The sequence below is a fragment of the Sceloporus occidentalis genome, unplaced genomic scaffold (assembly GCF_023333645.1).
Source record: "Sceloporus occidentalis isolate IW3139 unplaced genomic scaffold, rSceOcc1.0.p SCAF_18, whole genome shotgun sequence".
Taxonomy (NCBI): domain Eukaryota; kingdom Metazoa; phylum Chordata; class Lepidosauria; order Squamata; family Phrynosomatidae; genus Sceloporus; species Sceloporus occidentalis.
This window is the reverse complement of record NW_028316998.1, coordinates 1727325-1799413: the sequence shown is the minus strand read 5'-3', so window position 1 is coordinate 1799413 and position 72089 is coordinate 1727325. Positions and strand designations below refer to the sequence as shown.

Sequence of the window (72089 nt, the reverse complement as noted above, 5' to 3'; positions counted from 1 at the left end):
GTGTAATTATGAATAACAGGATCATTTGAAGATAATAAACGATGTGCCCAACTTGCAGGTTCACCCTCCATTAACAAAATCATTGAACGAATCTTCACGGAGTCAGAATTATAAGTACGTGGTTTAACAGAAAAAATGAGTTCGCAATTAGTAATAAATGCACGGAAAGTCTTTCGGTCTCCGGAGAATTTGGTTGGTAAAGGAACTTGGGGTTCAAACGACGGTCCTAACTCTGGAGCTGCAACGGAGGGAGCAGGTGGTGGAGAAGGGTTAATAGGAGCAGCAACTTGGTTTTTGAGGTCAGCTACTTCATTATGAAGATTTCCATATTGAGCTTGCATGTCCATCATCATTTGGGCCAGCTTCTCCATCTTGTCGTTCATATCTGAAAGTGTGGCTTGGAGTCCTGCAGGAACCATAGTAATGGCTGAAGTATACTGTCACTATCCGGAAGTGAGCTGGTAAGTGAAAGGTTCCTAATAGCAAAAAACTCCAATACACACAGGACACAAATCCAGGCGAGGTACAATAGGGCACGAGCGGAGGCAGAGTCAAAAAACAAGCAGGGGGTCAGAGGCAGGCAGCAAATAGATAATGGTCAGTAAGTGAGAATAGGGTCTGGTACACAAAGGGTCAAAACACAGAGAACGCTTCGGTATAGGAATCCAACTTCAACTGATACTTCAGCAAAGGATACTGGGACTGAAGCGTCTAAATACGTTCGAATTTGGCGCCAAAATGACGTCAGTATTTGAAACGTGTTGCTATGGCAACGGTGGAGCGTGTCCTGCGTCTCACTGGATTCTGCCGGCAGCTAGAGAGAGACGCGTCTCCCTGGCAACGGAGCGAGCGCCCCCTCCCTCCTGTTAACCTCCGGCTGCAGCTGCGTGGGAGTGTAGCTGGAGAGGCCCTGCTTGCTGCTGTGTCAGTAAGCCGGGAAGGAGCAGAGATGTCAGCGTGGGAACGATGGCTGGGGTAAGTACTTGCTTTATGACAGTAACAGAGTATAGTACAGAATTCAATAAGATCAAAAATATTTTCCAAAATAATTGATATTGAAAACAGGTAAGAAATCAAGAAATATCATGGATAAGGGATGCCAGGTCACGTTTGTTCCCCCCAAAAAACTTTGTCTTTACAAAAGATTTTAACACCTAGTTGTCTTCCTTCAGTTAAAGTTGGCTTAATATGGTAGGTATATTTCCATGTGGGGTCACTAAATGTATCTGCTGTAAATTTGTATCTAAATCCAGGTTTTTCACTCATCATACAAAGAAACAGAAATTTTCTTTTAACTGTATTAACTGTAATACCAAGAATGTCATATATACAGTATGATTACGTGTTTATTTTGTAACATACAATATATAGGTCATACTAGCCGTCCTCTGAAATGTTCCATTAGGGAAAATTAGGCATTACAGGTGGTGATATTGAGGAGCCTTTTAATCTTAGGGAGGTGTTCCAGATATTTAAAGCTGGCAATAAGGTCCCCTTCAGCATAATCCAACAAAAACCAAACTGGAAAAGCACTAAACAATATAGATTGCTCCAAATACGGGGGGGGTGTTATCCGGTCAGCAGACTTCAGATCCGGCGTCCAAGCCGAAACCAATGCAAAACGAAGATGCAGAGAAAATAATCCAACGCTGCAAAACTGAACTCAGATTCACAAAACTCCACCAAAATCCATACTTAAGCGGACTTTATTAGGTAGCTACAAACATGGGGGGGGGGGGAACAATAGACAGGGAATAGAAAAATAACGCGTTTCGGGCCTAATGGCTCTTGAGCATTTCCGAAAGTTAGTCTATGATTAACCCCTTCAAGACTGGGACGTACCTGGTACTTCCTGGTCATAGGTCACCGCCAGACCGGGACGTATCAGGTAAGTCATCTATGATGCGCAATCCAGCGTTGCTATAAACGCTGGGATCGCGAGGGGCGGCTGCTACTGACCGCTGGGTGTCCCCAGCGATCCGTAGCAGCCACTCCCCCTCAATTCCGTGCACGTGATCACTTTGAAAAAAAACTGCGGTCTTCAAGGGAAGACGCAGTACGCAAACACCGGTCCTGAAGGGGTTAAGCACATATATAGACCCGGAAATAAAGGTTTAAAGGAGGAGTCAAATCACCAATATACCCTTAATTAAATAACACAATGCATGAATGAATGATCATAAGCTGTATAAACAATTATATAAACAAATAAATAAAATACAGAGAGATGAGAGAATATTGATAAAAAGTAGCTTCAAAGTTATGAGCTAATATGTATTAGGTATTATTTGTGACAATAACCATAATTATCAGTTTACATATAATTATACCAACCTTAATATTATGTCTAAGGAGTACATATGTGCTCCAAACTAGAAACCACTAATGAGATTGACTGCTGGTAAAACTAATTCACTTTATCATCTAATAAGGCTTTCACCACATAGTACAAGTGCACATCCTGAATTGCCACAATGTCAATAGGTGTCCCAAGAGAGCTATAGGCCCTGCCAATATCTAAACTGTAGGAGTCCATACACAGACATACACCATACATATCTATTCCTCACTACTAGATATGCGGTTTTTCATATCTAAGGTTTCTCCGTTTATAAGAATGTGTCCCACATTACCCTTCACGCACTTTGTTATCCTACATTTCATATTTATGCAGGCACATCAGTGTGCCTAGCGGAGAGACTGCGGGGCTTGTCTCGCTCTCTGCTTGTTTATGTTGATGTTTTTCTTTAATTTTATACTTGCATATTCTTTACCAACAGAGCCCACCTATCCCTTCTGGGTTAGGATATGGGTTAACATCCATTTGTCTGGCTCTTTGGCTCACTACTAGATGCCTCGGCATCAGGCTTACGGTTTGCCCTGATTCGTTTTATTCTGTTTTGTTCATTTCTGTTGATTTTGCTCCATATTCTATGACTCTCGTCCGGTGGGATACATATTGCGTAGCTTTCCTCTGCCTGTGCTTATTGTTTGTTTCCTAGAATGGTCTCTGATCGCATTAAAGTCACTTCCATAAATGTTAGGGGACTCAACAAACCTCAACAGAGATCTAAACTTTTATATACGTTGCAGTCTTTTAAAACTAACAGAGTTTATTCAGGAGACTCATTTCATTAGCTCCAAACAATTTTACCAGAGTGCATACTTCTCCAGTTCTTCTTCCTCTAAGACTAAAGGTCTTTTGGCGTGAACCAGAGGGCAGAGGCTTTTTCCTTAAGGGGTACACAGAATTACATAAGGTTACACTGGCAAATATCTTCGCCCCAAATAGAGAACAAACCCCTTTTTTAGTTAAACTTCTTTCCAGGTTGGCAACTTATCAGGAGGGCCTTACAATCTTTTGTAAGAATATGGTTCTTATCCCCAAGCTAGACTGCTCTACGGGCAGATCCCATATACCATATACCAAAATTAAACGGGTTAAACGCATGCTGCTACTCATTTGGCAGACTCCTGGAGGTCCCAACATTCCACCACGCTGGACTATACATTTTACTCCTCACTCCATAATAGATACACACGTATAGACACCCTCTTTGTATCGCACTACCACCTTTCTTACCTGCACTCCACCTCAATCGGTTCTCAGTCCTTTAGCGATCATGCGCCTGTCCACTTGACTCTTTGTATGCCTTTATCTCCTAAAAAACAATGGTGCTGGCGCTTAAACGAGAACCTCACTGACAACCCTACATATGTTGATGAGTTCTCTACCCACTTACAACACTATTTGACGGAAAATGATCTAGGAAACGTCCCTGTTCAGACACTCTGGGAGGCCCATAAGGCCGTGATACGGGGACACTTATCCAATTCAGGGCTAAATTAAAGCGAACAGACTAATTTTCCATAGTTTCGCTCAACCGTCGGATAACAGAATTAGAACTTCAGCACAAATTTTCTTTGGCTGGGATTTTGGAACAATTAAAAGCTCTTAGATATCGTTTATCGACCCTTATTGACTCTTGTGTGAAAAGAAACTTCTTAATCACTAGAAGTGTCTTTTACGAGTTGGGGGACAAACCTGGAAAACTTCTGGCAAGAGCCCTGCAGGCAAAACACGCTGCTGTTTTCATACCCAAAATACACAACTCCTCTGGTAATTTGCATCATGAAACAAATAAGATTGCTGCTTGTTTTCACGATTTCTACAGTAATCTCTATAACATATCCCCAAGCCCAGACTCAGCTCCCTCTTATGAGGAGCTTTCGAGTTCCTACCTAACAAAAAACTTACATCTTAAACTCTCACATGATGCCAGATTGTTACTAGACTCCCTAATTACAATTGATGAACTGACAAGGGCGATTAAATTGCTGCCTAGGGTTAAAGTGTCCAGGACCTGACGGTCTCACCCCCACCCCATTATCAAAAATGCATCCATTTTAGGCTCACATATGGCTTCTCTATTTAATGCATTGGCTAAGGGCTCTCCACTGGATCCACAATCGAACATAGCCCATATTACGGCAATCCCTAACCCGGGAAAAGACACTGAGTTACAGGCCAATTTCCCTCATTAATACGGATTTAAAGATATTGGCGAAGATCCTTGCTACTAGACTTTAACCTTTTATACCTCATTTAATTCATAATGACCAAGTTGGTTTTGTTCCGGGCCGAGAAGCAAGGGATAATGTTATCAAGATTATAAATCTACTCACCTTGGCCAAACACCGTGAGACCCCCACTGCTGATTTCCATGGATGCCGAGAAGGCATTTGATAGGGTGTCATGGCCCTTCTTATTTAAATTACTCGAAAACATTGGTCTGGGTCCCGGTTTTGTTCAGCAGGTCAAGGCATTGTATGCGGGCTCATTGGCGTGTATCCAAGTCAACGGTATACTTTCAGACAGGATAACCATTTCCATTGGCAGGGGTGTCCCTTATCTCCGCTTCTATTTATCCTCATGCTAGAACCTCTGGCAAATGCCATTAGAAGTAACCCGCTTATTAAGGGGATAACGAATGGAGATGTGGAATACAAGCTAGCCATTTACGCCGACAACATGTTGTGCAAGTCACTGACACTATAATCTCCATTTCCCATGTTGTCTTGGAACTCTCCCTTTTCCACACACTATCCAATTACAAGATTAATCTACAAAAATCAGAGATACACGGAATCAATATACCCCTTCTCAAAAATCTCGAATATCACAATACCATCCCTTTAGGTGGGCAGATAATCACATCAAATACCTAGGAGTCAACATCTCTGCTAACCCTTCTGACTTATACGCCAAAACTTTTCGTTGCTACTTACAGCAATTACTACCGATCTCAGAAGATGGCCATATGCGCACATCTCATGGTTTGCGAGGATGGGAGTTAGTAAAACGTATTGCCTCGCATATTATATTTTACTCAAACGCTACCTATTTTTGTTCCAAAATCCTTTTTTCAAACTTGTCGCAGGATCTTCGCCAAATACATCTGGTGCAATAGCTCTCCCAGATTAGCTTTCTCTCATCTGACTCGCTTTAAAGCGGCTGGAGGTATGGGGCTCCTGGACATAGACGGATACTGGGTGGCATCGCATCTTAGAAGGGTGGTGGAGTGGACCCATGACGGACCAAAACAATGGTTTCAACTCGAAAGCTCTTTCTTCAAGACTCCTATATTGGTTTTACCTTGGCTAGCTGAAAGGCACCGTGTCGCCACTATAAGGGCTCATCCCACTATAGGGCCTACCCTTAAAACCATAAATAAATCACCGATTAAATATAAACTTACCAGCTATCCTAGCCCTCTCTTGTCGATATTATACAACCCAGATTTTCCTATTGGGGGAGGCGGTGACGCTCTGCGCTCCCTATTATTACCAGGTGAGAGGATCATCCATGTTTCTAGATTGCTTAGAGGGGGAGTTTTTACTCCTCTTAATACTTTACTTCAGGGGACCACCCCCGCCTTTCAACACCAGTTCCTCTTTCACCAAATTAAACACTATATCACCTCCTTCCCCGCCACAATTGTTCTGGACAGACCTTTAACACCCTTTGAATCTATATGCAATGACCCCAACGCCTCTAATCATTTGCTTTCCAGGCTATATAAAATTTATATCGACAACCACACCTCACCCAAACCTTACTATCTTAGCCTTTGGGAGGGTGATCTGGGTAAAACTCTAGAACCAGATCAGTGGGATAAGGCTATTGCTCTCACTCATAGTTGCTCCATTTCCAGTAAACTCCAGGAGTCCGCATTCCAGCTCTTAACGAGATGGTATAAGGTTCCAAATGATCTGCATCGATTTATGCCAAATGCATCCCCTACATGTTGGAGATGTGGCTCCTCTTGGGGAACATACTTACACATGTGGTGGGAGTGCCCCCTGATCATTCCATACTGGGACTGTTCTTCGAATAATTAGACACGTTGATGACCCTGACCCTTTGAACCAGAAATTGTGCTCCTGCACATTAATAGTTCCTCCATAGGAGTATTCAAGCTCTCTTTCACAATCTCTCCTTAACGCCGCAAAAGCAGTCATACCCAGGTACTGGAATCAACCTAGAACACCATATCGATAGAACACCTAGAACACCACCAATCTCAGTATGGATGAGAAAGGTTGACTTCATCAACCACATGGAAGAGCTTGTCAAGTCATCAAAAGGGTTAGCATATAAAAATGGCTCCCATGGCAGTCCTTTTTTTACATCCTTTTCTACGCTACTACGTGACTGTGTTGATGTTTAATGCATATCCCCTTCTGTTTACTTCACCTATACCACACATACCTCCAGAAAATTGGGAGTAATTTATCGCACCCACTTTCAGGCGCTGCATCACATTTTTTTTACCTTGTCACCTCAATTGGAAGTTGCATGGTACTCCACCGGACGGGACTTATTGTCACTTTATGTTCATGTTTGGTTTCACTTGTTTTTTTGAAACAAGCTCGCAGTCTACATGATTCTCGCTATAGAGCTATGTGAAGACTATGCATGTCACTTCATGTACCATTATGCAACATCAATCTCCTTTTTCTTACGTTTTTTTTACATGTCCTACTGCACTTTTGCTATTTTACAAATACACTTGCATTACTATGTCTGGATTTGGCTGTGTATATGATGTGGAACATCCTGTTTAGTATACTTACCACCACATTATGCCTGTACTCTGTAAGATAATATACTTGTATATGAACCGTGTCTGATGTACATGACTATTCACATGTATGTATTGTATTACCAATAATAAACAGAATTGTGAAAAAAAACTACGGTAAGGCAGGGAAATCTATCCTTATGGATTCTATGAAGCCTGAGGAGTTATCTATGGCTGATTCATCTTGGAAGTTACTGGACCTAGGGCCCAATATAAGTGAATTATTTCTGAAATTTAGTCATGTTTTTTCTGTGGAAAATGTACCTTGGTAGAAATGAGATGGAGAGTAACGATTACACCGATAGTCAGGATGTGTTGCTACAACAAAATTTAAGACTTGTTCACTACATAAGTTGTTGAAACTCTTCTCCATGAGATGATACATGATCTCCTGTTTGTCACCGTGATTCTGTGGACCATATAAATAACCTTAATGTACCCAAAATTTCCATCTACTGTAATTTCCATGAAGAGATTGCTCAATGCAAAAAGCACTGTTTCTGCTACTTTAAAGGACCAAGTGACCATGTGAAAATGGCCATGACTTGGTCACCCTCTGCTCTGGAACATTGGTGGTCTGACCATCAGAGCACCTGTGAAAAGACACTTATAACAATAAAAAATAGAATGAAAATTATGACAGCTTCCATTTCACAACTAATAAAATCATCTGCTGGTAATCCTAGTGGTCACAGAAACCCTACCAAGACACCTCTAATGGATTCATTTTTAATGAGTAATTAAAAGGTAATACAATTATCAACAGATAAACAGTGACTACAATAGAATATTGGTGCATGCTATGTAATACAGTCATCACAATTTCAACAGGTGATTCAGTATTGATAGCTTTTTGGAATTGGATTAAAAATGAATTTAGGTAAATAGGCACAACAAATGATTTTAAGACTAAATCAGAACTTTTGGATGAAAAAAGAAAGACCTTTAGATAGGTCACTCTGCTCCCCAGATATGACACTCTGCTCTCCTGATAAGATTTATGCCCCCCCCAGATATGCCACTCTGACTTACCAATGCATCCCCACGCACGTAGACAACCTCTGCTGCTGCTCACCACTTCCGCCGGGGCTTCTATGGTATTCTACTTTTTGCTAAGATCGAAGACTGTATAAAGACAAGTATAAGTTAAATACTCCATGTAAAACTTAAACCCATGGATTGTAATGATATAGAATAAAAATATTAACATCTAATAGGGAACCGGTTTCTATAGCTTCTACACCCTCCTAAACCGCCTGTTTCTCCCTCTTGCTCTTCCGCCTTCGCCCTCCTATTGGGTGTCGGAGGCGGATGGAAGGACAGAGAGAGAACAGTATATCTAACGGCTATGGAAAACGCATCTCAATCTCACCCCCACTTCAGAAAATTCCTGTATTAAGAACAGGATGGATTTTGAAAAAGAGTTTCTTAAAATCGACATTTGTAGAATGAATGTTTTAAATGGTTTTTTTTAAAAAAAAGGAAATAATTATAAGGTATCTTTAGAAACTTACAGGAAAATATTAAAATGGGTACTTCTTTGAAATTAGTCTCAATAAATGTGCAAGGGTTAAATACTCCACAAAAAGGAATCTATAATATGTTACTCCAAGAAAAGGTAGATATTGCTTTAATCCAAGAAACTCCTTGGATAATAAATCCACAAAAACTATGGAGATATAGACTCTTCTCAGAAATATTTTTTTCTAATTTAGGGGGAATACTAAAAAAAGAGGGGTTGCAATTATAATTTCTAGCAACGTTAAATTTGAACTCATATTTCACAAAGACGATATCCAAGGTAGATCGCAAATTTTGATCTGTAAAATCAATGACATATTATATACAACAAATAAAAAAAAGGAATACTATATATGGGGGGTGACTAATTGTATTATAGATCCCGAAAACGATAAAAAAAAAATACCCACAATATCAACTCTAGATCCATATATAAAAACAGAAACAAGAAATTAGGTTTTTTTAATAGAAAATAATTCATTGTACGATATATGGACAGTCCTCCATCCCAGAGAATTAGACTTTTTCTCGCAGCCACATATGTCTTATTCTAGAATTGATTATATATTAACAGAATCAGATAAGTTAAGTTCAATAATAAACTCAAATATAGGACAAATCACTTGAATTCAAGAACAACCAGTATTATAGAACGAGTCCGAAATGGAGACTAGATGAATCATTATTAAACAAGGAAGAAACTTTGGATGATCTGAAGAAACAAGCTAACTTATTTATGGAAAAGAATAATAATGGGGGAGGTCACCAGTTTAATACTATGGAACACATGTAAATGTTATATGCGAAGCTGTCTAATAAAAACAGCCTCAAATATTAAGAGAAAAAGGGCCAAAACTTAGTGGATTTATATATTAATTTAGCTAAAAAAGAAAGATTAAATAAGGATAACCTTAATAGAGTAAACACAATAGAACTTAATAAAATAGGAACAGAAATAAATGCAAACTACAAGAGAGAGTAAATAGGGGACTCTTAAGAATGAAACAGAGGTGGCATTATGGTAATAACCGTGCAGGTAGATATTTAACGAACAAATTAAAACATGAACGGAAAAAAGCGTAATAAAAAAAAAATAGTAGTCGGAAATGAAATCTTCTTAAACCCTTCGCAAATAGCTAAATGTTTTGAAGACTACTATAAATCACTTCACTTTATAAAACTTAACAGGTCCCCCAAAATCACAAACTAAAATTAGAAGTTATCTTCAATCTCTTAAACTACTGAAATTAAAAAAAGAAAAAACTTAGAAATATTAAATGCTCTAATAAATGAGGAAGAAAAAAAGTTATTGGAAATTTAGAGCGAAAAAAAACCCCAGGACCAAATGGATATACAGTGGCATTTTATTTATCATTTAAAGAGATTGTTATGCCATTATTTTTTAAATACTTTGGAGAAATTGCGGATGGCTCTAGTTTTCCTCCCGAGATACTACAGGCCTCCATATGTCCTATATTGAAGCCTAATAAAGATCCAAGTAGTGCATCGAACTATAGACCAATATCACTAATAAATATAGATATTAAAAAATATTGGCAGAAAGACTTAAGATACACCTCCCAGAAATAATCCACTTAGATCAAGCTGGATTTATCGCAGGCTAATAAGAGTTCAACATATACTGCATTTTTGGCATTATATGCCTAAAAAAGGCCTTTGACCGAGTGGATTGGAAATTTTTATCAGAAACTATTGAGGCCTTTGGCATATCGGGTGGATTTAGAAATAGAGTTCTAGCACTATATAAAAACCCTACAGCCCAGATAATAGGACCAATGATAACTTCAAATTGCTTCAAAATTAATAATGGAACAATGCAAGGTTGCCCCCTAGCACCCTTATTATATGCCTTATCGATTGAACCATTAGCACAGTCTATAAGAAATTCTGTTGAGATAACAAGAATTAAATTAAGACATAACGAACATAAGATAACACTTTTTGCAGATGATACTACCGTATTTGCTCGATTATAAGACGACCCTGATTATAAGACGATCCCCCAAATCTGAATATTAATTTAGGAAAAAAAAGAAAAAGCCTGAATATAAGACGACCCTATAGGAAAAAAAGTTTTACCAGTAAATGTTAATTCATGTAAACAATTTTTTTTAATAAAAGCTATGATTGAGAAAAATATTTTGGTTTTATTTCCTTCTATTTTCCAACCTGCCCCCCCAGTTATGTACATCTGCCCCAGAAATGCCTTATACCCCCTATATGTCACTGTGCCCTATGATATGCCTTTTAACCCTCTAAATGCCACTGTGCCCCATGATATGCCTTTTAACCCTATATGCCACTGTGCCCCATGATATGCCTTTTGACCCCCTATGTGCCACTCTGCCTCCAGAAATGCCTTATACCCCTATATGCCACTCTGTCCCATGATATGCCTTTTAACCCCCCTTAATGCCACTCTACCTCCAGGGATGACTCTGGCATTTAGGGGGTTAAAAGGCATATTATGGGGCAGAGTGGCATATAGGGAGGTTTAAGGCATTTCAGGAGGCAGAGTGGCATATAGAGAGTTAAAAAGGCATTTCATAGAACACTCTGCCTCCAGAAATGCCTTATGCCCCCCATTTAACACTCCCTCCCCCTCCAAACTTACCGGTGCTTCTGACTCCCCTGTCATGTAGCCGGGGCAGCGTGTAGAGCTCTACGTGATTCGCGTAGACAACTTACGCTGCAGCTGGAAGGAGGTGTGGCTAGCAGCGGGGGTTGTCTGCGTCCATCGCGCAGACCTTCCCCGACTGTCAGAGAGAATTCCCCGCACCGGGGAACTCTGATCTCTGACAGCCGGGGAAGGTCTGCGCGATGGACGCAGACAACCCCCGCTACTAGCCACACCTCCTTCCGGCTGCAGCGTAAGTTGACATCTACACGCTGCCCCGGGGACTCAGAAGCACCGGTAAGTGGGGCGGGGGGGGGGGAGACAGGAGGATCCAGGTCCCCTGTAGCTGCGGGGGATCTGGATCTTAGTCGTCTCATAGTCAGACCTATTTGAGGTCTGATTATAAGACGACCCCGATTATAAGACGAGGGGTATTTTTCAGAGCATTTGCTCTGAAAATAACCTCGTCTTATAATCGAGCAAATACGGTATATTGACACTTCCACACCCGGACAAATCAATAAAATATGTGTTAGATATGATTGAGGAATATGGTAAACTTTCTAAATTACAAACGAAATATTAATAAAACTCAGATTATTTCTATTAATCAAACCGAAGAACAAGCTGTATTAATGAAGTCATACATAAATGTGGACTGGAACATTAACACTCTTGATTACTTAGGCATAAAAATTTAATATAATCTTAAAGAAATGGTCAGAGAACTATATCACACATATAAATAAAATAGGAAAAAAATTAAATAAATGGAAAGGACTCGAAATTTCCTGGTTGGGGACGATTAACGCATTTAATGCATATTATTTACCTAAGATACTATATTTTTTAAGAGCGATTCCTTTAAGAGTCCCCAATTCTATTCTCTCTCAATTTCAAAAATTAATTTCAATATACATTTGGCAAAACAAGATTCCAAGAATTTTCTTTAATAATTTAGCTAAAAGTACACAAGGGGGAGGCCTCTCGGTACCTAACATAAAAGAGTTACACAAAACTTCTATGATTACTCATCTTTTGCTTTGGGATAGATCGGAGAAAGATAATACTCCATGGTTTGTTATTGAAAAAGAGGCTATTAACCTTTTACAACAAACAGATATTATCTTGTTGTTAAAAGCGATAATATAGTGATTAAAGATCTAATTATAAAAGCAGATAAATGGAAAAAAGCTATGAAAATGGATAGGGGTCTTCGCTCCACCAAGTTTTAACAAACTATATAAGAGATTTAGATTTGAATAAATGGAGACATACAAATATAAAATATGTATCAGATCTATAAAATACAGATACTTTTTTATCTTGGCCTTTATTAAAAGAAGGGGGATTTACCAAACTCGGAAATATTCAATTATATGAGAATAAAACACTTCCTACAAACAGTGGGTGTTATAATGCTTGTTTATGTATCCTGTACGTATTTATATATGTATTTATTTATGTATGTATGTTTGTTATGTATATATTTATGTATGTATTAATGTATGTTAATATGTATTAAAATAATAATAATAAAAAAAAATAATAATAAAAAAAACAAAAACAACAACAAGAAGCACTCCATAGTACAGTTTAATGCATTGGCAACGTTCAGTGAACAGGAAAACAGCTGTTACCAACTGTGCACTAGGAATAACTGAAAATCTGCCATTAACTTAGGCCAGAGAAAGCCTAAGTCAGCTGCATAAACAGTCAGAGGATGTACTAAATTAAAGATATTATATCGTATTAGTTAAGATGCACCCTTGGAAGTCATTGTACAGCAGCTTGGCAGTAACTTAATTATTCATACAAGATATATTTTCATTGTGTGAGGTTTAAATGTGCCACTCATATACTGCAACTCCATGCGAAACATGGTAGTAAACCGTATCTGCACACAGACTTCCGTTATAAGCAATACCGTATTGGCCCAAATAAAGGCCGCACTTTTGTCCCACTTTTGCGGCCTATAATCGGGGTTTAGCGCAGGGATGCACCATTCCTTTGCCCCGACGCCCAGGACATACAGTTCCGGGCACCGGGCAGGTGTTTTTATTCTCTTTAATTCTTAGCCCTGCTGCAGGAAACAGCAGGGTTAGGACGCAGATCCACCGCAGCGCTGCAGGGAACTTGGATCCTGCTCTCTGGCAGCCGGTAGACGTCTGCGCAATGCCGGGGCTTCTTTGAAGGAGTGCTGGCTTCACATGATCTTCCGGTGCTCCACCATAAAAGCCCCAGCGGAAGTACCGGCCAGCAGCAGCGAAGGTTGTCTACGCGCATTGCACAGACGTTCACGGGCTGCCAGAGATGATGATCCCCTGCAGCGCTGCAGGAGACCTGTATCCACCTCTCTGGAAGCAGGTGAACGTCTGTGTGATGTGCGCAGACAACCTTCGCTGCTGCTGGCACTTCCGCCATAGAAGCCCCGGCGGAAGTGGTGAGCAGCAGCAGAGGTTGTCTACGTGCATGGGGATACATTGGTAAGTCGGTGGGGGTCAGAGTGGCATATCTGGGGGGACATAAAGCATATCAGGAGAGCAGAGTTTCATATCAGGGGAGCAGAGTGGCATATCTAAGGGGCAGAGGGGCATATCTATAAGTAAGGTGCATTATGACTTAAGGGGGGACCTTAAAATGGCTATTTGTTTTCCAAATGTCTGTTTGTATATAACTGACTGACTGCATAATAGATACCAAAAATGTTAAAATACATGTATTCCTGTTCATTACATAAAATACTATTTTACCATTCCACTGTATTTTTTCTTTAAACATTTTTTTTTCTTTAAAATAGCACCAGACTTTAAGTGTGTGGCCTATAATTTAGCCAATACAGTATATGTGCTAACTTGATTATACTGTGGTACCATAGTTTACCAATACCCTAATCATTGACAATAAAATGGTCTGCTTAATGTGCAGACATACAAAGGGCTACAAATGTTTAAAGAATCATTACATGAAAGTAGTGCAAGCGTATCCTGAAATTAATGACTGTGGATTATGTCTAAATATAGTGTCCTAATGAAATATGGTGAGTATAATATTGCATTATTCATCATTTATGGGCAACATGATAGACTTAGAAACCATACTCTCTATATAATGGAAAAACCAAGTGATAAGAACATTTAAATATGTCAATTACTTAAATAAAGTGGGACACATTTCAATAACAGAGGAGTGAGTGCAATAACTAAAGGGCCTGATGTAAATTTAGATTGTAGATGACTAAGGGGTAATGTGAAAATATTCTACTTTATGGAAAAGGTGGTAGATACATGTACCTGGGATTCACTTCCAGGGCACAGTAAAGAAATTTAAGAAAGCTTGGATGTGCACAAAGATATCCTAAAGTATTTATAAATAAATAAATTTAGAACTGGCAAATTAAATGAATCAACTGACCATAACTATATATAGGTAAGACTGGAAACATTCACTGTAAATGTAATATATGTGCACAACTAGCACACCTGGGAGCTTCCCAGGGCTGGTCCAGATAATGCGATGGAAATTTCTGCATATGGGGATATCTCTAGCTCTCATAGGCTGATGGGTAAATGTTACAAGACTGTCCTAACAGAAAAATAATGATAATCACCTACTGTGGCTCTTACCTTCTCCTAGCAGACATTACCAGACCAAGCACCCTGAAATCCAACCAACTAGTCACCTATCTGTGCAGGTTATGTGCTCTGTAGCAGTCTAGAAACTCGGGATGCATTGAATTGTTCATTGGCTTAGAACTCAGACGCGGTTCATCAAATCTTTGTGGTGCTTCCACACTAAGCAGATATTTTACCAGCTAGGGCACTCGAGGACGAGCTATCCAGGGATACCATATATGTGGGGTTTACTGCTGTATAAACATGTATTTTGGGGGTATACTCGGTTTAGGTTAGATTAGCTGCTCTTGATCTAGGTATCCCCCAGACACAGAGGTGTCTGAGTGGGAACTGCATTGTTTCAGTTAATGACCCCCTGCTGGGGGTCTGTGTATTAATGTGTTCACCCTTCAGCAAGTTTTGGCTGATGTTTGGGTGGGGAGCTATATATCACTGAACACTCTGTGCAAAAGGCAGAGCTTTGGCGGAGATGCACTGGTCGAGTATTGGAGCTTCACCACAGAGGACAAAGACCTAGGCGAGGGGGAGGGCAAATATGGTGGGGAACAGATTGAGCCAAGCACCCCCTACCACCGCCACTTGCAGATCAAAGGCTGAGGACTAGTAATTATCTGTGCTTTCCAGAGTCTCAGGTGCAAACTGGTAGTTACCTTTACTGAATTGTAGCTAAATAATTTTATTGTTTTATTAACTTGAGGTATAATCAGTAGCCTAAATTACTTTAATAAAATTGGTAATAAATTACCAGATGTCACTCCAGGGATTTTGCCAGTTGATTAATTAAAAAATGCTAGTTTATCAATTAAGTTAGCTTCAAGTTTGCCACAATTATATTTCTACTATGAAACTGAATTGATTGTATACATTTAAAACAGCTTCAACAGAATTTAAAGAACTTGGCTCAGGGGCTGTATTGGTACATTTATCTACGACAGTTACTCTATCTTCTCCCTAATTGCAACCATGTGTTTCAGCTACTGTCTCCACTGACATCAGAGGAAATGCAATTCTCAGCAAGACTTTAAGAGTATAGTCTTTTAATTTAATACAATTTTCTATCATCTGAGATGATGAAAAACATTTTTATAATATACTTAATAACACATAAAAAAATTGTAGATCCTACATTAAAAATTTACAACCCAAGCAGAGTAAACAAGCAAGTTTTAATAACAATACAGAATATGTATGTGAACAGTGCAAGGCTTATGCTTTAGGGAGCCACTGAGTGATTCTTTCTTTTTTGTGTGCTATATTAGATCTCCGTTGACTGCAGGAAACACTGAGAATTTCACTACAACATATTGCTTTTTCCCCAAGCGTTGGATGACAAAATCTGTCTTTAGTCTTGTTTTGGAAAAAATGCCTTCACTGGCATAGGCAGGGTTTTCAGTGCAAGAATTACAAATCTGTTTCAGTTTCGTTTCCCAGGAAGAGAGACTTTTGTTCTTGGATAAGCAATGTTCTCTTTTTGCAGCGGCTGGGCTGATTCTCAAATGAATTACTGATACAGTACATGCAAACACAAAATGTTTGTCTTGCATCTTTAGGACTTAACCGAGAGTAAGGTTAGTGTAATTAAAGGTTCCCTCTCAGAAAGAAAAATACCTAGTAACAAGCTTATGCCAATTTTAGTAAAAGCACACAAATGTGACTGTATAAAAACATTTTCTTAAACCCCTTGAGGACAATTGACGGTCCAGGACTGTCATGATGTCGTAGTTGCTGTAATACAGCAACACTGATCAACGAAACATCTAAAGAAAGCCCTTTTTGTCCTAAAGAAACAATATATAAAACTTCAGTTCAGTAAATGGGAAAGAAAAAAATTACAGCTAAACACAACCACCGCAGAACTGCCATTCTCACGAAGGGTACAAAAAATAAAATCAGCCAGTCACAAGGGGGTTAATGAAAGCAAATTTGCTATGTTGCAAAGGGAATGTGTTTGTTGATCATATATGTTATTCATTTACATCTGGGACTGTGACTCATCTTGAATTTGACCGCGGTTCAATATGCCTCAACAAATGTGTGTTTGTCATTCAAAAACACTTGAAACCGTTTTGTTGATGAGATAAATTATCATTGCTTTGTAAAATGCTACATATACATATGTCTGTTCATTTTCTGTACTTTTGTCATCTGTTTGTCAACGTGTTAAATTGTTAAAAAAAAAGTTATATACAGTGTTAGGAACATAATAGGTTTCACCTGGAGTCTCAGGGTAAAAACACTGCTTCCCTGAGCTCTGGGGATTACAATCTCCAGGGAAAAGAGGAGCTTGGCTTAGTCCAACCCCCACCAATTTTGTGTCCATTGCTCTCCAAGTATCAGTGGAACTAGCCCTGCCCCTTGTCTGATCACACTCACTCACTGCCTCCTATAACCATTAGTAATATATCCCGCCCCGGCCCAAGGGCAGCAGGTCCAGAGAGGAGGCAGCCCCCATGGCGCAAAACTGGTGGGTCACATCACTCACCACACAAGCGGCCGATTATAGGGGAGATCTTTGATCTCCCTAACTGGCCTATATACACTGCTCAAAATAATAAAGGGACCACTTAAACAAAACAATGTAACTCGAAGTTAATCACACTTCTGTGAAATCACACTGTCCACTCAGGAAGCCACACTGATGGACAATCAATTTCACATGCTGTTGTGCAAATGGAACAGACAACAGGTGGAAATTATAGGCAATTAGCAAGACACCCCCAATAAAGGAGTGGTTCTGCAGGTGGTGACCACAGACCACTTCTCAGTTCTTATGCTTCCTGGCTGATTTTTTGGTCACTTTTGAATGCTGGCGGTGCTTTCACTCTAGTGGTAGCATGAGACGGAGTCTACAACCCACACAAGTGGCTCAGGTAGTGCAGCTCATCCAGGATGGCACATCAATGCGGGCTGTGGCAAGAAGGTTTGCTGTGTCTGTCAGCGTAGTGTCCAGAGCATGGAGGCGCTACCAGGAGACAGGCCAGTACATCAGGAGACATGGAGGAGGCCGTAGGAGGGCAACAACCCAGCAGCAGGACCGCTACCTCTGCCTTTGTGCAAGGAGGAGCAGGAGGAGCACTGCCAGAGCCCTGCAAAATGACCTTCAGCAGGCCACAAATGTGCATGTGTCCACTCAAATGGTCAGAAACAGACTACATGAGGGTGGTATGAGGGCCCAACATCCACAGGTGGGGGTTGTGCTTACAGCCCAACACCGTGCAGGACGTTTGGCATTTGCCAGAGAACACCAGGATTGGCATATTCGCCACTGGCGCCCTGTGCTCTTCACAGATGAAAGCAGGTTCACACTAAGCACATGTGACAGACGTGACAGAGTCTGGAGATGCTGTGGAGAACATTCTGCTGCCTGCAACATCCTCCAGCATGACCGGTTTGGCGGTGGGTCAGTAATGGTGTGGGGTGGCATTTCTTTGGGGGGCCTCACAGCCCTCCATGTGCCTGACTGCCATAAGGTACCGAGATGAGATCCTCAGACCCCTTGTGAGACCATATGCTGGTGGGTTCCTCCTAATGCAAGACAATGCTAGACCTCATATGGCTGGAGTGTGTCAGCAGTTCCTGCAAGAGGAAGGCATTGATGCTATGGACTGGCCTGCCCGTTCCCCAGACCTGAATCCGATTGAGCACATCTGGGACATCATGTTTCGCTCCATCCACCAACGCCACGTTGCACCACAGACTGTCCAGGAGTTGGCGGATGCTTTAGTCCAGGTGTGGGAGGACATCCCTCAGGAGACCATCCGCAACCTCATCAGGAGCATGCCCAAGCGTTGTAGGGAGGTCATACGGGCACGAGGAAGCCACACACACTACTAAGCCTCATTGTGACTTGTTTTAAGGACATCACATCAAAGTTGGATCAGCCTGTAGTGTGGTTTTCCATTTTGATTTTGAGTGTGACTCCATATCCAGACCTCCATGGGTTGATACATTTGATTTACATTGAGAATTTTTGTGTGATTTTGTTGTCATTACATTCAACTATGTAAAGACGAAAGTATATCATACGATTAGTTTATTCATTCAAATCTAGGATGTGTAATCTTAGTGTTCCCTTTATTATTTTGAGCAGTGTATATATATCTCATGTCATATCCCGGCACTCCATTTCCATAAGAAACCACAGAGGTGGAGGGGACTGGGGTGCTGCCCTACATCGGGTCTAGGGCAGCTCCAAAAGGTGAACACAGACACTGGTTTCTATTTGGGATTAGAGTTTACAATTCCTAATATAAAACATGATTATAAAAATCAGGATTATTAGTTACTAATCTGACTGGCAAAAGGAAAAGGAAGAGTGCATACATTTTCTTTTGCAGATAGATGAATTCTGAATTTAGAATTGCCTCTAAATACATTACTTTGGAAATGTGATTAAATTATGTCTGCACAATATTTTCCACCGTTCAGTCACCATGAGTTTATTCTCAGCAGATATCATGAGATCACCCATGTGTATGATGACTCATTGCTTTCAAATAGGATGACAGTAACATTAAAAAAGGGATGGTCATCTAATACATTGTGTTTGACTTCAGGAACTGTGCAAAAAAGTCAATAAATAAATAAAATAAATCTGTTATTTCCAAAACAGTTTATGAGCCTAAGAGAGAAGAGAAATGTATATGGAAGTTATGTTAATCATTTACTGTATTATCACAGACTGATATAGTATCATATGCTCACTCACACTAACTACATCCCATAATAGCTTATAAAATGTAGTGGTGAAGCACCAACTAATACTACTCCATACCGCCAAACATTTCAGGTGTCCATATCCCACGCTCAGCAGTGAACACTGCGGCACAGCAGCAAGACAGAGGCCTTGCACTCCCACCACAGGACTTCAGCAGGGTAAGTGAACTACAAAGGGGTGGGTGGATAAACACTGAGAAGTAAAGATAGATAGTAAAAGGGGGGCTTGTAAAAATATTTAAATAAATAGTGAGAATGAGTGAGAAAATTTATAAATTGATGAGTGGATGAATTGTGTGAATGAGTGAGAGTATGAATTAATGTGTGGATGAATTGTGTGAATGACAGAGAATTAATGTGTGAATGAATTGTGTATGAATGAAAATGTTTAGATGAATTGTGTCACCATCCCGGCTCCGGACGCCGCCGGGAGTGTCACCATCCCGGATCCGGACACCGCCGGGAGGAGGACTGGCCGCGGTTCTCGAACGCCGGCCGTTCAGGACGGCGGTCCTCCGCTCGCGGCACAGGGATTAGTAGCGGGCGAAGGGTTGTCCGCGGGTCCCGGGAGAACATCTCCCCGGGCAGCGGACGATCCTCCGCCCGAGGTATTGTGACACGGGGGAGATTCAGAGCTTGTGTACTTACCCGTCCTCCGGTCGTCTGTCCGCCTCCCGGGCACGCTGCACGTTGCAGGAGAAGTGATGGAAGGCTGGGGGGCGTGGTTTTGGTTCCGGTCCGGGAGGGGCTTGTGGAATGGCGCCAGTTTTTAAAGCCGGCTGTGCCTTTCACAAGCACCCTGTTGTGGTCTTACAGTTTTGTGTATACGGCTCGTGCTATCTAGTTTCCTGTTTTGACCTTTGGCTTGCTTGATTCTCCCTTGCTCTACGATTTGGTACCTTCGCTTCTGGTTTTGACCCCTGGCTCGTCCGACTATCTGCTCCATGCATCTGACCACTGGCTTGGCTGACTACCCGCTCCGTGAATCTGACCACTGGCTTGGCTGACTACCCGCTCCGTGAATCTGACCCTTGGCTCGGCTGACTACCCTCTCTGTGTATCTGACCCCTGGCTCTGCTGACTACCCGCATTGTGCTCCTGTCTCGTGCTGCGCCTTGCCGCGGCTGCTTCCACTCAGAACCTATCTCCACTGTTGGGATCGTCAACCCAACCTATCTCCACTGTTGGGATCGTCTAAGTCATGGACTGCTGCTGCCGGGAACTCCCCTCTCAGTAGCGGTAGTTTGGGCAGAAGAACTTCTGCGGGGACGACCTTCCTTAATAGTCCAGCGAAACAGTGACAAATTGTTTGAATGATTTTTTTAAATGCATTAATGAATATGTGTAAATGATTTGTGTGGTAATGAGTGAGAATTAATGATTTTGTGAATTAAAGAGTAAAAGACAATGAGTGAGTGACTCCATTTATTTTTGTTATACTTTGATATTTCAGTACAAATGCTAATGTTATTTAATAAAATTATTTTCATGAATAGACCCTCTTTGTGTGTTTTTCTGCTTGGGAAGATAGATGGGCCAGTTATCTGCTGACACTACGTTTCTATGCTTAAAAAACAAACCTAATTTATATAGGCAAATTGATGCACTGTTATGTAATTTTGTACCAAAAAAACATCCTTTCCATGTTTAATATGCAGTGTTGGCACTTTGAGGTCTGCAACTTGGTTTGATGCAGAAAATTGGGCACTCCTTTCAGTCTCATTTCTTTTGTTCCCGGGTGTAATACAAAATTTGTTGGGCCAATAACATTTTGGCTGGAGGGAGATGTTGTGTTTCCAACAGTAGGAGTTTTTCTGATGTGAAGTGCAGTTTAGAATGCCTGATGGGTACTAAGTTACACCATGGTATTGTGGAACAGGAATGATTCTTTGGCTCAACATCAATGGTTGTGAAAAGATTTAACCTCTAGATGGTCTATGGTTAGGATTGCACAATTGCCTAAAGACTCCAATAGCCTGTTAATTCAGTATAAGAGGCCTAAATTCAATGTTGGTATACTAATTTCTGTAATGGCAGTGATGACTGGCTTATAGGACTCAAACGGATATTAGTCGAATTGATCTTTCTCATAATTATCATCTACTACTACAAGCCGTAAGGTCTAAAGCTATAACAGTAATAACAGATGAAGCAAGTATATTCTTAAACTCAGTAATAGTAAATTAGAAGTGAAAATATCACAAACAGAACATTCAAACCATTGCACACTTCCCTGATTAGGATGGAAATGCTTCTTGAACCTAAATGCCTATTAATCACACCCCTAAGCCAGAAAAAAAATCGGATGAGGGCATTCCAGGGTGCATCTAGTTAATTTAATTTGTATATAGTTTGGGTGTTGACAGTGGCATCTCCAGCTTGCATATTTAGGGGGGGCACATGGGGGGCCAGGGACCAAAGTAGGGGGCCAATTATAAAACGGTACATATACACTATATATATATATATATATATACACATACATACACACGTTAGGCGTGCATTTTTAACTACATAATATGCACTTATATGCAGTAAAGACCGTGATTGAAATATGATTTCAAAATAACAGCTAAACTGGCAGTTATTTTTCATTCTTTAATATTAGCCCCTGCTGACAATATATATAAATACTAGACCCTGCTGCAGATATATAGAAATATTACACCCTGCTTCCGATATATATTAATATTAACCCCTGCTGCAGATATATATTAATATTAGCCCCTGCTGCGGATACATACTTATATTATACCCTGCTGCCGATATACATAAAAATTATACCCTGCTGCCAAAATATATTAATATTAGCCCCTACTGCCGATATATATTATTAGCCCCTGCTGCCGATATTAGCTCCTGCTGCTGATATATATTAATATTAGCCCCTGCAGCCAATATCTATTAATATTAGACCCTGCTGCCAATATATTTGCCACACTGACTGCAGATCAGGGGAAGACAGTGAGAGTCAGTGCAGTGTTCCCTCATTCTGACTGTACCATCACATTGAGAAGTCCTCTCCCCTGTAACCATCCCCAGAGTCCCTTTGTCCCCTCATTCACTAAACCATACCGCTCTTTTACTTACACCCTGTAGTTCAGGTATAGATCAAATAAACAACACATGGAAACAGCACATGCAACTGAATAAGACAAAAAAAAACGTGTATTTGCAGCTATACATAAATAATGTATGGAAACATAGCATAGCAGATATAGATCAACAGAATTTGACACACTATTTGACATCCAAACAACTATAAATCATTCTTTTTTATCACATTATTAAAATCCCAGAAATCAAAAAAGTTAAAAGGCCCAAATAAATTATGGAGATTATACATAATGGAATCAAATATTTGCTACTGCAAAAATTTTTAGATGAAAAAGTCCAGTTTTATTCAGCGCAACAAAACAGTGATAGCATTATTCTTAACGCCTCATCACAGATAACAAAATGCATACAGCTGCATATAACTAAGCTGAGTACCACTTGGTCTGTGAAGGCCTGTGAAACCAAAGGGGAATAGCGTCCTGTATAATGAAATCAAGAATTAAGTTTCACAAACTCTGAACCAACATCTAAGTTTCCTTTGTAATAATATATTCAGATTGAAATAAGAGTAAATAACACAAAACCTTTATTTTAACAAAATACCCAAACATATTTAATGGGGGTTCTCCTTCTAAATTGAAATGACATTTGAAGACCCTTCTGCTTATCAACTATTTTTTTAAATGAAATAATTACTTTTTTGAAGGTCTTCGTTTTTCCGCCTTAACACCGCAGCTCTTGCTCTTCTACCGCGTGCTCCCTGTCACAGCATCTGTTCCGTAAGTGCCCGCCCCCTTGAGCATCTTCAAAGGGGCGGGACGATGAGCCTCAATGATCGGCATGCCGGCAAGCCATTAAGCGGCCGGCGGCTGACAGTTTCAAAGCGGCTGTAAAACCGCTTCAGTTTTACAGCCGCTTTGAAACTGTCAGCTGCATCGGCTGCAATTTCAGCTGAATGTGCCGGCACACCAGGAAATGTCCCGGTTTCCCGGCGGTGAGCTGGGTCAATTGGGGGGGCACACTGGGGGGCACAGCATAATGTAGGGGGTGCCATGGCCCCCTCTGGCCCCCCCCTGCCGACGCCACTGGGTGTTGATTTAGTGATATAAAGTGGTGGGTTTAAGTTGTAATACTTTGTGGGAGAAATTTTTTTATGTTTCCCTGAAATCTACAGGTAGAATGTGTGTACTTTATTAGTTAGTTAGCATTATTAGATTACTTTTGTCAGTTACTCTTACCCTGTATATGGGCTTCATTAAGAAGCCCCAATACGCTCCAACTGGAGCAAACATAGTCCTGTCTACCTTATATTCCCCCAGGGAAAATAAAGAATTAAGATGCTGCAAAGTCCAGGCCTTAACCCAATTGAAATGCTGTGGCGGTACCTTAAGAGAGCTGTGCATAAAAAAAATGTCCACAAACCTTAATGAAAATGAAGAAAAGCAACATTGTAAAGAAGAGTTGGGCAAAATTCCTCAACGATGTGAGAGAATGATAAAGGTATACAAAAATTACTTAAATTAATTCTGCTAAATAGTGCATGTAAATTAGACTTGTGCATTCGTCTTCGGGCGAACATGGAAACGAACACGAAGAGTGCGTTTTCGTGTTCGTTCCGAAGACACGCCGAAGAGAAGACGGCGGCGGTAAAACGTAGGCGAAGACGAAGACACACACCACGAAGATCTTCGTGATTGTCTTCGTCTACCATTCCCCCCCTTCATCTTACCTTGTCTTGGCTTCTTGGCTTCGCGGCAGTTCCCGGAAGTGGAAATCCGCAGGTTCGCCGTCACGCTACAGGGCAGTGCGAATGAGCCTATTGGTCGCCTACAGGGACCTCCTCTGGCATCAACCAATTGGTTGATGCCAGAGAAAGACCCTGCAGGTGACCAATAGGCTCACTCGCAGGGTCTTTGTAGCCCCTGACAGCGAACCTATGGATTTCCGCTCCCGTTAACCCCTTCGATGCTGCGTTATCTAACACAGCATCGAAGGGGTTAACGGGAGCGGAAATCCATAGGTTAAAGGGCCGTGCTAGCGAACAATAGGCTCACTTGCACGGCCCCTTAACCCTTTAAAAAAAAGTTAACCCCTAACTAATTGAACAGGGAGGGAGACCAGTGGCATCGGCAGTGCCGATGCCACTGGTCTCCCTTCCTGTTCAATTAGTTAAATGTCCGTACGAGCGACTTTATTGGTCGCTCGTACGGACATTTAACCCGGCACAGACTAACTAATTGAACAGGGAGGGAGACCAGTGGCATCGGTCTCCCTCCCTGTTCAATTAGTTAAAGACCAGTGGCATCGGCAGGGCAAGTTGCAGCATTGGGGTTTTAAAACCCCAATGCTGCAACTTACCCTGCCGATGCCACTGGTCTCCCTCCCGTACAGAGTTAAATGTCCGTACGAGCGACTTTATTGGTCGCTCGTACGGACATTTAACCCGGCACAGACTAACTAATTGAACAGGGAGGGAGACCAGTGGCATCGGCAGGGTAAGTTGCAGCATTGGGGTTTTAAAACCCCAATGCTGCAACTTACCCTGCCGATGCCACTCATCTCCCTCCCTGTACAGAGTTAAATGTCCGTACGAGCGACTTTATTGGTCGCTCGTACGGACATTTAACCCGGCACGGACTAACTAATTGAACAGGGAGGGAGACCAGTGGCATCGGTCTCCCTCCCTGTTCAATTAGTTAAAGACCAGTGGCATCGGCAGGGCAAGTTGCAGCATTGGGGTTTTAAAACCCCAATGCTGCAACTTACCCTGCCGATGCCACTGGTCTCCCTCCCGTACAGAGTTAAATGTCCGTACGAGCGACTTTATTGGTCGCTCGTACGGACATTTAACCCGGCACAGACTAACTAATTGAACAGGGAGGGAGACCAGTGGCATCGGTCTCCCTCCCTGTTCAATTAGTTAAAGACCAGTGGCATCGGCAGGGCAAGTTGCAGCATTGGGGTTTTAAAACCCCAATGCTGCAACTTACCCTGCCGATGCCACTCATCTCCCTCCCTGTACAGAGTTAAATGTCCGTACGAGCGACTTTATTGGTCGCTCGTACGGACATTTAACCCGGCACGGACTAACTAATTGAACAGGGAGGGAGACCAGTGGCATCGGTCTCCCTCCCTGTTCAATTAGTTAAAGACCAGTGGCATCGGCAGGGCAAGTTGCAGCATTGGGGTTTTAAAACCCCAATGCTGCAACTTACCCTGCCGATGCCACTCATCTCCCTCCCTGTACAGAGTTAAATGTCCGTACGAGCGACTTTATTGTTCGCTCGTACGGACATTTAATTAATTGAACAGGGAGGGAGACCAGTGGGATGTGCCGGGTAAGTTGCAGCATTGGGGTTTTAAAAGTCTGCACGAGCGACCAACAGAGTCGCTCGTGCAGACTTTTAAAACCCCAATGCTGTAACTTACCCGGCACATCCCACTGGTCTCCCTGTTCTATCAGTTAAATGTCCGTACGAGCGACTCTATTGGTCGCTCGTACGGACATTTAACTGATAGAACAGGGAGACCAGTGGGATGTGCCGGGTAAGTTACAGCACCAGGAGCCTAAAAGTCTGTACGAGCGACCAACAGAGTCGCTCGTACAGACTTTTAAAATCCCAATGCTGCAACTTACCCGGCAGATCCCACTGGTCTCCCTGTTCTATCAGTTAATAAATGATAGAACAGGGAGACCAGCGGGATCTGCCGAACAATTACGGCACCTGGAGTATAACAGTCTGTACGAGCGACCCTATTGGTCGCCCGCAGGGGGCTCGTCTGCCATCAACCAATGGCAGATGAGCCCCCTGCTGACGACCAATAGAGTTGCTCATACGGACATTTAAACTCCTGGCGCCAGAGCGGCTTTAACCCCGTTTTAACCCCTTAACCGGGGAAAACGAAGAAAACCCGAGCACGAAGAGTGTCCGCGAATATTCGCCCGAAGAGAAGACAGGACCAGGCGAATATTCGCGGAATACGAAGTTGTTTTTTTTGCCGAAGACGAGCACGAAGACGAACACGAAGAGCCCCCTGGTGCCCAAGTCTAATGTAAATAGTGCCTATAACAGAGTCAGTTACTTAAGACAAAAAAGGAAAGATGAAGCAAATCTAAGATATGCATACACTTTGCCAAATATATAGTATTGCACGTATTTTATGTGTAAGGGTCTCTATACTTTGATAAAGAGTTTAATGTGATTGTGTTTGCTGCTAATCTGTTGACTGATTCAAATTATGTTAATCTGAAATACCCCTGTGTATAGTGCCTGGGAAAATGGTATATCTGGTATATAATGTTTTGTGTCAAAGTATGAAAACGTTTAGATATTTTTATCACCAAGGCTGGATTTATAACAGGCTCTCCTAACCACAAAAACTGTAAAAAAAAAAATAAAAAAAAGATGAGAGGGGCATTTGTATAAAACATAGAGATGCAAACAGGTGGAGCCGTAATCAGGAAAGAGGTGAAAACATTAACTCCAGACTTCAGGTTTTGTTGGAATTGTTTACTAAGATGCACAAACCTTTTAGAAAGCATTAACTGACAAAACCATCTCATTTGTTATTGGATCCCACATCTAAACCGCCCTTATTCTTTGTTTAGCTATTTGTTAACATGAAATTTCTTTTTCTAACATTACAGTATACCCTCAATGCCATTTATGAGGTTAAGTAAAAGAAAAAACCCCATTAATCTAATCACCTTCCATCATTTTGTATTGTATTCTATTGTGTGCCACTGGCAATAAATGTCTATGCAACATCCATGCAAGATTACATCCCCACACTGGTACACACTGTTTCAAAAGTTTGGAAACTGTCTGCTAGACTTGGGGGCCAGCCAACTCTTCGTGTTCGTCTTTGTGGGGAAAATAATATTTGTATTCCACAAATATTCACCCGTTCCTGTGTTCGGTTCCGGCGAATATTCGTGTACCTTCTTTGTGTTCGTGGTTTTAATTTTTTTTTTTAAGAGGTTAATACGGGGTTAACGAATTAACGGTGTGCAGCAGCTCTATGGGTCACCGGCAGGGGCCTCCTCTGCCATCAGCCAATGAAGGACAACTGCTCCAATAGAGTTGCTCGTACAGACCTTTAACCTGATGGTGGAACTTGGTCTTGGGAGGTTCCAGGAGTTAAAGGTCTGCCCTTCATTGGTTGATGCCAGAGGAGCTCCCTGCCGGCAACCACTAGAGTCCCTCGAGCCAAACTCCAGATGCTGAAACTTGGCCTGGGGAGGGGACAGGAGTTTAAGGTCCATAAGAGCAACTCTATTGGATGCTGGCAGGGGCCTCCCTTTAGAGTAGGCCCCTGTAGGCGACCAATAGCCCCTCGCACAGAACTTTAACTCCTTGCACGATTCTACGGATTTATTTTTTTAAATCATGGTATTATATTTGCTTTCCTCCATAATGTTTCTCAATTACTAAACTTAGCTACCATAAATGTGTTATATTTGGTCCTATGACCAAATGACGACTTTAGTTTTATCATTATACATAATATATAGTTTGTGGGGATCTGATGTGTCTACTCATTTGTATATGCATAACTAAGCATGACGTTTAATCTATTCACAAAGATGTATAACTGTCATGCTTTTTAGTGTATATGTGTGTATATATACATGTATGTATATATATATGTATGTATATATATATATATATATATATATATATATATAGTTTAAGAATTTACATATTATGCAGGGTGGAGAAAAGGTTCAAGCTCTCCTCACTGTGAAAACATTATGATTGAGTTGGTTTGCAATGTGCTCTTGGCAGATCCAGAAGAAGACACACCTCATATTTTCCATGCTAATAAATTTCTAAAGTCAGTATGCCAAACCTGCATTTTAATGCACAAACTAAGCTCCAATAAACATAAAATCTAAAAACTCATAACAAATTCACAGCGGACTCGCATGTCACTGTCTAGAATTATTCAACCGCTCCGTGGGCCTTGTCTCTCATGCAGTTTTATGGCCCATGTCTTTAGTTTAGCTACCATCACCGTAAGGAGTCTGTAAAATGCAAAAGTGTTTTGGACAATGCGCCAGGAAAATATATCATGATGCAGGAAGTAATGATAGTAAGTGAAATTAGATATAAAAATACTCCAATTGTAGAACATAAACCAGAGCCTGATAAGAGCAGAAAATCTAAGCCAGTTTCTGATTTATAGTTCCAATAGTTCACCTTACAGATCTGACTGGATGGATGAGGCAAAATTTGGCGACCTGTAATTTGACACATACAGACATGCTTTACACCAAAATGGACAGAAAAATACCCATAAGTAGCTGCTGTCGTCAGGAAATTTTAGATAGAATGATATCATATGCATAGTCTAGCCAGTTTCAGGGGGGCACACTCATAATAGGACGATTAATTTCTTGAATGGAAAGGATAACGTTTTTGATTTTGAAACTGAAATGCTCCAGTGGTAATTTGCAATCTGGTTCTGAGTGACTCTTTGGAATGGTTCATAAAAGAATGAACATGTTTAATTATAGAAATGCAAAATAACATAAGCATTTATTATCCTTTGGCTTAAAACAAGAAAATACTTTTTTTAAATACATTGGCAGCATTTACTACAATAATGTGCCTGGTATGTCTCACAAGCCAGTTCATTTTCCTTTATAATTTGCAGTTGAGGGCCTAGTTGCTGAAGTCTTATTGCATAGGATGAGAACTTATCATGTTAGGAACAACAATTAACTTACCAGTGAGTTTACTCATAATTATCTGGAGGATCTGTACAGTAACAATCAGTACCATGTTAACATGTGACAAAAACAACTCGTATTACTTGTCCCTAAAAAAATGGCCAATCCTAATACTGCATCAGGAACACCAGAAATTAAATCCACTTACTGGAACATTAACGTGATCACAATGATATAATACAACAGGGGGAAATGCAAGAACAAGAAATGAAAACCATAGCACAATGAAGGATGTAAACTGGAGGAAGATTAGGAAAAAAACAAACATTCTCTAACTCAATGTCCCCATTGAAATAAGGAAGGCTTTGCTCAACTCATGGTAAAGCACTAGACTTTTCTATGCTTCTATGCTTTTCTATGCAGAGGTCAAGAGTCAGAGATGTTACATTTCAGGCTTACTCAGACTTAAATGAACACCTCAGTTGTATAAGGCTGGAACTGTAGTACAGAGTCCCTTGGAGGAACTGAAACCATATTTAATTTGTTTGTCAGTATTGGTTCCCATGTGGCTAATTTTCATAGGCACACAGACTGTAAATGCAGACGTCTACCTGGCAGACAATTTGCACCATATGAATAGCCAATGTAGCTTCTAAAAACATGAGAAAAAAAATCTGTATTTCCAATGACATACTAATCAACATCATGATGACTAACCTTTTTTTATTACTGTAATATGTCACCCAGTATGAAAAAGTACATACACACATATATATTAAATTGAGGAGTTTTATTCACCCGCAGTTTCTTCTGCAAAATAATAAATCTTATTTCTTAGAAGGTGTAAAAACAAGAACGCAATTCAAACTATGCTTCAAGTGCATTACGAATGTGCAAATTAGGCCTCTTGAGAACTGTTCTTGAATCTTCTGAGACAACTGACATCTAAAAAGAAATCTTAAACAAAGCATCTGGGACTGCCATGTCTGGTATGAGGTGCAAATACTAGTCTACATTAAAATTCTATTAAAACATTGTCTATTAAAATTATTTACATTGTTTTGATGTATTTTGTATTTTAATTCCACCTGAGGTCTTTAATCTAGAGTCAAAGATCAGCTAAAAATGTAATTATGTAGAATAGTGGGTAGTAGACTTGTGCATTCGTCTTCGGGCGAACATGAAAACAAACATGAAGAGGGCGTTTTCGTGTTCGTTGTGAAGACACGAAGAAGAGAAGACAGCGGCAGTAAAACGTAGACGAAGACACACACCACGAAGATCTGCGTGATCGTCTTCGTCTACTAATCTCCCCGGTCCATTCCCCATCTAGCCTACCTTATCTTTGTGGCATCGCGGGAGTTGACGGAAGCGGAAATCCGTAGGTTCGCCGTCAGGGGTTACAGGGCAGTGCGAGTGAGCCTATTGGTCACCTACAGGGTGACGATCACGAAGATGTTCGTGGTGTGTGTCTTCATCTACGTTTTACCGACGCTGTCTTCTCTTCTTCATGTCTTTGGAACGAACACGAAAAAGCACTCTTCGTGTTCGTTTTCATGTTCGCCCGAAGACGAATGCACAAGTCTAGTATTCAGTAAAGAGTGAGTTGTAGGTAAATTAAGGTGAGATTAAATACTTATGATTTATCTACATGATTATTGAAGAGCCAATGCCAGTAAATGTGGGAAAGACTGTACCGATGCTATGTAATTCATATTAAAAGCCATGCCACCTCTGCGGGGGGTCTTGGTTTGCCATGTATACATACTATCTAGCCTGTCCCCTGCTGAGGACGCTAAAGTGGAGTTACTGCCCGTCCCACAAGTTATGGGTGGCAGATGCTGCTTCTGTTCCGATACAAGTCCTCCCATGGCTGGATCCATGTGTTGCTCGGAGGGAGGCCAGAGGTAACCCTTTTGTTTTAGCTACCCTCGCGGTTTTACTCACTGCGCATTGCAGACATCGGACGACGTACCCCTCGCCCCGTACTCCCCTTCAGCACAATCCATATTTTCCCCCAGGCTTGACCAGGGGAGCTTTCCTGTTGATGGGGTCTGAGGAGTACTCGACACTGCAGTCTTATATGCTCGGACCTAAGATCCGACCATTCTCTACGCTTTTTAGGGACATAGTCCCTACTGCCTTATACACTCGCTTTTTAGAATTGAGGAATTATATTGTGTCTATCCCACAGAAGTACGATCTTCTACGAAAGCTCACCCCTTTTGATCGCTACATACAAGGGATACCTTTCCACCACATGGCATTTCTCTTTTATACAAGGTTCTTATTCAGGTGGAGGATGACCCCCTGCCCACTTTCGTGGGGAAGTGGGAACAAGTGCTTGATATATCATTGTCTAAATCAGAGTGGGAAAACATTTTTCAGTTGACACATCAGTACTGTCAGATATTTTACTAAGGCTCAGTAGCTTTCCTATAAACTTCTCACGCAGTGGTATCGTACACTGTCGCGACTCCACGTCATGTTCCCCGACCGTCCTGATGTGTGTTGCCGGGGGGACCGGTTCTGCATATTTGGTGGGAATGTCCCCTTATTGTTCCATTCTGGAGGGAGATACATGCTATCCTTCCTCATTTTACGGACTACTGGCCCCCGTTCAGTCCTCTTAATTACTTGTTGCATCACACCTCTGTATTGGTGGCTGTTTATAAGAAATCAGTGGTCAGGCATTTATGAAAAGCGACCAAGGCCCTAATCCCCCTGCATTGGGGTAAGTCCTCGCCGCCTTCCTTTAAGGAATGGGTCGCGAGGGTGGAGAACGTGCGGAGGAGTTGGTGGCCAGAGCTACGGGTCACAAGGAAAGACACAGGAGGACGGGGTTTTATTCTCCCTTTTGTTTATTTTGTCTCCAACATAATAAAAATACGGATTTACAAAAAAAAAGCCATGCCACCTACTCAACTATGCATCATACTGGCCGGCATTGATTAAAGGAAATGTAACAATATTTTAATAACTCTTTTTTCTGCTAATTTTCATACAGTTGTTTGGGATATGTCATTTGTCAGCAATCTGATGGAAACAAATAGATTGCCTTATTCTATTGTGGTAGACAACAAAGCACACAGTGGCAAGCATTGTGGTACATTAGAAACTCAAAAGGTCTGACTTTTAAAGGTCTGTTCTGAAAAGGACTTGACAAGGGCTTCCAGAGCTCTATTATTACATTATCAGCATATTTGGGAACGCTGGGAATGACCTCAGGACTAACTTCCATGGGGCCAAAAGGGCCGACTGCCCTAAGCGCTACAAGGTGAGGTGGTGGCACTTGACCCACCTGGTTGTAGCCCTCTTAGCTGTGAAGACCTTCTCAACTTAAGTCCTGGGGTTTTCAGGGTCTCCCTTAGGTGAGCACAGATGATTTGGTAAGTGTCTGAGCAACTTAAAGGGCTACCTGCTTACATTGGCAGATTACATTATTTTATTAAAGGTAATATAACATGAAAAAGTATTATTTTGTTTCACTAAAAACCATACTTTTTCTAATCGGGTGATTTTGCTTATTTGGAGCAACTCTATTTAGAAAGTTTTATGAGATTGTGTATTTATGTATTGTATTGTGTATAAGTTCAAAATAATAGTCACAATGACACCAGATAGACCCGCTGTTTGATTGATCTTTTTTCTGATACCTACTTCAGCATGTACATTTTAAAGTTATGTCATAGTCCAATAACTTGTTTTTAAATATTAACTTCATTAGGAAACTCATGCGCAACTGCACATGACAACCTAGTAAAACAAATACATACTGTCTGTATCCAAAACATTTTTTTTTATTAGAATTACTATTAGCACTCCCCTACATCTTGCTTTAATTATCCTATTGCTATATTTTCCACTTGTAAGGCATTTTAATATACTACCTGGGCCATGTTTGCCTCTCACTATCTTTGAGAACACATCTGGAAAATACAAATGTTATTTTTAATAAGATGCATACATATTATATATACAATATAAGAGAAACCAATGCTAGAGCTATGCATACAATTATCACATTTAAAAAATGTGTGCTATGCATTATTTTTAAATTGACATTTTACATTTAAGGGTGACCATGATCCTGCTCGAGGAGCATTTGGGCCTAGAACCAAGGCAGTTCTCTAGGAGCTTGAAATAGAAAATAAGTGCCTAAAAAATGCTCAAGAGAGCAACTTAAGTATTTACATGTAAGCTTTTAATGTTTGTATTAAAACGCCACTAAGCTACATGTTTTACTACCGGTAGGCCTATTGTGGTAAATCTTTACTATGAGAAATCTGTTGATGCATGGTTTATGCTTGAAAAATGTATAAACGTGAAAATATTTCTACAGAGATGCTCTTAAAACTTTTAAGAAATCAGCATTTATTTCTAGTTTCCAACACGCTCTTTTTGCTGACTGGAAATGGCTGCTAAACCCTGACAGCACGGTCAACCGAGTAGTTATTAAGCAGGTCTCCTTTACTACTCAGTAGTGGAAACAAGAACTTCTTACAGGCACAATAAGCTTCCATACTGTTCTGAGGAAACTGGCAGTGAGGATTAACACATGAACTCTTTCCTGGCCTTCTACATATTTAACAATACTCGAGCGTATTTCTGGTCTAGTTACAGGCCTGTTTTTGGCACATTTCTACATAAACACTTTTTTGTGTATTGTTGAATTTTAGAACTTCAAGAACGCGGCTGTTTACAGTTGCTTGGTATATACACACTAATTAAAAGTGTCTTGTGACTAAAAATATTGTTTAGGTCATAGGTTTTCAATGTCACCAACAGTGCACCTGCACAGCATGACCTCTGCCGGTTTAGTCACCCTGAGTTGAAATAGCCACGGTTATGGTTATGTAAGCAGAGGCTGGAAACGTGCGTTGTTCTGGAGACTATACAAAAACCCTGACCTAATAGTCGCTTGGAGTACGGGAGTACTCAGACCCACCAATTTTTTTTTGGTATTTTAAAATAAAAAATCAAAAATAACGTTTGCACAACTTAACCACAGCAAATCCCACCACCGTTACCGTCCACCCGAGCAGGACGCAGAGCATTAAATAAGGGTAGCTGTCAGACACGCCCACATAACGGCAGGTTGGGTGGTGATTCGGCGGTGAGCCTATCACGCAGCGGGGTTTCCCTAGCCGAAGATTGCCGACGCAAAAATGTTTTACGTCACACGACAGGCTGTGGATCCCGGGGAAAGAGACGGAGCGTTCTGGAAGTCGGCTCTGGATCCTCCCTCCTCACGCCCAGGCTTGGTGCCCTCACATCCCGGCAACGGCTACTCCTCTGCACACAGAGACGCAGCCTGACCCCCGGCACGGAGCATGGGAAGCCGCCTGTGAGTGCTGGAGCTCTTGCATGCTGCCTGTGAGTAGCAGCCGATAATGCTGAACATGAAACTACCCCAGAGGAAGAGCAAGCACAAGGCATCCGACGAAGAGGAAGATGAGGAGGAGCGGCTGCCAGCCGCTGGCATATGTTCCGAGCCCTGTACTGGCCCGGCGGGCGGCTCCCTGCAGCGGGAGGCGGTGTACGAGTGGTTCGTGCAGTGCCTGGGTCCGGCGGAGAGGCTAGAGATGGCCTGCGGGCTCTTGGATCTCTGCAACCCGCTGGAGCTGCGCTTCCTGGGTTCCTGTCTGGAGGATCTGGCCCGCAAGGACTGCCACTACCTGCGGGACTGCGAGAGCCGAGCTAACGGTCTGGGCGGGGAGTCTTCGACCGGTATCCAGCAGATGGGGGACCTGTCCGACCCTAAGACTCGCTCGCGGCTCATCGTCTACCTGGCCTTGTTGAACTCCGAGAACCGGGAGGTGGCAAGCAGACTATATCGCCTCTTACTGTCTCCAGCGGCTGGGGTTGACGAGCTTCTAGGGGGCTGGAAACAGGAGGACGAGCGGGGTCCCGAGGATGCGGACGCTGCCCGAGAGGAGCTGCTGCTTCTCTTCACTATGGCCTCACTACACCCGGCCTTCTCCTTCCACCAGCGGCTCACGCTGCGGGAACAGCTGGAACGGTTCCGAGAGTCTATGCACGACAGGAGCCGGCTGCAGGTAACAGGCTGGGCCGCCGAGCGCTGCTGTCACGGAGCACATGGGCCGTCTGCCCCAGCATGATTAACCTTTCATCTGCTGGCAGAGGTGGTGGTGGTGGGGGGGGGTGCCAGGCCCTGTGTACCAGTAGACGGCAATGACTGTATGTGGCGTTCATTATAAGGCATGTGATGCTCTTCTAGCTGATCATCATGATCAGTGTCACGTAAGCTCTATAAATCTCACATGACTCTTCTTCAGGTGTGATCTGCTATCTGTTATCTTTTATTTATATAGCAACCAGCAATTTACACAGGGCTTTTTACAACCCATACATTCATACATTGGGTAAAGAGGGCCCTGCTTTCAAGCTTACTCCTTCACTAAATGTGTCGCTAGCCCCGATGACTGTTACGTGGGACCATTATGGAAGCATCCTATGATATATGTATGTATATATATTATACAGCGGAGCATATACCTAACCCAATCAGGGGTCTCCTTGGGGTTTATTCACTAAAGAGGGAATTATCGTGAGAGTTGTAATGGAGGGCCAACAAAGTTTCTCCAGTGAAAGGGGAAAGGCTGAGCTTGCCTTGTATAATTTAGTGTATGGATGCTTATTTAACTATACATTATACAGGGCCGGCCAAGCGCTTTCTGCAGCAGGAGCTCACTCGGTTTGGCCCTTCATAATGTATTCATAGTCTCCTTAAGTACTTTTCTCAAATGTAGGTTTTTAAGTCCCTCTGCTGTAACTTATATCATGGGAGACGCTGACCATATATATCAACCCAAAACTAAAGCAGTTTGGTATCGAGGTTTTTGCTTTGGGTCAGCCATCTACTTTGTCGATTCATGGCATGATTTCTGCCCCTGGGTTGCCAGCGTCTTTACATCATGTATTTCAGCCTTCGCTGATTGTTTTTGTTGATTATGAGAACGTTGGGAGGTGGGATTTTATCGATGCTGTTTTTAGACATTTGAACGCAGTTAGAGCTAACGTGTTTTTATTATCTTCCAGTAGCCTGTACTCTCGTATAGTGAGATGTGCAATTTGCCTTGATATTTTTGGCGTTTTTCGCGAGTGACATTAAAACAATAGCACATCCCTGAGTGCATTCTGCCTGGACCTGCATGCAGGTTGGTGACAGCATTATGGAATCCTGTTTAGTGACGTCGTCATGACATCAGGGGTTTCCCTCGTTTGCAAACTAAGCTTTTAGGGTCTGCAAGGACCTCAAGGATGACCTCTATCCATGAGTCTCAAAGTGAGAATATTAAAATACTGTTAATAATTCTATAAGACACTGACCCACTCCATTTCCCTGCTTGCTGTTACCTCAAATAATAATAAAAAAGTGTTGTGGCCGCCCTGGCAGTAGATCGTTTCATGTGCGATGTGTCATCCCTGCCCCTTATTTAATATAATTATTTCTTAAAAAGTGACACACCTTGTAGTAGTTTTACAGAAGCTAATTGAAAAAATAATGTGCTGCATTTTTTTAAAACAAGGTAAGATAATGCATGTAGTGTTCATGGATACATTTTAAATGAGAAATTATAGTTCGACAGTGAAAAACTGTTTTCAAGCCTAACAAAGGTTCCTTTAAGAATAAAGAAAAACAAAATGTTGCCTTTTGTAGGCAATATCCATACCTTTGTGTACACCTTCACAACCCATGACATACCAGTTATGTCATGAAAAGATGGCCTTACAGGACCTATGACATACCTGGCACATGATCCGTTAAAATCGCTCCCATGCCACACTCCATGACCCGAGTGGTCAGTCTACAACACATCCCTTCTACAATCAGCCATATGCGCAAATGCTGTCACATCTAGAGATTTCTGGAAATTTTGAAGCTGTGTGGGGGAAAAATAGGAAAAAGGTGTAATTTTACTAGGGCTGCAACTAACGATTATTTTCATAATCGATTAGTTGGCCGATTATTTTTTCGATTAATCGGGTAAAAAAAAAACAATATGCTAATTTTTCATTTATTTTAAATAAAAACGTATAATTTACAATGGCATTTCACGATTCGCCTTCTTATTTTACTGACATAATTAAAGCTATATTTTAACAAGAACTCAAAAAATACCAAAAAAAGCTTTACTAGTAAATATTCATGTAAACTATTTTTGCCCAGTTATGCACATCTCACCCCCAGCTTGCCTCTCTGTCCCAGAAATGCATATCAGGATGGGTATAAGGCATATCAGGGGACAGTGGCATAAAGGAGGTATAAGGGGATACCTCCTATATGCCACTCTGTCCCCTGATATGCATTATACCCCTCCTGATATGCCTTATAGCCCCCTATATGCCACTTTGTCCCCTAATATGCCACTGTGCCCCCTGATATGCCTTATAGCTCCATATATGCCACAGTGCCCCGATATGCCACTGTGCCCTCCTGATATGCCTTATAGCCCCCTATATGCCACCATGCCCCGATATGCCTTTTACCCCTATATGCCACTGAGATGCCACTGTGCCCCCTGATATGCCTTATAGCGCCTTTATGCCACTGTCCCCCCTGATACACCTTATAGCCCCTTTATGCCACTGTGCCCCCTGATATGCCTTATAGGGCCTTTATGCCACTGTCCCCCCTGATACGCCTTATAGCCCCTTTATGCCACTGTCCCCCCTGATATGCCTTATAGCCCCTTTATGCCACTGTCCCCCCGATATGTCTTATGCCCCCCCCGATATAAGAAAAACTGACATCACTAAAATTGTTTTTTTATATTTATTAAATATAGACAAAAAAAAATACACAATACAATATAAATATATGGACAATAAATCAAATATTATAGACATAAAAAAAAAACCACAAATGCACATAATTAATAGATCCCGCAAAAATTCTACCTGCCCCACCAGGGGTTAATATATCAACAGAAGAAACACAGGGCAAATGAGCATAAAAATAAAGATAATACTTACCCAGTGCTGCTTACTTGTCCTGTTTTTCTTCTGTTGATATATTAACCCCTGGTGGGGCAGGTGGAAGTGGCAGTGAGATGAAGTAGCGAGGTTGCGCACATCGCGCACTAAAATCCAAATCCCCAGCAGGCGCTGCAGCGGGACCTGGATCCTCTCCGGCAGCCGGTAGGGGTCTGTGTGATGCGCGCAGACAGCCGCTTCTCCCCTCCGCTTCCGTTGGGGCTTCCATGATGGAAGCCGCACCGGAAGGTCACATGACGCCGGGTTCAGTAATAGAAGCCCCGGCGGAAGTGGAGGGGAGAAGCGGAAGGGGAGAAGCGGAGGATGTCTGTGTGTTTTGCACAGACCCTCACCGGGTGGCAGAGAGGATCCAGGTCTCCTGCAGTTTTGCGGGGGGTCTGGATTCTACAGTTATAATCCGATCTCTATTTGAGATCGGATTATAGAAGGACGGGAGTTTTTCGGAGCGTTTGCTCTGAAAAACATAATTTTATAAATCGATTAAAAATCGATTCAACTAATCGATTATGAAAATCGTTGACAACGATTTTCATAATCGATTATTATCGATTTTATCGATTCGTTGTTGCAGCCCTAAATTTTACAAAAATAAAAATGATTTTGTTACACTGGGGACATGAAATGCAGTCTACAAAAGTATTATGCTTGTGATAAAAGTACAGCTTATTCAGTAAATAAACAAAATTTCCTTTATAAAAACTTTTTGTTCCAAATTTCAACTATACATGAGAACAGGTTTCCCCATCCCCCTCAGTTTCCCTCAAATGCAACAAAATAAATGAAGAAAGTGTCCACACAAAAAAAACACCTCCTCTAATCCTCCTACATGAATTTGATGGGGAGAGCGATACAATCGCCCAATCAGATTTGCACCTTAGCACCAACTGCAAATGGAAGAGTTAAGTAATGTGGATACATTGCATCTTTCTTAATGTAATATAGTTTGAATGCCATGTCTTATACATACTATTTATCATTGTAAAAGAAAATATTCCACACTCCATTCTGTTTGCATTTTTCCAGGGAAAAACAAAAAGTGGCTTTGGAAAAAACTCCCCTCCCCCCGACCTTCCCATCTCTAGTCGCATTGTTACTTTTTTCTATTTTATGTTTGCTTTTTAGTTTTATACTGTATAGTGTGGTAGATATTAGCTAGTGCTACTGATACCTCTCGCTATGCAATCCAGCGCCCTGCTTGTTGCATCTTCTGCTTACCTTTAAGTCATTAGAAATAATTATTCCTGAGTTCCTCTCTTCTGTTGACCCCAATGCTATATTCTGCCTTGGGATTTTTACGTCCCAAGTGCATTATTTTACATTTATCAACAGTACGCTCTGGCTACCACTCTCTTAACCATTCTTCTAATTTACTTCAATCGCTCGCCATTTGAATTGTCTACTATTGTGGTCGTTTGTATCACCTGCAAAAAGACATACCTCACCATTAAGACCTTCTGTAATGTCACTAATAAATATCTTTTAAAAAGTACAGGTCTCAATACTGATTCCTGACGTACCCAGGGCCGGCCATACAATGGAGCCGACTGGGGCAATTGCCCCAGGCGGCACTTCAGAAGGGGCGGCACTTTGCCGCCCCAAGCGGTTTTTTTTTTTTGAAGCGGAGGAGAGAGAGAGGGGCACCGAGTGGTTTTCGCTTACCCGCTCGGCGCCCCTCTCTCTCTCCTCTGCGGCGAGTTTCCCTGTTCGGTCTCTGTGCCGGCTTGTAATGCAGAGCGCCGGAAGTGACGTGAATTTCCGGCGCTCAGCATTACAAGCCGGCAGCACAGGGAGACTCACCGCAGGACTGTTTAAGGGTAAGTACCTGAGGGGGGGGTAGATAATGCCGCCCCCCCCGGCGTTGGCGGGGGGCGGCATTTTAAACTTCGCCCCAGGCGGCGTTAAGTCTTCGGCCGGCCCTGGACGTACCCCACTGGTGACAAGTCCTTCCTCTGAATATACACCGTTAACTACAACCTTCTGCTTCCTGTCACTCAACTATTGCCTTATCCATTCAAGTATTTTGACATCTATACCCAAACACCAGTATTTATTTAGAAGTCTTCTATAATGGGAGGTGTCAGATGCCTCGCTGGAATCTAGAAAGGTTACTGAGTAATCCAGTCAAAAAAAAACTACATTTCACAAAATCTTCCTGCAGTAAACCTGTACTGTTTCTGTCCTTGTGTCCTATTTACATCCAGATATTTAACGATACTATCCTTTAGCTTTGTTTCTGTTATTTTCCCAGCTACTGGCGTACCGGTGTGTAGTTGGCTGAGTCTTCCTTCTGACCCTTTTGTGAGTACATTCCAATATTCTGGAACTACTCCTGTCAGTAGCGACTGGTTAAGTAAGTCTAATGGTTTTACCAGGACCCCCCGAAGCTCTTAATAAACCCCTGGGATATACCCAAACTTATTTGTTTCACTTCCACCTTAAATACTTTTTACTTGTCTCCCTATTTCTCTTTGCTCAATGAGGTCCCCTCATCTTCAATGTAAAGACTGAACTAAAGTATTTAAGCAGCCGGCTAGATCTTTATTCTCATTTTATATGAATCAGTTCATTTGTCTTTAGTCTGATTATTCCTGGTTTGTTTTCTTCTTTTGCTTTTTCCAAAGCTAATAATGTGTTTTTTGCTCCCTAAGCGTAGCTTTATGTTTGTAGTCATCTTCCTCAGTTTGAGTCTGTTCTTCTCCTTCACATCTGCTGAGGACCTCAGTGGTTTCCTTCTTTTTTCTTTTAGGGCATCTCTTAAATAGGTCCTTTTCTCCTGGACTCCATTTAAAGATGTCCAGATCTTTAAAAGGCTCTCCTTCGTATAATTCCCTTTTTGAATCGTGGTTTTAGAGTTGATGGAACACAACCTCTATCCTTATAGTAAACCACGCTGATTGTTTGGCCTCCAGTCATCATCAATCCTACGGTGAGATCTGAAACACTTATTTTAAGGTTTTTGGGTGCTTGGAGTTGGTGGATCACCTAGAAATAATACTTTTAATGCTAAATACATTTTGGAGCTTACATGGGAATTTTGTGAAAAGACATTGCTATGCGGTGAGGGATGAATAAAACAAGGCAGTATACCTGCTTATGATGCATAGATTTTTTAAATATTAGATATATCTGATAGGTTAATCATCTTGGTAAAATCTTTAGGAATGCCCCTGATCTGATCACATCAGTTTACTTGAGATGACTTTTAATATTTTTAAATTGTAATTTTTAACCCATCATTTAGCCTACTCCCAAAAAATTATATACATGTTTTTCTCTGCTAATAGGGCTTTTTCCCCCATTCATATACACAGTTTTTAAACAAAACGTACCCTATATTCCTATATAAACTTTCAATTTTGTTTTCTAATTTTTTAGGTTTTATTACATTTAACCCTACCTAACACAACCCAATAAGAATTAAAATGACATTTAAAAAAATGAGCCCCTTAGTGTTGGGTAAAAAATGAAAAAGAAAAACCGTGCTGCGGTTGCCAATTTATTTTTTAAGAAACTGCCAGTTTCTTTAGCAAGAACATGCCTGTGTCGCATGATGGGTAATAATTACTTGAGAAATTATTTAACTTTTTGCTACAGTGGTTTAAGCCTATACCTTGAGCTGTGAGAAAATTAAGCAAACATTCCATTTTACATTCAAAGACAAACCAGAACTAAAACGGAACCTTCCTCTCTCTTGTAAATCAAGTCCCCTACAGTGCTTAAAACTCCAAATAACCTTTGGCTCTCAGCTCGTAGTCTACTTCAGCTGGCTTGTTATGCAGGCTGACGATGAAGGGATGTGTTCCTGACAATCTACGAGGCGCTAGGTCGACGGTACATACTAAAAGGGCAGTAACTGATTCAGGACGCTGCCGGCGTTTTGTCCCTTTCTATAATAACATATGGACTGCGGTATTCTATGTAATGTAGGTGATGCGAGTCTGGAGGGAGGCTTTCAGCCACACTGTATTTTTAAGAGCATGCTTTCTAATGTCCAAGGGTGGAGTGTGTTGGTCATGACTCGGCCCCCTGATCTTTCCATTACGTCCATGTCTTCCCTGGGATGTGTAATTTCTGAAATGCAAGATGCAGGAGGGGAAGCCTCTTGTATGAAATGAATATACACATATTTCAGTCGGCTTAGGTGTGTAAGAAAATGGCTTTGTTAGTGTATTCTTCTGATTAGGGATTTCCGCACAGGATGGCAGATTTTCCTTTCGGCGCATGATTATATGAAATTTCTGTGCTTGAGACATTGCGATGAAAGTTGAAATACACTGGCAAAGTAACAGAGTGACCGGAAATCTGCAGAAGAGTCTGGTTATTACATTCTTTGTTATGCTTTAGTTATTCTAATACTACCTGTGGAAAGTTGCTTCCTTTTGACGTCCGTGGCAATTACGTGACCCTCTGCTATAGACCTTTATTTCGAATGTGTGGATTTGTTACGGGAAATGGGACTAAATAGATGAGTGGTTTAATGCTTTTTGTATACTTTTCCATGTGTGTCATATATGTATATATATAAATAAAATGTGTATATATAATATATATGTGTGTGTGTGCGTGGATCTGCAATGTATAAATGGGCTGATGTTTAAGCCTCTGGTCCGGGCTATATGTGTCGCCTGTGGAATAAGATGTCGTTCTGTTTGAAACCTTATCAGTTTTATATACACATGTTCTAGTTACACGTGTTCTCAGAAAAAGAGGCTAGCACTTAACCTTTTTGTAGAGATGCCTGCAGGGGGGGAAAAGTTTTCCTCTTTTCCTTAATCTCTGTTGTTAATGGCTTCCTCCACACGCTGTTGCGAGGGACTGTCTTTACTCCAGCTAATGCATATTTACTGTAAAGTCTTTGCTTTGCTCAGAGAGAGTTGGATTTTCCTCCTTGTTCCTCTAATCCAGAGTGAAATACCAGGTCACTACCAGGACAAGCGGTTTAATACAAAATGGCCCAAAATGTATTTTACTAATATAATTTGATCATTTCTCCCTGGCATACAAGTCAGATTCTTCACATTAGGAGGCTAGTGAACTTTTGGGGCAACTGTCTGCCTAGAAATAGCTGCTGACCACACACACAATGGGCAATATAAAGGTTGCCTACAATTAGAGGGAAAATGTTTTTTTTTATTAATTTCAAGATTACTTTTATAATACTGAATAAGCCACATTAACCACAAACTGTTAGAAACCCAAGAACCTAGGAAGCCTAGCTCCTAGAAATGTGACCCAAGGCATTCCCACTATATTAGATTTTTATACAGAACTCTGGCTTCCAACTTAATTTGTAGTGCTAGCAATTGAAAAATGTGGAATTAAATATGTCATATATATATATATATATATTATATACACACATTAAAGCGAATGACGGCTGGAACGTCCCTTTTAAGATGTGTAACAAGCCGAAGCAAAACTATTAGTCAGACCTGTTTTAATTTTTTGGTCTAAAATAAACTAGGCCTGTAGCCAGTGGCGGAACTACCGGGGTCGCCACTGCGACCGGGCCCTGGAGTCAGGGGGGCCCAAGGAGTGCCGAGCCGTCGTTTTCAGCAACCGCTCGGCGACCTTCTGTCTCCTCTGCCCCCTGCTGCCTGCCTCAGCGCTGCTGTCTCGGGTGCCGGCGCTTCACGCCCTTAACAGATTCTCGCACCGGGGCCCTGAAGCTTCTAGTTACGCCCCTGCTTGTAGCCAATCAGTGGCAGGAAAGTGGTCTGATTGAAATCAATTAAAAGATTTTACACATGCGGACCACACAAATTTTAAAGAGGCTACACATTAAAGTGCATGGGATGCTTAATACGTCAAAGCAAAACTATTTGGCAGAACTGGGTTTTTTGCCTCAAAAAAGGACACAAACCCTTGGAGTACTAGATTTTGTATCTGTTGCCATCTGTTCACAGTATGCACCTTCTCGTAGCTTCAAATGATTAAGTGATCAGCACAGAATGTGCCCAGGCGTGCATGCTGTGCATACCAAGACGAGCCATGTCGGCACGGCAGGTTTTTGCTGGCATCTTCCTAGTCATTAACCCCTAGGGGAGAAATACAAAGGAAGTAACTGAAAATGTTTGACACTTTCATCTTTGAAAACTGGTGACAAGTGCAGTTTAAAAATATATTTGGAAATGTATTAATATCCTACAATCCTACTTGTCTAATGGAAAAGCATCCTAAGCACATTTTGATCTGTAAAATTTTCAGACTGGTGATACGGAACCTGTAGTGTTCCCAAAACATAGTGTAGTGTTTGTGAAAACCCAAAAATAACATTTCTGCAGTGCTCTTTTTGTAGCTGTAACGTTCTTCTTCTACATTTTTCCCAGGACAAGAAGGGCTTTCTTTAGATGTCATTATTGTGATTGTATCTTACTATGAAAGAAGTATAAAATTTGGTGGAAAAAAAACAAACCTGCTAAATAGATTCTATTTGTCCTGAGTTTAGAAATACCCAATGTTTTGGGTTGTTTTTTTTTTTTTTTGCACATTATGGGGCAATATTTGCAAGTAGGGTTTTGCTATTTCAAAAGTTTTTTCCTAATCTGGTAATACACACACACACACACACACACGTATGAATTTACAGGTCGTGGTATATGTCACTCACACAACACACAAATATGTGTTCAGCAACATCTCCTGAGTACGGTGACACTCCCATTCATGGGTTTGCCTGGCTGTTTGAGGGCAAAAGGGCCACATTTGGGGCATGCACATTTTTCAATGCTGAACTTTGACATTTGGTGATCCTGTGCCCATGCCCTATTTGATACGTCTTTGAGCGTTTCCAATTCAGTGTGCCCTATAAAACCATATATTTTTGAAAACTAGAAACCCCAGGGTATTTGAAATGCTGGTATTTTAACACTTTCCATGCACAGAATTTACCACCAGCCTGGCTGTCCTGTTTTTTTTTTTTGTGTGTGTTTGTTTTTCCATTAACAAATCCCTGTTCCACGTTCTTTGGTTTATTATGCATCCGAAAATCTTGCTTTTTAGCAATCGGCTATAGGGTTCCTGTTTTGTGTACTATGTGCGTATTTTAAAATACATTCTTCCAAGGTAAAAAAAAAAAAAATCACTTACCTGACCCAGAACTTCCAGCCATGCTGCAGAATCTTTCTACACTGATTAGATGCTTAAAGCTGTCAATCACTGTCAGGGATATACTTCATTTGAAATCAATGGAAAAAAGTCCTTTCCTTCTTTTTCACAGGTGCAGATGTATACTTTATTCCCTTTAAGAACTCGTCACTGGTTGACAGGTTAAGCAGGCAGTCAGTGACAGGAAAATGCTCTTATTGAAAGACTTCACACATGGTCACTGGGGTCTAAACAGACCCCTACACACAATATTCAGCAGAGCCAGGACTAAAGGGGGGGGGGCATGCATCTCCTGCAGGGTATTTACGTGGGGTAGTGGGGAATCGGGCAAATGTAAGAGAGTGCATATGATGGCTAGAATGTCCATTTAATATGACCAAAAAAGTAGTTCCTGTAATCTTTTCCTTTGTCATTTTTAGTGATCAGACCAACCCACTTATTCAGAATTCATTCAGATGTGTACTCAAGCCCTTTCATCATAATTTGATTGTATCTAGTACAATAAAATGATGCTGTTTACTTGGACATGTTATGACAGGGTTCAATCACGAATGCGTGGAGAGTATGTGAACACACCCTCCTATTGCCTGTGCAAGGACAATATAATATACATAGCCCAATCTACCAACCAACCAAGAAGGTGAATGTGTACCATATTAAAGCTGCTGTAACCTTCCACCTTTCACAAAAGCTGAGCTCTGTGCATTTGCTTACTTGCTGTAATCTATGTATCGATGCAATGACATATAAAGCTCTTCTGTCCGCAAAAGCACATTTAAAGGAAAATATTCACATTATTTCATTTTTGCGTCATTGTGCGGTTGCTTTCCCTTAGAGCAGGGGTGTCCAAGTTTTTTCTGCAGTGGGCCACTTCATCAGAATTGTATACATGCGAGGGGCGCGCTCATTTTTCACTGAGAGAAAATATGGCCTTTAATAAGATATGCAGATTAAAATAAAGTAAATGACACAAAACCTTTAATTTTCTCTCACGGATTTCTGGGATTTCTGAGCCTACAAATTCAGGATTCTGTATAAGTAAAAATAAAATAGTTCTATTTATTTTAGCGATGCACTAAAATGAAAATTCTGGACCAAAACCGAAAATTCAGGGGAAACTGAAAATGCCCCCCCCCCACACACACTTTTAATAAAAGTAAGTTACACACCAAAATTGTACAGAAAAATTATATATTATGATTAACAGCAATCTCAGGCATACCCAGATTCCAGCATGTACTGGTTGGCTGGGCATTGTATTTTTTGTCCAATTTTAGTGTGTAACCACACTTCTATTAAAAGTAACACACCAAAATTGGACCAAAAAAACCAACAATATGACTTGGCATGATAGGAGTTCGATTGCTAACAACAAACACACTCTTTTTATACCCAGGCAACCAGTGAATGCTGGAACCTAGGCATGATGAGACTGTGATTGCTGTTAGCAGATTGCTGTTAGCAATCACACTCCTATCATCCCAAGTCAGCCAATACATGCTGGTAGAGGGTGGCTGTGAGTGCAGACCCCATACTGCTGGCAGCATCAATACACAAGGGGGGCAGCTAGCCAGGTTTCAGCATGTACTGGCTGACTTGGCATGATAGGAGTGTGATTGCTAACAGCAATCATAGTCCCATCATGCCTAGGTTCCAGCACTTACACATCCATGCTATCACACACACCAATTATTCATTAACAGATTCATTCCCTCAATCAGACATACTCATTCACACAACCTACCCCACCCCCTTACCTGCTCTACAGCTCTCGATGCCGCTCAGACTTCAGCAGGGGGCGCGGCCTCCCTCGTTCTCCCCACAGGAGGCAGGACTGGAGCAGAGAATGGACCCTCCCACAAGTAAGCAGCAGGGCTCTTGTGATCCTGGCTGCCGATCTCACGCTGGCCGCACCTCGAGGTTCCGCGGGCCGCATTTGGCCCGCGGGCCGCATGTTGGACGCCCCTGCCTTAGAGGGTAAGCCTATCATAAGGCATAGCTAAACCTGCTAGATGAAATGTCTCAAATGAAGTGAGTGGTGGTTTAGTGAGCAATCCATATTGCCTGTACATGAGTCTATTAGTGTCTATACTATACATATATAAATGTGTTTTTTATTTCTCCAGGAGAATGTCCATGAATATTTATCGAGCACTGAGAATCGGAAAATGGAGAACAGTGCTGCCGCTCACAATGGGGTTACCATTGCGTCTCACAAGCTCCAGCGAGAAGGTGACTATTGCATGTAATAAACGTTGTAAACGCTAGTTGTAAACGCTAGCTTCTTAGTTTATGATACTTTTTGGAAATTTAGTTTTCTGGAACCTAGCATTTCACCAAGTCTTAGGAGTCATGTATACCGTATTTGCTCGTTTATAAGACGACCCCCCCCCCCAAAATTTGAATATTCATTTAGGAAAAAAGAAAAAGCCTAAATACAATACTGCCGTATAGGAAAAACATTTACTAGTAAATATTAATTCACATGTAAACAATTTTTTTTATATTTAATAAAAACTATGATTGAGAAAAATGCATTTCTTGCTTTTATTTCCTTTTATTTGCCAACCTGACCACAGTTATGCACATCTGCCCCCATGCTTGCCACTCTGCCTCCTGATATGCCTTATACCCTCTGATATGCCACTCTGCCTCCCCCCCCAACCCCCCCCGATTTACCAATGCATCCCCAGACTTGTCCCCCATGCTCCATGCTGGTGTCTAGTGGGGGAAGGCGGTGAACGTCTGCAATGTGCATAGAAAACATCTTCCGCTGGCACTTCCGCTTCTATGATGGAGCACTGGAAAGGTCATACCAGCAGCGGAGGATCCAGGTCCCCTGCAGCACCTTTTGAGGTCTGATTTATAAGACGACCTCGAATATAAGACTGGAGTATTTTTCAGAGCATTTGCTCAGAAACATCTTCTCTTATATTTGCGGTACTATGCATCCAACGGGGATTAGATGTAACAATATATGTCCCTATGTTGCTCACAATACTTGTATCCAAATCAAGCATCTACATAGGTAATGTCATATTGTTCATATTCATCATTGAATTAGCTTGTATTGATCCAACTGAAATACAGAAGATTATCAAACTACACTGACAAACTGTTTCTCCTATAAATATTTTTCAGCTGTACGTATTGAGAAAATCACTTTTAAAGGTGTACAGAGAAAAAGGGCTGACAAGAATTTAGAGTACACCTTTAAGGTAAGTGTGTTGTGTGCCATTTTCTCTGTGGTGTGTTTTGCATGCTTCATAGTGAGAGACATAGAAAAGTTCCCCATTGTGGTGTTAGGTACACGTGCTCCTGGCTATCAATGTTTGGCGTTATCTGATCTGTGTCGGGAACCTGAAACTGCTTAGTCATATGCTGATTTTTTTAAATTGGTTGAGAAATCCTCTTAGAACTTGGATAAATCATTTGATTCCACGGTGAAAAAGCTCACACATACACTTTAATGCACGGTAGATATGTGGTCTGTTATGCAAATGCATGGAGGGAGATAATTCTGCAGAATCCCTCCAAATTCATTTCCCCCTTATTTTTTTTTTTTATAAAAAAATAATGTACATATGCATTCTATAGATACTATGCTGTGGCTGATTTGTTCAGAGATCTTGATATGTAACTTTCAAAGGCAGGCTAACACAAAATACAACACAATAGCTTAGGAGGGTATCTGTACCCTCTTTGTTCCCAGTAAAACAATGACTGACTAAACTATTTCCAAATTATTTAACAATGACTTGGAATTCAGCAGTACATGATATATGCTTCTAATGCTACATTCAGTTGAAAAAGTGAGGAGCTGAAAGCACACCGTAAATTGTAAGCGAAGAACCATTCTGTAAAAGATAACAAAGGCAATAAATTCTGCAATTGGTCAGATGCGTATAAAGACAGTGTTCACATGTGATAACCCTCTTCATGAATGGAAATCTTTGTTCAGCCTTTAGTACCAAGAAGGGCAAGGCTTCATGACCTGGCTTATGGCTCCTTACACTGCTAAGCTGTACTCCGTTTAATACAGTGATTAAAAATAAGGAACACATGGCTGTTTGTAACCCACTTTATTCCTACACCCTCGGGAGGAGTCGTCATGATTCCGCCTGTATAATTATTTCACTCAAGCTACTACTTGTGGGGAACTGAATTGTTATGACAGGAGTTGGGAGGACATCACCAAGGCATGAAAGATTAGATATGCTGATTCTGATGCTTATTGACATAGCTTCTAATGTCCATAAACTGAAATAATCCTTTAAACCTCTCCAACATTTGCATTGTATAGCACAAGCTATGGGTAGGTCTAATAAACTAGGTATGCAGATATTATCTCTGTATTTCTTTATTGTTAACATGCTGGTCCTGTTGTGGGAGCCTGAATTCTGTTCCCAGAGACCTCTGTGTTGCGTTGTACACAAGGCTTTATTGTTGTGCTTGGTATTAATGATTGGCGCATGTCGCGAAGAGGCTCTGACACAGAGGTCTGTAGGAACAGACCTCATGTTTCCTTTTATTTTGGGCCATTTACAAGACTAGTGATCTCCTCAAACTACCCTGTTGTTCCTCCAGCATCAGGTTGACTGATGCTACACATTGTATTGACACCTTGCTGCCCCCCTGGCATATAAACTTGATTAAATGGAGGAATTGTTTTTTTTGTTAAAATACATTTTCCTGTTTTGATCATGCGATAATAGCTCTGTGCTAATGAAATCAGCTACAGCAGGCATACCTTTTGAGTGCAAGTACATAGAGGAATTTTGTGTGTAGTAGAATATGCTTGGAAAAAGCTTCAAACGTATACCTTTTCTTGCTATGGAAATTTAGAGCCACTGCTTAGAGAGGAAAATGAAACACAAGTGTGCTAGAATCATCGTATTATAAAGCCACTAAAGGAATGGTCTAAAAGCTTGTGGTGTGACCAACATATTGATGTAATGCTCTTATACGGTTAATCTCTTGATTCTGCTGTGGATTGATGCATCTAATCTCGTGTTAAACTTCTCTTAGTACTGTGCTACCCCAGTAAACCTTAGTTCCCTTACCATATTCATTTATTTTCCAAACCATGTGACAAACAGATATGGAAGGTGAAACACTTGTAAAAAGGATTTCTTTTCTCTGCATACTGCCCTTTATAGCTTGTTTAAGAGCAGCGAATTAGGTTGAATGGGATCAGGTCTGTATAATGTTAATCCCATTTGAACCTTTTAGCATAGGCAGGGTGGACTATTGACTATAGGTCCGTGTATTTATACCTGGAGCTGTCATAGGATCCCACTTTGCCCTAAGTTAGGTCATGAAATTTCTGCTCAGGCCCTCTGTAAACGCTATTATGTGGATGTCTAGGCGCTACTCTACTCACCGTGGGACTGCACATGGCATGTAAAAAGCTGCATGTCAGGAGCTTAATGAAATGGGTTTCCATGTCTGAATAGCCGCACGCAAGCTGAAGATCACTGCGCAATGCCAAGTGTTGGCTAAAGTGGTGTAAAGCACACCTCCAGTGCAGTCTGGCGCAGTGGCATGTGTTGAGTGGAGTGATAAATTGTGCTTCTCTATTTTGAAGCCTGATGGATAAATCGGGGATTGTTAGATGCCATGAGAACACTACCTACTGAAATACATAGTGCCTACATTTAGGCGATTCTAATCTTCCAACTTTGTGGAAAGTTTGGGGAAGATCTTTTCCTGTTCTAGCATGGCTGCGCCCCTCTGCAAGGTCCATAAATACATGGTTTGACAAGTCTGGTGTGGAGGAACTTGAGGTCTTCAATGGGGTTAAGGTTAGGGCTCTGAACACCTTTGGGACGAATTGGAATGCTGATTGCCAGCCAGGTGTTCTTATCCAACATCAGTGCCTGACCTCACAAATGTTTTTATTGCTGAATTGGTTCAAATCCCCACGTAAACACTCCAAAATACTGTAGAGGCTGTGAAGGTAGGGACTGACTCCATATGACATCCATAGTTTTGGAATCAGGCGTCCAATAACCCTTGTATAGGTGTGATAGGTGTCCACATACTTTTGGCCATATATTGCGTCTGTGGGCACAAGAACGCAAAGGGAATTTTCCTGGCATACAGTGGCAGTACCAGTGGGTAATGTTCTTTCCTAGGGACAAGTAGAATCTAAAGAGAGTAAAGAGTTAAATTGCCCAGAGCCCCTCCTCCTTACCCATAAAACCCGGGACCTCTCGAAGAGAATCAGTTCTTTTCTTGTCCCTTTCAGGGACGGACAGGTGGAATCGTCAGGTCCGGACATTTTCGGCAAGCTGGTGAGGCGCACGGGTTGCTGCCTGGGGGTTTCGTTGCCTCCGATTGCTCCCCGGGTGGTGAGCAGAGAGGGGTCGTCCCTCCGTAGCGGTTCGCGTTACGGAGGATGTGGTGAGTCTTCCTTTTGATGTTCAGGAAGCGGGAGCATGCGCAGTTTGGTGGAACGCACGCCCGGGTGTCGTTGCGTTCCACCGAAGATCCGATCGTGCTACTGAGCATGCGCGAGTCGGATCTTCCGGAGGGCGGCAATTTTAAATTGCTTATAATGCGCTTTGCCTGTCTGACTGCTGGAGCTTTCGTCAGTACAGTGCAACCGTGTCACCAGCCCCCCCACACGGTTCAGAGGAGGTTAGGGTAAGATATTTTTTTATCTTTGCTCTTTCTTTTCCTCTTCCCTCAAAAAAAAAAAAAATTTCTTTTATACTTGCTTTTGTTTTATCAGATGTCTAGTCCGGTGCCGTCAGAAAATCCGGATAAGCATAAGAGACCTGCTCCAGCTCCCAAAAAAGCCACTGCTAAAGCTAAGCATTTTACATGTGCTGAATGTGCTACTCCGCTTCCCGATGGCTGCAGGAAAAAATTATGTAACTCCTGCTCTGCTGAACAGCTTGCTTCTGAGAAGCGTAAAGACCTGCAATCGTTCCTTGGGTGGTTCCAGGAAAATTTGGCGCAGACATTTGAGGCGTTTCAGTTCTCCGCGGCTCAGACCCAGGAGAAAGTTAAGAGTGGGTCAGCTCACAAGCGCAAGAGGTCCAGGTCTTCCTCTCCATCTGACCTTTCCTTGGGTGAGATCTCCCGGTCCTCTAAGTCCTCATCAAGTGACAGTTCGGAGGATGAGATGGTTTTTCCTCCCCACGACCTCCGTAAGTTCACCAAGGAGGTGTCTCGCCTACTCCTGGAGGATGATATAGGAAGAATTAAGGGTTTCCCTGTCCTGCCTAAAGTGGATGACCTTATTGCCAGGGAATGGAAGCACCCTGGGAAGCGAGCTTTCATTTCAAAACAGTTTAAGCAGCTGTTCAGGCTTCAAGGGGAATATTCCTGGGATGAGCCCCCCAAAGTGGACGTACAAGTGGCCCAGCTCTCTAAAAAGACTACTCTCCCTATTGGTGAGGTGTCCGGGCTTAAAGACCCCATGGACAGGAGAGCGGAAACTTCGTGCAGGCGTATTTTTCAGGCTGCAGGAGCTCAATGTAAGGTGGCGGTATCCAGTGCAGCGGTGGCTAGAGCCCAGCACATGTGGATTCAGATTTTGCAGGATCGTCTTGCGGATGATTCCGACTCGGAGATTTCTAGGCTTTTAAAGAACTTAAAGCTCTCTAACAGTTTTTTTGTGGATTCGGCGCATGAATCTCTGAAGTTATCAGCCAAGAACATGGCTTTGTCTTCTGTGTCGCGCAGAGCCCTGTGGTTACGGTCTTGGACGGCTGATTCCGCCTCAAAAGCGGCTCTCTGTGACTTACCTTTGGAAAAGAAGAAGTTGTTTGGTGCACCTTTGGAAGACCTTATAAAACAGATTTCTGATACTAAGAGAGCCTTACCACAGGATAGAAGACCTAGGTGGAGTCGTAGATATCCATATAGGAACCCGAGGCCTTTTCTCCAATCCGCTAGATCTCAGAATTTTCGTGGGCCCTTTGGAGATAAGAAATTCCAAGACCGGCCGAGAAAGCAGGACAAAAGGAAATTCTGACAAAGTAGGAGGTCGCCTGCAGCATTTCAGTCTCTCCTGGGAACAGACCACGCAAAATCCGTGGATTCGACGCATTATTTCTCATGGTTACAGGATAGAGTTCTTTCGTCCTCCGGTCCGCCATTTCCAGATTTCATCTTACCCCTTGGTAACAAAGAATTTGACGCTGTTCTCAGAAAGCATGAAGCTTTTGGAAAAGGGAGTTATAGAGCAGGTCCCTGTTCTCCACAGGTTTCAAGGAGTCTATTCCAGGTTATTTCTGGTGCCGAAGCCGGACGGCTCCCTTCGTCCGGTTTTGGACCTAAAGACTGTCAACCGCTGCATTCCCTATCAGCATTTTCGGATGGAGAGTATCGCCTCAGTCACTCAGGTCTTAAAGGAGGGAGATTTGATGGTCACCTTAGACCTAAAGGACGCTTATCTTCATGTCCCCATAGCCGAGGCATCCAGGAAGTTTCTGAGATTTGCTCTACGGGTCAATCAGAGGGTGCATCATTATCAATTCAAGGCCCTTCCATTCGGTCTGGCATCTGCCCCACGAGTTTTTACAAAGATTCTTTGTCCGTTGACTTCGCACCTCAGGGAACAGAATATTTCCATCATTCCTTACCTGGACGACTGGCTGATCATGGCAGCTTCCCGGGAAAAATTGTTACTAGATCTGTCCACAACAATGAACTTTTTGGAACAACACGGCTGGTTGATAAACAAGCAAAAATCTTACCTTATCCCTTCTTCCAAGATTCTGTTCCTGGGTTTTTTGGTGGACTCAAGGTCCCTTTGCGTCTATCTTCCACGTCCCAAGCAGATAAAGATAAGACGGGAAATTGCAGCACTTCAAAGGTGTCCAACTTGCTCGGTCAGGAAGGCTAGGAGCGTCTTGGGTCTGCTAACTGCTTCCATCCCGGCAGTACCTTGGGCAAGGTGTCAGCTTCGTCCCTTGCAGTGGCAGATTCTCTCAAGCTGGTCCAAGCAAGAAGAGGACCTGGATTCGTCCTTCACAATAAGTGGCCAGGTCCTGTCCCACTTAAATTGGTGGAAACAGTCGACCCATCTCACAAGAGGTCTCTCTTTCCGTCCCAGAAGTTGGATCATTCTCACTACAGATGCCTCCGGCCGCGGATGGGGAGCCCATTTAGGTTCCCTTTTTCGAAGAGGAGATTGGGCTCCAGTGGATGCGGCCCGCTCTTCAAATTTCCGAGAGCTGAAGGCTGTTCTTCAGGCACTCCTGGCCTTCAGGCCCTTCATAGAGGGGCAGGCGGTAAAGATCCAATCGGACAACGCATCGGCCGTCGCCTATGTCAACAAACAAGGTGGGACGCGGATACGGAGTCTTCAGATTCTGTGTGCAGTGATTATGGAATGGGCCCAACTTCATTTGTCGGATATTTCGGCGACTCATATCAGAGGCCGCTACAATTTAATCGCAGACGATTTAAGCAGGTCAAAATGGTCTCAGACGGAGTGGTCCTTGACCCCAGAAACATTCTGCACGTTGGTGGCACGTTTCGGTCTTCCGGAAGTGGATTTGATGGCGACTCGTCTAAACCGCAAGGTTCCGGTGTTCGCGTCTCTCAACAGATGGGATTCGCCGCATGTCCTGGACGGTCTGTCCATGGTGTGGAATTTCCGGTTGGCCTACGTCTTCCCGCCGGTGGCTCTGATTCCTCGCGTGCTGCAGAAGATTCGTTTCGACAAGGCCAGGGTTTTGGCCATCCTTCCGTACTGGCCCAACAGGAGTTGGTTTGTCCTCCTCAGGCAGTTGACCGTCTCCTATTGGGAACTGCCGATTTCGTCCCAGCTTCTGGAGAACGTCGTCCTTCCGGATCTTCTTCAGGTCTTCCGTCTGACAGCCTGGCTGTTGCAAGGCTGATTTTGAGTTACCAGGGTCTGGACGAAGATATGTCTAATTTTCTTCTGTCTTCAGTCAGGTCTTCTACTTCCAGAATTTATTTGCGGGTGTGGACCAAGTTCCTCCTGTGGTGCTCCGACAAGAATCGTTCGATTTTCCCTCTGTCCATCAACTCCATCCTTCAGTTTTTGCAAGAGGGTCTGGCTTTGGGCCTTAGTGTCTCGACCCTTAAGGGGCAGATTTCGGCCCTTAGTAATTTTTTTCTCTCGGATTTGGCATCTCACGTGCTTATTAGACGTTTTTTTAAGGCCGCCCTTATTCGTCGTCCTCCTAGGAGGTCTGTTTTTCCATCATGGGATCTTTCCCTTGTTCTTCATGCTCTCTGTTCAGCGCCTTTCGAACCTCTGGAGGAAGTGTCCCTTAAGATGCTTTCGCTGAAGACGATTTTTCTGGTGGCTATTACCTCGGCTAGGAGAATTGGAGAAATCCAAGCTCTTTCTTCCTCTCCTGAGTTCACCATTTTTCATGAGGATAAGGTTGTTCTACATGTCAAACCCTCATTTCTCCCTAAGGTGATTTCCAGGTCCAGTCTCAATCAGCCCTTGATTCTGCCCACTTTTTTCCCGTCTCCTTCCTCTCCTGAAGAGTCTGCATGGCACACGTTGGATGTAAAACGGGCTTTAGAGATTTATATTGCTCGTACCTCCTCCATCCGTACCTCGGACCAGCTGTTTGTGAATTTTTTCGGGCGCTCGGCCGGGAGAGCGGCTTCGAAATCATCCATTTCCAGGTGGTTGGTGGACGCCATCCGGATGGCATACCAGTCCAATAACCTCACTCTGCAATGGCCCATCAGGGCCCATTCCACGAGGGCCATGGCAACCTCCTGGGCAGAAAAGGCCGCAGCTTCCCCTGAGGACATCTGTAAAGCTGCTACCTGGTCCTCATTCTCCACCTTCGTTCATCATTATCGGCTAGACATCTTCTCCTCCTCTGCGGCGGATTTTGGGCGTAAGGTGCTCCAGGCGGTGGTTTCCTGATGCGTTTTCCCTCCCAATTCCGGGATCTTGCTACATCCCACTGGTACTGCCACTGTATGCCAGGAAAAATGGAAATTTTTTTACTTACCGTAAATTCCTTTTTCCTTAATACAGTGGCAGTACAGGTTTCCCTCGCCTGTTTTGGTGGAATAAACTTATCTTTTGGCAAGCATCTTTCTGTGTGTGTCTTGTTACTTACTGATTCTCTTCGAGAGGTCCCGGGTTTTATGGGTAAGGAGGAGGGGCTCTGGGCAATTTAACTCTTTACTCTCTTTAGATTCTACTTGTCCCTAGGAAAGAACATTACCCACTGGTACTGCCACTGTATTAAGGAAAAAGGAATTTACGGTAAGTAAAAAAATTTCCATTTTTTATTTTTAAAACTACTGCAGATGGGTTTATAGATTTTACAATTAAACCATATTGTCCGAGACTTAACACGCATCAGAACATAAATAGAATGGTTTGCTTGTGGCAACAAAAAGAGTATTTTGTAATGCACGTTAGGTTTGGTTTTTATACACGTTATTAATGATATTGGTAATTAACTCTTTAAGGTCACTGCTGTGTGTTGTGCGCTACCTAATATTCTGATTATGTACTTTGGTAAATATGAAATAATTAATGTAACTGTGTGCCAATGTTCTCAATCAATGTAGATGATTAAAAAATGTCGTTTTCTATCCTATGTTTCTAGGTTACCTGGTCAGACCTCTCAGTGACATCTGTGACCAAGTCACACCAGGAGCTACTTGAATTCCTTTTAATGGTAGGCGTTGAAAGGGGTCCGTGTGTGTATATAATTATAACTAGGGCTGAAACAACGAATCGATAATAATTGATAACGGAAATCGTTGTCGACGATTTCCGTTATCGATTAATCGAGTGATCGATTCGTTGTTGGAGCACTCGGCTCCTTTTACTTACCTCTGCGAGCGTTCCCCGCTTCTGCTACACGCTCTGCAGTCTCCGCCTTCTTTTAGTTACGTGACGCGTTCCGGAGGTAAGTATTCTTCATGTCTGTGCGATTCGCTCTGTGCGAGTGGCTCCGTTCGCACAGAGCGATTCGCGGGGGTGGGGTTTCAGGGGATGCAGGGCAGGGTGTGAGTGTGGGTGCAGGGCAGAGTGGGGGGGGGGCAGGCCAGGGTAGGAGCCTGAGTGCAGGGCAGGGTGTGAGTGTGGGGGCAGGGCAGGAGACGGGGTGCAGGGCAGAGTGGGGATGCAGGGTGTGAGTGTGGGTGCAGGGCAGAGTGGGAGACTGGGTGCAGGGCAGAGTGGGGGTGGGGATGCAGGGCAGGGTGTGAGTGTGGGGGCAGGGCAGAATGTGGGGGCAGGGCTGGGTGCAGGGCAGAGTTGGAGACTGGGTGCAGGGGCACAGTGCAAAGTGCCAGGGCTGGGTGCAAAGTGCCAGGGCTGGGGCAAAGTGCTGGGTGCAAAGTGCCAGGGCTGGGTGCAAAGTGCCAACTAATCGATTATTAAAATAATCGTTAGTTGCAGCCCTAATTATAACATTTCTTTGTTCCTGAAAACCTCTGTAATGTATGCTATGTGTATATAGGCTAGGCTTCTACCTTAGCTTGTGACTTTGATTACGGAGTTAAGTCTAATCCAAATTGATCAGCACCATGGTGTCCATGAGCATCCAACAGGATTGAGATGCCGTATACATTACTATTGGGCACACTGTTTGGTCATAGAAGAATCTTAAACCTGTGGTGCCCACCCCTCTTTCAGAAAGACAGACATTTTTGAAATGTTTCCCCTCTGTCCATAAGATACGTTAAAGTTGCTCTTAATTCTTGCATCCCCACCACCCTTTTCCCCATGTTCTTGTTAGTAAACCAGTACTGGATGCCTAGAAATAGCTTAGTTAATTATAATGCTGCTTGTTTTATATAGCTTCCCAAGGAACTGTCCAGTGAAGCTTTTGATAAGACAATTCTGCACGCGCTAAATCTTGGCTCCCAGAAGAGAGATGATCGTCGTTCCACAGACCTGGAGCCTATTATCAGGTGAGCCATCTTAGTATCTGTTCTAATTTTTTGCTGTGGTCTGTGCTTTGACAGTAATGCACATCTCTTTGGTGCTTTCCAAATTAAAACAAAGACCAGGTCTTTCCTGTTTTGGTCATCACTCGCTTGTTAAATTGCTGATTGATTCAGACAATGCTTGTAAAGTGGGTTGAGGGAAAAAACGAATTCTGGACAGCATATGGATTAGATAATACTGGCCTGTGCCACAGGCTACCACTAACCTGCTTCTATAAGGTAAACTTTTAAGTAGATGTCTCCATTATAATTACTCTCACTGCTGTGTTTCAGCATTTTTATGTCACTGGAGAAACCTGCAAATGTTGTCCTTTCATGATGAACAGTGATGTCAGGGGATTAAACCCACAACGGTTCATTAATTGAACCAGACGTTGCTGGTAAACCATCCGTTGTGGTTAAATGGTTATACATTGTACAAATATTCAGTTAGGCAAAGGTTTCATACACTGCTTGTAAGGTAGTTGAACCTGATTTCTTTTTTAATCCCTTTAGTCATAAAGTTGACAGTTCAGCACATATAAAAGTTGATGGTGCAAGCCATGATTCCAGTCAATTATGGTATACTAAAAGATGTGAAGGCGAAATGTCCCCCTTTTATAGAGACACTCTTATGTCCTTAACGTATATTAACGTCTGTAGAATGGATGACTTGTCCCTTTAACGAGACTAATTATATGTGCGTGTTCAGTGCGAGTTGTATTATTCATTATACAATTTTTATTGTACTATACTATTTTTGTGTTCTCTTTGTAGGCAGATATTCTCATCTCAGTCGCAGACCTTCTTGCAAAATCAGCGAGTACATAAATTCTTCCACGTGTCCATAGAATCTGGACATTCTCACAGTAAGCAAAAATGTGTTTGCGGTAGAATCTTTTCCTTAAACTATTATCTTGATATGATCTGACTAAAATCCAACACTTGGGAGCTCTGGTTTAATGGGTTCTGTGTGTGTGTTCACATCCCAGGATCGGGTTTGCAGATCATGATGACGGATAAAGGTTCAGGATCTGTATGAGACCTGATATCTTGGCTACATTTTAAATTGAGAGCTCAAAGGGTTTTTTTTTTTTTGTTGGTCCAATTATGTGTTTAATTCATATTTGGCTTTATCCAAAACATTTGGATTTAATTTTTCATCACTAAAATTTTGTTTTTTCTAAAAATAAGTCGAAGAAATTTTGATTTGTTTTTTTTGTACATCAACAAAGTATACCTCTGCATTGAGGGGTTTCAGAGTCTCTCTTAGTAGTAATGGGTGCACGTCTGTAGCAGCTGACTGCTGTATTGGGACATGGCCAGCTAGCATTTCTCTTAGTAACTCCATGCCAAACTTCTGGTTGGAGCCCCCACCAGCTTGCCCAGGAATACTATGTGGGTAAGTTGATTGGACTGTAGTTAATTATCTGAGGTAGAGGGGTGCATGGCAGCTGATAGTGTCTCCTGGTTTATTTGCAGATAATTTACTGACTCCTGCTAAGGCATGCAAAAACACAGAACTTTTCAAAGAAGATAGCTCAGAGGCTTCCAGTCAGGATGAAGGTAAGATCTGCACATGGGCAGACTAACTTTGCATTTAAATTTCTGGCATTTGTCCCAAGCATGGTTGCCATCGGATAACATTACACATGTGTGTTTCTGGGAGCAGACTTATAATGGGACCTTAGTTTATGACAATGTAAGCCCAGTTGTCCATAGATCAGTAAACCACGAATGATTAGTCTGACAGACCGGTGCTCTAAGATCTTCCTCTTTCCTCTTAGATGTTCTGCAGCACATGACAATCCACAAGAAATGTCCCGTTTCAAAGTAAGCTGAAACCTCAGTGTTTTTTTTTTTCCTTTCTATTTGCCATCGTGTATGGTCACATCATCTGTGGCTGTAGTGTTCTAATCATTTAACATTTCAGAGGTGCTTGAATTATTTGTATTATGTACATGGTACCCTCTGATTTACAAAATTAGATCAAAGGCTCATGAGGCAGGGAGCTGGATATCAATATCTTATCTATCTCTATATCAAATTAACAATATTTTTGTCTTCTTAAATGTTTTTTTTTTGTCTTTTCAACACTGGCTAAGTATCGAAATGGGGAAAGACGGTCAACTCTGTTGTCCTTAAGATAACCTGCCGCCTTGGGAAATAACTTGCTAAAACAGCACAATGTAAATCCCTGCCCCCAGGGCCTATGATCTAGTAATAACGCATGCAGATATGTGTGTTTGCGTCTCTGATTGTGCATTGACTAAAGATGCAGTGTGTCCTTTTACTTGTCTGCAGCACTGTGGCTCCCAAAAGCAGCCCTTTGAACCGGCTTCACATGCAGCATTGTGAACAAAATGGCGGCATGGATTGGAGGAAAAAAGCCAGTCCTGAATCTCCACATCATGAGCACTACAAAACCTCAGGGCACCAGGTGAGAGTGCTATCATTGTGTGTGATATGGAAGGTGGTTCAATTATCAATTTTCATTTTCAAGCAGGCAGTGTTTAAGCCATTTATACAGAAGCACATGCTGTGCTGTGATTTAAAGAAATGTTCTGAAAAAACCGGTACTAGACTAGAGCCCGTGTGTGTAAATTTAAGGCAGGCTTTGACCCTGGCCCACATTTGTGACCTTTCGACCTTGCCTGCTTGCTTTCTTATGTATATATTTTAATCAAGTGTAGGAAAAAAGCAATACAGAATACTGAAAAAATACTTATCTATATAGACTCTTATATGGGAGGATTAGCACTGTAACCCAAATTACATGCATGATGGGTCTGTCTAGATAAGTATTTTTTCAGTACTCTTTTTTTCGGCGCAACGTGTTTTTTACCACGCTTTTTTGTTTTAAGTTTGAAGAGGTTGGGAAGTACGCTTTTTTTTTTTGTGATGGCTCCACTTTAATTGGAATTTGGTGCTGACTCATGTTTGATATGGTTGTATATCCCCTTAAGGACAATGGGCGGTCCCTAAACCCATTGTATGTCTTTTAGCTGGATATTGTATATAAAACCGAATCCACCAAAGTCTTGAGCTTAAAACTTCTTTCTTTTCAGCATATCATTGGAAAAGGTCGTTCGTTTGGGGCAGGCACGGTGTCCTCATCAGAAAGGTAAGAAGGCAGCTAGTTTTCTCTCGTCATGACTCATTCTATAACAGCTGTTAGCTTAGTAAATACAACACGATCGACGTTGCTCTATATTACAATGTGAAATTGAAAACAGTCTGTGACCACTGACCTTACATGTACTACGATATAAATTTAAATGCCCTACGTATACTATGCCACAACCTTTAAATATGTCTTTGCCTGTCTCTTTCTGTTGACACTCTATCTTGCATCTCTAACATCCTTGTTGGGTCTTTGTGAATCTTTATTTTTCATTTTACACAGAAATGTCATGGAGAAGATTGACAGCAGATCAGTTTGTAGGGCGAACGGCAATAAGTCAGCTCAAGTCCCGAGGACCGGTGTTTTGAAAGGTACGCACAATTATAGGGGTTTTTATTTATTATGCTCCTGTAGCTATTTAACGTTATATTCTTGCTAGGTAGCAAGAGAGCGCGTTTGTTTGGAAATGATTCTCACCGCTTTTACATTTTGTTTACAATTCTGCATCGAGTGCCAGCTGCAGTTATGCCCATGTCTTTTTTCCAGCAGTTTTGAATTAGATGAGTTTATGCCAGGTTAATGTTTTTATACTGTATGTTCCTGTATATTTACCAAATACAATGGAATTCTATCTTTCAGAATTATTCTCTGATTAGGCCATAGGACTGTTGGACGCCCATACTGTTGGATTTATATTCTAATTTAACAGGGTTAGGTGTGTGTGCGGAGTCTGAAGTTATATGCTAATGGTTGAACGCAAGTAATTGGACTTTTGTTACCCTAACCACTGAAATGGGTTGATACTTAAGCCATTTTATCTTTTGGACCTGTCTTATGCGGCAGGTTGTCACATCCTGGCTCTGCGTTTGCTGGAGTTATGTTGTGATGCGCTTGTGATCTTGTGTACATTTTGTTTATTTTATTTTTTTGTGAAGAACATTTTTGTTTCTAAAGAATTACTAAGAGTAAAACTAGACATTTTAACCCCTTAACGATCTTTGCCGGTTCAGGACCGTCATGGAAAAACGGTCGCTTAACGACCTTTGACGGTCCTGAACCGTCAAAAAATTAAATACGTTTAGAAAGTGATCAACGATCACTTTCTTCGCTTAAACGGCGTTACTGTAATGCCTCGATGTCGAGGCATTCAGCAAGGCCGAGATCGGCATCGGGGGCCATGTCTGGCCCCTCCCGGGGCGTCAACAGCCGCCATACATCGTTTTAAAAGCGTTTAGGAGGCGATCGTTGATGGTGTTAAATGGTGTCGCTGGAATGCCTCGATCAGGAGGCATCCAGCGACACCAAACACTTACCTCTGGATGGGCTGTGACCGCTCCGGAGAGCGGTCACAGCCGCAGCTGCCGGTGATCTTCGCCATCAGCAAGATGGCGGCGGCCCGGGAAAAAAACAATAAAGATGAAAGAGTTCGCTAGATGGTCTCCAGACCCTCTAGAGAACTCTGGCTTCACTTGCAGGTTGAATACAGGTACTGCACTCAACCATGCAAGTCAATGGAGCCCAGCTTTCTAGTCACAATGTGATTAGTAAAATATTCAAAAAATAATACAAAAAAAAGTGTGCTAACATTTAAAAATAATTATGCAGTGATGTCACTAGATGAACCATACAGTACCAGCAAAATGTATAAAATAAAAAAAAGTTTATTTTGAGCAAGTGCTAAAATTTCTCAAAAATCTCAACAAAGAGTTAAAATAAAAGCACTTCAAATACCCAAGGGGTGTCTAATATATAAAAAAAATGGCTGATGGGGTAAATTGGAGTGGCAGAGCTCAAAGATAGGGCATAGGTACAGACTGACCAAAATGGAGAAAAAAAGCGCACTTCCCAAATGTGGCATTTTAAATCTCAAACAACACGACAAACCCATGCATGTCGCGTATCACTGCACTCAGAAGATGTTCCTGAACACACATTGGGTATTGTTCCACAGTGACATATACCAGAACCTGTATATCTATAACTAAAGTACAATTTGTGTGAAAAAAATAAATAAAACAAATTACTATTACAAAGTGTAGTTGTATAATTGGTGCATGGAAAGGGTTAAAATAACAGCAATTTGAATACCCTGGGGTGTCTAGTTTTCAAAAATATATGGTTTGACGGGGTTAAATTGAGTTAACCAGATTCAAAGATATTCCAAAGAGGAGATGGAGGCAGAATGACCAGATGCTAAAAGTCTGTGTTGCCTCAAAAGTAGCCCTTTACCAGCCAAACAATCTAACAAACCCATGCATGTGGGGTATCGCTGTACTCAGGAGATGTTCCTGAACACATATTGGGGGGTTGTTTGACAGTGACATATACCAGGACCTGTATATCTATAACTAAAGTACAATTTGTGTGAAAAAAATAAATAAAAAAAAATTACTATTACAAAGTTTGACAAAGTGTAGTTGTATAATTGGTGCATGGAAAGGGTTAAAATAACAGCATTTGGAATACCCTGGGGTGTCTAGTTTTCGAAAATATATGGTTTGACGGGGTTAAATTGAGTTAACCGGCTTCAAAGATATTCCAAAGAGGAGATGGAGGCAGACTGACCAGATTTTTTAAAAAAGGTTTGGAAATCATAAAACGCTGCTTGTACTTATTGCCCTATAACTTACAAAAAACAGCAAAAAAACATATAAACATTGGGTATTTCTAAACTCAGGACAAGTAGTAGAATCTATTTAGCTAGTTTTTTTACTTGCTTTTTTAGGTGAGTAAAATATTTTTCGAATAAAAGTCATAAAATGGTTTTTTTTTCAATTTTTCACCATGTTTTTTTTATTTTTTTTTATAGTAAATAAGATGATACGATCAAAATAATGGTATCTGAAGAAAGCCCATCTTGTCCTGAAAAAAACAATATATAACTTATGTGGGTACACTAAATGAGGAGAAAATTACACCTTGCATGAAGTGTAGAATCATTCCCCGAATCCAAACTATTAGCATTTTTAGTCTCAAGTCAAGGTGATGCCTTGTAGCATCTGCCATAGGATATTAATTTAGCAGATCTGCAAAGAAGACTGTCAAGTATAGACTTATTTGTTTGGAAGCTAGATATTTTTAAATACTTCTTACTCTTTGTCATTTCATGTGCCTGTTCGAAGTGCTTCTGAAGGGAGTTTCTCCTTTGTTTATACTCTGCTCATAGAATGTAACTGCAGATAGGAAGCATTTGGCCCACCTAGTTTTTTTTCCTGATGTAAGGACTCAAACTCCAGTCAGTCTGGTCCCATAGCTTTATGCCTATTCCATTCATGTTTAAATTAACTCGCTGTATCAGCGTCCACCACTGCTGGGAGACTCTTCCGTTTATCTAGCACCCTCTCCTTTAAAGTAGAACCCCTAGTATTTCAGTGTTTCTATTACTCTCTTCTTTCCTCCAAGCTATACATATTAAGACCCGTTAATATTTTTTATCCTGCAAACCACTTAACCAATTTGGAAACCCTCCTCTGAACTCTCTAATATGTCAGCATCTTTCTGGAGACGGGAGTCTCCAGAACTGTACACAATACTCTAGGTGAGGCCTGACCAGAGATCTGTTAAGTGTAGGACCTCCTCTTTTCAATGCCTCTTGCTTTGCAACCCAGCAACCTGCTTGCTTTTTCCACATTAAAGACAGTTGACACTTTCATAAATGGAGGGTATCAGATACCCTCCATCAAGACTCCCCAAAGCATTCTTGGATGCTACCTGGTAACTACAAGAACAGTGAATATTTACAGTGTTGCACATTAAATAATGGTATTGAACCATTATATTCCTCAAGACTGTACTGTGGGTGCATTCTATCTACCATAAAATGTATAGGATACCAATCTTCAAAACCCCAGCAGTGTTGTGACCTTGGTGGTGGTGTGCTTCAGTTTCAGCTGCGAAGGCACTGGCGACTCTGTGCCACATGTTCTTCTTAATTTTTTCTTTCTGACCCCTCCCTCCCAACTTTAAGTGCATTGAATATGGATCAGTAACCCCATAACATTAGGTATATGCTATACGCCATCACAATGGTATAAATGTGACTTTATTTTTCTTGGATTTATGGAACTACCAAAATACTACTTTTTTTTTTATATCCCTACATGTTACTCTTGTAAGTGTGGGTATTCTTCTGTTTGGTTGGCATATATTTAGTTTGATTCATGTTCATGCACAGAAGAGTAGTAGATGGCCAGAAATGGTTGAAAGAACATGTCTGTCTTTCTTATTTCTAGAGCCCCCATTGGAGGTTGGGTCTGGGCATGAAACTTGTGGAGAAACCTCTTCGGAGAGCTACAGTTCCCCCTCTAGTCCTCGCCATGACAGGAGAGAGAGCTTTGAAAGTGAAGAAGAGAAAGACCGAGGTTGGCTTCTGAGGGGTAGTTTGTAGTGCTGTTGTAAAGACAGTTGTAGGAAAGAAACTTAAATAAGATGAGGAAATGTAATTTCAAGAGATTATGGTGCTGGAAACCAGACAGTACTTCTATAAATTCTTCAATATTATCCTGTCCTATGCATGTAAAGTCAACTTGTCAGCTCATGGTTGGTTTAAGGCAGGTTCGATTATAAAAGCATCTGTGTGATGTGCCCACATACAGTGGCGAGAAAAAGGGAACTCTTTGGAATTACCAGCATGTATGTATGTATAAATTTATCTTAAAGTGTGATATGATCTCCATTTAAGTTACAATAAGCAAACACCATCTGTTTTAACTAATAACACACGCAGTATTGTATTGTTCTGTTCTTGATAGTATTGAATACATCATTCAAACATTCACAGTGTGGGTTGGAAAAAGTATATAAACCTAACTAAATTTTTTTACCAACATGAAATCATAACCCCAAATGTTGAAGTATGATGGAGGGAGCATCTTGATTTAGGGTTGCTTTGGTGCCTCAGGGCCTGGACAGCTGAGGGGCCAATGACTTCCCAAGTTTATCTAGGTATCACACAGGATAATGTCAGGGTGGCTGTCTGCCAGCTGAAGCTTAGTAGAAGCTGAGTGAGGCAACTGGACAATGACCCTAAACCAGTGATGGCGAACGGTTTTGGGCCCGAGTGCCCAATGTTCTGCATGAAACCAAGTTTCAGACCTCCAAAGTGCCAACACTGCATATTAAACCTAGAAAGGAACTTTTGTTCGGGCCAAAATTACTATACGCAACAGTGTGCATCAATGTGCCCATATAAATTATGTTTGTTTGTTTTTTAAGCATAGAAACCTGGAATGTGTCAGCAGATAACTATTTGTCCCGTCTATCTGCCCAAGCAGAAAAACATGAAAAGAGGGTCTATTCGTGAAAAGGATTTTATTAAATAACGTTAGCATTTGCACTGAAACAATATCGGTGTATAACAAAAATAAATAAAGCCTAACAATTCACAGTACTTGTCTACATGAGGATCAAGACTTTTTACATTACTAAACTTTTTAGCAACATTACTAAAAGTAAAGAGCGACATATGAAGAAAATAGAAATCACTGACACATCTGAAATGTCAGCTTTCCTCTTATTGATTTCAATGAGTTTTCAACAGAAAACAGCTATGATTGATGAAGTCACAGCCAGTGATCCTAAACATAGATTATCTCTCTGTCTGCTATAAAATGATTTCATGGGATACTGGAAGTTAAAAGGCATTTTCCATAACTCAGTTCTTGTATACTTGTATATGCAAACACCTGGAAACAGCATTGCAGGCGTGGATCAACTGAATAAGACATACAAACCCTGTATTTGCAGGTATAGATCAATTGGAAATCGCATGTAAACTCAGCATTAAAGGTATAGATAAAACCCCCTTCATTACAGTCGTATATCACAGGTTGTAAAACCTGCAGGCCAGCCCTGGCCCACATAGAACCTGACCAGCACCCAGATTACACACACAGGACTCGCCATCTTTGTTCCCAAACAAACCAGCGTGAGCCATCTTTGTCCCCAAACAGACCAACGTAAGACATCTTTGTCCCATAAACACCCTGCCTGTGCCATCTTGGTCCCCAAGGCTCAAACACCCTGCTTGTGCCATCCTTGCCTTTCCCCAAATCATTATACATCTGACACACACACACATTCATTAATGCTTTTTCCAAAATCATACACAATTCACTCATTAATTCACACAATCCTTCCTCACATGAATTCACTTACTCATTCTCACTCTCTTTTAACATTATTACTAACCCCCTTTCTCACAATCAACCTCTCCCCCTCCTCACTGTCTTTCCCCTCTTCCCCCCACCACCACACCTTCTTTAACTATGGAGCAGGTTGGCAGATAAAAGGACATAAAAACAAAAAATGCATTTTTCTCAATCATAGTTTTTATTAAATATGAAAAAATAGTTTACATGTAAATTTACTAGTAAAACTTTTTTCTTATAGCGTCTTATATTCAGGCTTTTCTTTTTTTCTAAATTAATATTCATTTTAGGGGGTCTTATAATTGAGCAAATACGGTACTTTTCCTACCAGAACTGTGAATATTTAATGGTTGTGTTCAATAATGACATGAAAGATTATCACTGTGTTATTAATTTACATACATTGAGATTGCTTTACATCTTCCTATCCTACTATAAGTGAATAAAATGACCACAGAATGTATACTGTATAGCCTCAATTAGTAGTTTAGACAATGCCTTCTGTTACTACACCTTACCTTAGCAGTTAATGTATGAAATGTTTTGAAGGTGCAATCCTGTATTTTCTTTAATCTTTATTTAAAGAGAATTCCATGTGCTGGGTTAATGTACATTGCATGTCAGGTTCTGTAATTTGCACTTGAAATGCACTGGCTTCTGTCTTTGCCTATATATTGGCTGACTTGGCCTTTTTTTTTTATTTATATAAAAATCTTTCAGTAGCTCTGTCAGCATCTTTACTGTTTTTGTTTTGCCAACTTATTTTGTGCCATAAAATTAACTTGCCATTATTTTATTTGTTGAGATCTCTTGCTACCCTCCTCAGAGGCCTGCGGGTTTTTTTGTTTTTTGTTTTTTTTGTTTTCCTCTGTCAGTTGCCTCTGGGCTAATTAGCAGAGCAGGCATAGGGATGATATCAATGTGTCTCGCTGTGCCATAGAGGTGCATTCCTGGGACCAACCAGATCTCTATAATCGCATACATACAATTTCAATACATGTGAATGCATATGGTGAGACTTGTGTATTAACTATTAACTGGCTACTTGAAAATTGACAATTACCTTATTTAGGATCATCTGAAAATCAGTATGGTGGAATGTGTAATGCTATAGCGAGACTGTACACGTTTTAGTCGAGTTCATTCTGCTTTCTTTACTTTTTGTTTATATTTACTACAATACTCTATTTTCATACCTCTGGGTGGTCAAGGATAGGGAAAGGGATGTGGATTCTACCCCATTATGCTCGTTGAAGTGTGATAATACCAGTATTAAGTGGTTTACTGTTTACATAAGAAAATATACAGACTGTTACAGTTTTTTTCTTCACAAACCTAATTTGATTTTTTTTTTCTTTTTTTACATTTCAGATACTGATAGTAACTCTGAAGACTCTACAAAAAATGGCGTTTCCCGTTTTAGCCCGTTTGGTACTGTCAACCCATCACCCTCTTGTCTGTCTGCACCTGTAAGCCACAGAGGTGAAAGAGCTTTGGATGAGTCGGCGAATACTTCCAAGTTTCCTCACATTCCTATCTTGCCTGCATTACACTGCGTGGTTCGCAATGGTGCAGAGAAAATGGAAACTGTCATCTCCCCCACCATTGCGACAGATATGAAAGCAGTAGGCGCACAAGTCAGTTCTGTCTCTATGTCCCCAGGGAGGGAAGCATTTCACCAGTGCACGCTTGGCCTGCCATTTGGTGCCTCTCCTATTGGGGAGTCAGAAAAGCATGCCGACATACTGACTTCATCTCTACATGGGTCACCTGCCTTCCTCCCACGGAACTGCCAGCCCAGTAATCCATCCTTGCACTTACCAATTCACAGACTAAAAATGCCATCTCAGGGGCAATCAGAAACCTGTACAGTGAATGGATCGACGCAGACTGGCTTGAGCCTTGGGTCTCCTAATGCTGGCTTTCTTTCAGCTCACAGTCCTGGAGGGTTTCCAGCAACAGTTTCAGACTCTCTTTCTAAACCCGTTTCACAAGTAGTAGGTCTTAATCAGGGAGTGCCACATATAGATGCAAATGTTGGAACAATACCTCCACCTACAAATTTAAAGTTGGTTTTGCCAGCCAATAACATCTCTCAGTCTCTGCCATCAGTCCCTTACAATTTGTCTGGGGCACCCCTTGCAGGTGTATTGCCCGCTCCAAACACTAATGTCCTAAATTCTGCTGCTGTTCCTCCCCAGTCTCAGCCAACCAATGTTGTAATGGGTCAAGTACAAGCTGCCATTCCACCTGCTGTTCCTACTCACACCCCTGGGCCAGCACCAAGTCCAAGTCCTGCGCTAACCCACAGTACTGCCCAGAGTGATAGTACTTCCTTTATCAGTACTGCTGTCGGCAACACCAGCACAAACGGCTCAATCCCGCCACCACAGCACTTGGGTCCAGGTCCTTGTGGCTCGTGTGGACGCAGATGTGGCTGTGGGAATGCTGGAGGAGTGCCAATGGGCAGTTACTATTACACCAACCCATTGCCTGGGCAGGTGTACAGAGTTAATCCATTCTTTTCTTTGCCCTCAATTTGTAACGGCACCTACCTCAACCAAGCACATCAGAGCAGTGGAACACAACTTCCTTTCTTCCTGCATCAAGCTCCCTACACAAATGGACTGATGCATGACCCGGTACTGGGGGGACAGGCGAACTATGCCATGCAGCAGATACCCGGTTTCCCGAGATTTTATTCAATGTACCCAGCACCTAATGTTTTAGCCAGCTCTAATGGATCGGGGCCCAAGAAAAATGGGAATATCTCTTGCTACAACTGTGGCTTAACTGGGCATATTGCACAGGACTGTAAACAGCCCCCGATGGATGCCAATCAGCAAGGTAATGGTTCTCAAAGGACTTATCTTCCCCCCACATCTGTTTAGATTTGCCTGTGGGTGCGTATCGTTCTACCACCTTACACTCTCCAGAGATGCAGTGATCTGTTTTGATTGTTCTCAGCACTGCTCAAGAGTGGCCTTAATGTTTTTTGTGTTCATTGGTCATACTTGATTGTTTCATTGTGCCCAGTAATCCGTTATTGATATCTGTCACGGTTGCTTAGAAAAGGCAATATTCTTTTGGTATACCTAATATTGACCATATGTGGTGGTGGGGGGTTATTTATTTCCTTACCTGTTATTATATGTGCCATTTTGGTTATCATACTGTAGCACTTCTAAGCATTTGGTGCCTCTTTTTTTGTTTGTTTTTTTTTACTATTGTTTTTGCCTCACCTTGTTACAATCATTGACTTAGCAGTTCTCTTTCCTGTTTTAGGAATTTACAGGCTGAGGTTTGCATCTCCCCTCCCCCCTTCCCATGATACCCTGGATTCTGCTGACTGAAACCAGTCCACAAAAAAAATGTAATAAATGACTGTCTACCTGTAAATGTTTACGGTATGGAAGTCTGTTCACCTTTAATGCTGTTTATTGATGATAAACCTTTTGCCACCACTTTTAAAGGAAGGAAGGAAGGAAGAGAGAAAGAAGAAAAAAAAAACAAAAAAACCTGTTAACTGTGCCATTAAAAGTAACTCCTGGACTCCGATTATATGTGTATTTAAACTGCTTCTGTGTATTATTGGACACATCTTTACATAAAAAGAAAAGCAAATGAACATTGCTCTACTACCAGTGCTATGGTTCTGGAAATTGCCCTACAGGTGGAAATGAAGCTTGCTACGTGTATTTTGCGGATTCCTCCGATACCGTTTGAGGACCTTTCTAAGCATTTTCACTGTGTGCACAATGTATGGCTGGGGGTGGGGAATTAAAATTTGGGAATAGAATAAGAAAATTAAAATTCATATCTACTAAAATGGAAGAGAACGGCAGGTGGTCGTGAGAATCTTAAACTAAATGAAGTCTTTGGTGCGTTATTTTTTTTTATTTATTTTTTTTAGAAGGTGAACATGCAAAACTCTTGCAAAAAATTGGCGAGGAAAGCTGTTTAAAATGTACATCCTGCTAGGTTTTCTTCTCTAACGTTTTCTTTTTAATGATTTAAATTTTTTCCGGTTAATAAGGCATTGAAGCAAAGCCTTGCTCACTTGCAGGATGTAGGGGCTTAGAAACCTATGTTTAGGTTTCATATCTGTATTGCTATCCTGTATAGTAAAAATTTTAGGTTGATACAGCAACATAGTGTTGCTTTGGAGCCAATCTGTGACCTATGTTCTATTTAACTGTGATAAGGTATCCACAATATTTATATCATTTCAAGATTTAATTTTTTTTTTTTTTGGAAATCCCCAATTGAGTTACTATTTTTTAATCATCTACCACTGAGCATGCGTTGTAATGTGAGAGGTTAAAGCGTGTTAATATCATGACGATATATTTAATGCTGCTGTTCTATTTTTATTTCCCTTTTTTTTTTGTTAT

At 41.6% G+C, this 72089-nt stretch overlaps 1 protein-coding gene across 1 annotated transcript; it reads left to right on the top strand.

Moving 5' to 3' along the window:
* The first annotated feature begins 34781 nt into the window (after nt 1-34781).
* On the top strand, nt 34782-71048 carry LOC149302539 (zinc finger CCHC domain-containing protein 2-like). Its single transcript, XM_089482224.1, has 14 exons — nt 34782-35447; nt 47643-47748; nt 48658-48734; nt 57093-57164; nt 58295-58407; nt 59200-59291; nt 59905-59988; nt 60210-60255; nt 60727-60862; nt 61491-61546; nt 61829-61917; nt 65779-65907; nt 69067-70542; nt 70981-71048. The coding sequence occupies exons 1-14, from the start codon at nt 34782-34784 to the stop codon at nt 71046-71048; spliced, it is 3210 nt and encodes a 1069-aa protein (XP_089338350.1).
* The last annotated feature ends 1041 nt before the right edge of the window (nt 71049-72089 follow it).

Coding starts and splice junctions, on each gene's coding strand:
- LOC149302539 (XM_089482224.1), top strand. CDS start 34,782: ATGCTGAACATGAAACTACCCCAGAGGAAGAGCAAGCACAAGGCATCC. Junction 59,989..60,209: donor GGCTTCCAGTCAGGATGAAG/GTAAGATCTGCA, acceptor CTTTCCTCTTAG/ATGTTCTGCAGCACATGACA. Junction 70,543..70,980: donor GATGGATGCCAATCAGCAAG/GTAATGGTTCTC, acceptor TTCCTGTTTTAG/GAATTTACAGGCTGAGGTTT.